This window comes from Fibroporia radiculosa (genome assembly GCF_000313525.1).
Source record: "Fibroporia radiculosa TFFH 294 genomic supercontigs, scaffold1430, whole genome shotgun sequence".
Classification (NCBI taxonomy): Eukaryota; Fungi; Basidiomycota; class Agaricomycetes; order Polyporales; family Fibroporiaceae; genus Fibroporia; species Fibroporia radiculosa.
The window spans coordinates 1-67,881 of record NW_012133301.1 but is presented as its reverse complement, the minus strand read 5'-3'; the positions used below and the strand labels follow the sequence as shown (position 1 = coordinate 67,881).

The 67,881-nt window shown below is 48.9% G+C and overlaps 18 protein-coding genes across 18 annotated transcripts in view; 9 read left to right on the top strand and 9 right to left on the bottom strand.

Moving 5' to 3' along the window:
- The window catches only part of FIBRA_02832 (uncharacterized protein), a gene marked incomplete at both ends in the record, with an annotated part of 1,757 nt that extends 1,667 nt beyond the window's left edge, over window positions 1-90 (top strand). Inside the window, one exon of the mRNA XM_012324683.1 lies at window positions 1-90. This exon is cut by the window's left edge and continues 1,418 nt beyond it. Coding sequence (XP_012180073.1) covers window positions 1-90 — 90 coding nt within the window.
- A 593-nt stretch (window positions 91-683) lies between these two features.
- FIBRA_02831 (uncharacterized protein) lies at window positions 684-1,354 on the top strand (the record flags this gene model as incomplete). The annotated part of the gene is made up of 3 exons (XM_012324682.1): window positions 684-989; window positions 1,045-1,074; window positions 1,142-1,354. 3 exons carry the CDS (start codon window positions 684-686, stop codon window positions 1,352-1,354), a joined length of 549 nt encoding a protein of 182 aa, XP_012180072.1.
- Window positions 1,355-2,021: 667 nt separating this feature from the next.
- On the top strand, window positions 2,022-2,506 carry FIBRA_02830 (uncharacterized protein; the record flags this gene model as incomplete). The annotated part of the gene is made up of 2 exons (XM_012324681.1): window positions 2,022-2,348; window positions 2,396-2,506. 2 exons carry the CDS (start codon window positions 2,022-2,024, stop codon window positions 2,504-2,506), a joined length of 438 nt encoding a protein of 145 aa, XP_012180071.1.
- Window positions 2,507-4,557: 2,051 nt separating this feature from the next.
- Window positions 4,558-5,293, bottom strand: FIBRA_02829 (uncharacterized protein; the record flags this gene model as incomplete). Its single annotated transcript, XM_012324680.1, has 3 exons — window positions 4,558-4,818; window positions 4,890-4,959; window positions 5,022-5,293. The coding sequence occupies 3 exons, from the start codon at window positions 5,291-5,293 to the stop codon at window positions 4,558-4,560; spliced, it is 603 nt and encodes a 200-aa protein (XP_012180070.1).
- A 948-nt stretch (window positions 5,294-6,241) lies between these two features.
- Window positions 6,242-7,706, top strand: FIBRA_02828 (uncharacterized protein; the record flags this gene model as incomplete). The annotated part of the gene is made up of 6 exons (XM_012324679.1): window positions 6,242-6,363; window positions 6,424-6,560; window positions 6,620-6,805; window positions 6,879-7,372; window positions 7,432-7,448; window positions 7,502-7,706. The coding sequence occupies 6 exons, from the start codon at window positions 6,242-6,244 to the stop codon at window positions 7,704-7,706; spliced, it is 1,161 nt and encodes a 386-aa protein (XP_012180069.1).
- A 5,462-nt stretch (window positions 7,707-13,168) lies between these two features.
- Window positions 13,169-14,125, bottom strand: FIBRA_02827 (uncharacterized protein; the record flags this gene model as incomplete). Its single annotated transcript, XM_012324678.1, has 6 exons — window positions 13,169-13,193; window positions 13,250-13,350; window positions 13,448-13,560; window positions 13,610-13,690; window positions 13,799-14,032; window positions 14,095-14,125. The coding sequence occupies 6 exons, from the start codon at window positions 14,123-14,125 to the stop codon at window positions 13,169-13,171; spliced, it is 585 nt and encodes a 194-aa protein (XP_012180068.1).
- Window positions 14,126-21,501: 7,376 nt separating this feature from the next.
- On the bottom strand, window positions 21,502-21,995 carry FIBRA_02826 (uncharacterized protein; the record flags this gene model as incomplete). Its single annotated transcript, XM_012324677.1, has 2 exons — window positions 21,502-21,848; window positions 21,902-21,995. 2 exons carry the CDS (start codon window positions 21,993-21,995, stop codon window positions 21,502-21,504), a joined length of 441 nt encoding a protein of 146 aa, XP_012180067.1.
- Window positions 21,996-25,648: 3,653 nt separating this feature from the next.
- Window positions 25,649-31,078, bottom strand: FIBRA_02825 (uncharacterized protein; the record flags this gene model as incomplete). The annotated part of the gene is made up of 19 exons (XM_012324676.1): window positions 25,649-25,744; window positions 25,802-26,058; window positions 26,121-26,218; window positions 26,276-26,640; window positions 26,691-27,042; window positions 27,094-27,258; window positions 27,311-27,423; window positions 27,482-27,713; window positions 27,774-27,877; window positions 27,939-28,313; window positions 28,375-28,590; window positions 28,648-28,843; window positions 28,893-29,114; window positions 29,173-29,268; window positions 29,322-29,882; window positions 29,937-29,954; window positions 30,011-30,437; window positions 30,491-30,705; window positions 30,762-31,078. The coding sequence occupies 19 exons, from the start codon at window positions 31,076-31,078 to the stop codon at window positions 25,649-25,651; spliced, it is 4,425 nt and encodes a 1,474-aa protein (XP_012180066.1).
- Window positions 31,079-32,799: 1,721 nt separating this feature from the next.
- On the bottom strand, window positions 32,800-34,887 carry FIBRA_02824 (uncharacterized protein; the record flags this gene model as incomplete). Its single annotated transcript, XM_012324675.1, has 4 exons — window positions 32,800-34,153; window positions 34,213-34,295; window positions 34,349-34,484; window positions 34,538-34,887. The coding sequence occupies 4 exons, from the start codon at window positions 34,885-34,887 to the stop codon at window positions 32,800-32,802; spliced, it is 1,923 nt and encodes a 640-aa protein (XP_012180065.1).
- Window positions 34,888-35,492: 605 nt separating this feature from the next.
- Window positions 35,493-36,611, top strand: FIBRA_02823 (uncharacterized protein; the record flags this gene model as incomplete). Its single annotated transcript, XM_012324674.1, has 6 exons — window positions 35,493-35,534; window positions 35,600-35,847; window positions 35,929-36,167; window positions 36,230-36,301; window positions 36,374-36,537; window positions 36,591-36,611. 6 exons carry the CDS (start codon window positions 35,493-35,495, stop codon window positions 36,609-36,611), a joined length of 786 nt encoding a protein of 261 aa, XP_012180064.1.
- Window positions 36,612-37,044: 433 nt separating this feature from the next.
- FIBRA_02822 (uncharacterized protein) lies at window positions 37,045-44,160 on the bottom strand (the record flags this gene model as incomplete). The annotated part of the gene is made up of 25 exons (XM_012324673.1): window positions 37,045-37,852; window positions 37,904-38,219; window positions 38,270-38,390; window positions 38,442-38,483; window positions 38,541-38,647; window positions 38,699-39,389; window positions 39,449-39,606; window positions 39,657-39,756; window positions 39,803-40,333; window positions 40,383-40,649; window positions 40,704-41,023; window positions 41,078-41,138; window positions 41,929-41,939; window positions 41,992-42,025; window positions 42,080-42,162; window positions 42,214-42,394; window positions 42,720-42,781; window positions 42,834-42,899; window positions 42,953-43,005; window positions 43,057-43,172; window positions 43,219-43,689; window positions 43,742-43,767; window positions 43,817-43,837; window positions 43,890-43,904; window positions 43,959-44,160. 25 exons carry the CDS (start codon window positions 44,158-44,160, stop codon window positions 37,045-37,047), a joined length of 4,863 nt encoding a protein of 1,620 aa, XP_012180063.1.
- Window positions 44,161-45,901: 1,741 nt separating this feature from the next.
- On the top strand, window positions 45,902-48,349 carry FIBRA_02821 (uncharacterized protein; the record flags this gene model as incomplete). Its single annotated transcript, XM_012324672.1, has 15 exons — window positions 45,902-46,041; window positions 46,121-46,154; window positions 46,212-46,438; window positions 46,490-46,679; window positions 46,738-46,807; window positions 46,862-46,913; window positions 46,949-47,138; window positions 47,194-47,268; window positions 47,319-47,465; window positions 47,517-47,573; window positions 47,621-47,654; window positions 47,709-47,779; window positions 47,833-47,906; window positions 47,963-48,174; window positions 48,231-48,349. 15 exons carry the CDS (start codon window positions 45,902-45,904, stop codon window positions 48,347-48,349), a joined length of 1,692 nt encoding a protein of 563 aa, XP_012180062.1.
- A 136-nt stretch (window positions 48,350-48,485) lies between these two features.
- On the bottom strand, window positions 48,486-49,125 carry FIBRA_02820 (uncharacterized protein; the record flags this gene model as incomplete). The annotated part of the gene is made up of 5 exons (XM_012324671.1): window positions 48,486-48,596; window positions 48,651-48,678; window positions 48,735-48,801; window positions 48,856-49,004; window positions 49,067-49,125. 5 exons carry the CDS (start codon window positions 49,123-49,125, stop codon window positions 48,486-48,488), a joined length of 414 nt encoding a protein of 137 aa, XP_012180061.1.
- A 2,170-nt stretch (window positions 49,126-51,295) lies between these two features.
- Window positions 51,296-52,938, bottom strand: FIBRA_02819 (uncharacterized protein; the record flags this gene model as incomplete). Its single annotated transcript, XM_012324670.1, has 7 exons — window positions 51,296-51,594; window positions 51,672-51,786; window positions 52,150-52,204; window positions 52,267-52,446; window positions 52,498-52,697; window positions 52,753-52,806; window positions 52,861-52,938. 7 exons carry the CDS (start codon window positions 52,936-52,938, stop codon window positions 51,296-51,298), a joined length of 981 nt encoding a protein of 326 aa, XP_012180060.1.
- A 1,583-nt stretch (window positions 52,939-54,521) lies between these two features.
- On the top strand, window positions 54,522-59,132 carry FIBRA_02818 (uncharacterized protein; the record flags this gene model as incomplete). Its single annotated transcript, XM_012324669.1, has 25 exons — window positions 54,522-54,575; window positions 54,629-55,416; window positions 55,473-55,698; window positions 55,755-55,765; window positions 55,816-55,958; window positions 56,012-56,076; window positions 56,135-56,276; window positions 56,331-56,353; window positions 56,405-56,456; window positions 56,504-56,558; window positions 56,616-56,734; window positions 56,786-56,853; window positions 56,905-57,012; window positions 57,050-57,108; window positions 57,155-57,168; window positions 57,227-57,447; window positions 57,509-57,614; window positions 57,666-58,207; window positions 58,261-58,311; window positions 58,369-58,448; window positions 58,497-58,583; window positions 58,639-58,682; window positions 58,742-58,948; window positions 59,006-59,032; window positions 59,089-59,132. 25 exons carry the CDS (start codon window positions 54,522-54,524, stop codon window positions 59,130-59,132), a joined length of 3,336 nt encoding a protein of 1,111 aa, XP_012180059.1.
- Window positions 59,133-59,741: 609 nt separating this feature from the next.
- On the top strand, window positions 59,742-61,785 carry FIBRA_02817 (uncharacterized protein; the record flags this gene model as incomplete). The annotated part of the gene is made up of 8 exons (XM_012324668.1): window positions 59,742-59,810; window positions 59,865-59,981; window positions 60,031-60,265; window positions 60,313-60,524; window positions 60,576-60,740; window positions 60,796-61,476; window positions 61,532-61,619; window positions 61,667-61,785. The coding sequence occupies 8 exons, from the start codon at window positions 59,742-59,744 to the stop codon at window positions 61,783-61,785; spliced, it is 1,686 nt and encodes a 561-aa protein (XP_012180058.1).
- Window positions 61,786-62,208: 423 nt separating this feature from the next.
- FIBRA_02816 (uncharacterized protein) lies at window positions 62,209-63,600 on the top strand (the record flags this gene model as incomplete). The annotated part of the gene is made up of 6 exons (XM_012324667.1): window positions 62,209-62,299; window positions 62,349-62,592; window positions 62,650-62,686; window positions 62,737-62,815; window positions 62,866-63,170; window positions 63,223-63,600. 6 exons carry the CDS (start codon window positions 62,209-62,211, stop codon window positions 63,598-63,600), a joined length of 1,134 nt encoding a protein of 377 aa, XP_012180057.1.
- A 668-nt stretch (window positions 63,601-64,268) lies between these two features.
- On the bottom strand, window positions 64,269-67,295 carry FIBRA_02815 (uncharacterized protein; the record flags this gene model as incomplete). Its single annotated transcript, XM_012324666.1, has 11 exons — window positions 64,269-64,476; window positions 64,528-64,618; window positions 64,675-64,726; window positions 64,775-64,943; window positions 65,002-65,461; window positions 65,528-65,705; window positions 65,764-65,848; window positions 65,901-66,128; window positions 66,182-66,372; window positions 66,436-66,771; window positions 67,032-67,295. 11 exons carry the CDS (start codon window positions 67,293-67,295, stop codon window positions 64,269-64,271), a joined length of 2,262 nt encoding a protein of 753 aa, XP_012180056.1.
- Between the last annotated feature and the right edge of the window lie 586 nt (window positions 67,296-67,881).

The window sequence follows — 67,881 nt, the reverse complement described above, 5'->3', positions numbered from 1 at the left end:
GCTCGGGGCGTGGACCCTGCCCTGGTGCGGCGCGAGTGGGGTAGAAGAGCGATGGCGTTCCAAGGCATTGTACATTGGGAGGTCCGGTAGGCTTTTGGGCCTGTGCAAGTTGACGCGTTGACACTTTATGCTTTTGGGGAACACACTGACCGTCATACATATATCCCCGATACCCTTTACAAGTTGCGCGATGTGTCCAGTCTTGATGTTGTCTACTACTGGTCGTTGTTACTAAATATTTGCCTGATCCTCACTTGATCTCCACCATATTCGCTTGTGCTGGATACGCGTTGTTTCACTCATGTACCTCGCGTTGCCGTTCATGCTGTTGTATTCGACAAGTCGGAGCGCGTTCCAGACCTAGCGTCTATCGCCGATGCGTCTGCATTTCTCTTGCCTGTAACACTTGCGTTCTGCTTATTAGGTACTGGCACGAAACCATTAGACCATGTACATGCAGCTTCGTACCATTCAATTTCTTTATAAACCTCAGGCTGTTATTGGGAAGGCCATCGAATCAATTGTACTCCAATTCTCCGCTTCTAGTGTGTTGCTTCGCTGCGCAGATCTCAGAACTGCCATGTCTTGCTCCTCTGCTGCGGTGACCAGTGGTGCTCGGAATACCTAAATCAATGCGAATATGTGGGCTTCATGCACTTCATTTGCCCTTCTAACTCACAAGCATGGTCCTTGCTCTTTGCTTCCAACGCAACGACCCTCTGAACTCCACTATCGCCGACCAGGGCGGACTCTTCGCCGGTATCCGCTATGAGGCCACCACAACTCGGTCCTTTATAACGCGAAGAACGACGCTCTCTGCGCGCACACCGCATCGTGTCGTGGCGCAAATTGAATGGAATACCCTCGCGCGCGATCGCGTCACCATAGGCGGGAGAACATTGTATATGAGCGACATTTTGGCGAAAGGCGGGCCGTTTGGTAAAACGCAAGCATGCTTCCCCGGTGGACCCGTTCTGCACGCTAATGCCGTTCGTATGGCGTTTCAGAATCCGCAAGTTTCGACTACCGACTGGGTATTATAAGTGGAAGACTGCGGGCCGTGGCAACCTAGTCGTGAGTTCCTCATTCGGGATGTTGGCTCGCCGACTGCATGGCTCATTTTCTTCTTTCGCGCGAGCAGCTTGTGGATGGGCATGATGGTGCCCTCGTCGCTCGTTCTTATCGCCTCGGAAGGGGATTCTTTGGGTTTCTCGGAGGAAAGATGATCCTCGAAATTGAGAGTCGAGGCATGGCATCTGCTGACTTCATAGTACTTTCGTTCGTAGTAGTGGAGCACCTGCGACGCACCGAGAACAAGAGACGAGCCGCCCTCGTCGCCAGTAGCGCTGCTTGAGTGGGTTCCAGGTGCGAAATGTACCTTCTTGCATATGTATTGAATGCGACTCTCCATCATGGCCGTAGTCTAAATAACCGCAAAGATCAACGTAGCTGAGCTGATTCCAACAGATGCTACATTGCCAACTACATATTCACGGCCGTAGGCATTTGCTTCAAAATGCTGTTTACCGTTACGATATGACAATGCCACTCACCTTGACAGCAACATCCCCCACACGGCCGGATTTCTCGACTGAGTATACAGCTCCTACATATGATTATAGAGTTTTCGTGGGAGGGAGGGGATCGAGATGATGATCTCGATCAATGCGCTGAATTCCGCAGGTTGAGCATCATGGTTCGCTCTTGCTGGTCGAACACATGTCTAAGCGATACGATTTCTAGAGGACTATATCTTATGAATAGCACATCGATCCTTAATCTTACGTAGGATTACAGACACCTCAATCACCGTATACTATCCAAGATGGTGCTCGCCATGGGGTGGTAAGTGCACCCGGTCTAAACCCCAATGCCTGGATATTCGATCTGGACCAAACTGATACTTACGTTGCTTTAAATTGTTTTCTTGTCATCCTCTTTTGCCCACAGCAACTTCTCATCGGCCTTCTGTTGTTGGAACTCCTCCCGCTTGAGCATTGACGGCTGTCCCGAGGATCAGCATGGGCCTCTCTCCGCATGCTTTGAACATTCTCCTGATCGTCTTGGGACTTTTCAATGTTCTGGCTTGGGGTACAATTCTGGTCATCTACCTACAGTCTCGTCTCCGTCAGCCATCTCTGGATTCAGAGGGGTCAGTCTTGGACTTCGAGAAGAGTCATCTCCCGCGGAAGCTGGAGCTGTCATCGACGAGCCCGCGCAGAGGTAACTCGCCCCCGAGTGGATGGAAGCCACTGCTACTTCCTGCGATAGCCCACATACGTTCACCGCGCGCGAAGGCCGCACGCATCGGGAAGTTCATGGCTGACATACAGCCTGCCGTGCTCAAGGTAAGCTCCACAGATTGCATAAGTGGGTGAGCTGACTGCTCGGACAGGGTGACCTGCTGTCGAAGCGCGAGATTGAAATTTCATACGATGAGAAGATCGCATTTTTCCGACAACGAAACAAGCCGTTCCTCGGATTCGATCACGTCGTCGCCCTCTGACCCATTCATACCCCCATCTGAGAAGTTGAGAATCCCGGACCAGCCGGGTGAAGCTCCCCATGCTCCCCCAGGCCTCAGGTCGACCAGACACCCAGCACTCGCCTTGGTCGAACAACCAGCCGTTGTGCAGCATCAAGACACGGTCGTCGAGTTCGTCGCGCTTGAAAACGTGCCCAGCACAGATTCCATCCTTCGGGCCCGTTCCGCATCACAAAATGACATTGAAGCCTTATATGTTTTGGCGTGTTGCGCTCATTCTCATTCCGCATTGACCTCACCGGACAACGAATCTTCCGGCACCAATTCTTCCTAGATGCTGTCCCCCGATGCTCCTCATTAAATGCTAGAAATCCCGGTTGACAAACCGCTATCCCGTCCTAGGTCAGGATGATCCATGCCTGTGTGGTATCTCGGTATCTGGTATCGGATCCCTACTTGTACTGCGTCTCGCAATATTGCTCTTCATACTTGATCTTGCTATTTCTGCCGCATGAATGCTGTCTATCGTAGCTTGTCTTCATCCTATATTTCGCTTTCAAATCTCCTTGAGAGATACTTTCTGTGAAGCTATCAAGGGAGTTGGTCAAGGTAAGCTGACCATTTCGAAGTTCGGAAAGACGCTAGCTCTGCGCGTAGTTCTGCGAGACTTTCACACTGGCGGTGTCCGGCGTGAATGTTGAATTATATGCTCCTCCATAACCTGGCTAAAGATTCAAAGTACACTTCCAGGGTGACAAACTTCGTTGAATAGCGTTTACACAAAAGAGTAAACCTACCAACTCTCAGTATTTCATGCATGTCATCAGAATCAGTAGACCTAAGTAATGAATGTTTAATAAATCGGAGCACAAGTGTGCGGTTTATTGCGATGGACGACTGTGAATGCGCATGGGACTAGTAGTACACGAGGATGTTATCCTGAGTGACTGAGCTCTTACATATGTTGCAGCTGATGCGGCGACGGCCAGAATATCGGAAGTTCTGCTGGAAAGTCCGCTCCAGGTGGCGGCGGCGATGGGAGCTGCCGGCGCCCATCTACCCAATCTCTCAATTAGCCCTCATCTTGATCGTGTTTATGCCCCTCCTCAATCTGGCTGATCCCACTACTGTACCGATTTTATCCCACGACTAGCTTAAATGGGCCACCGCGCACAACGACGACCGTCAGCTTCAGACCTCCCAGACGTTGATACTCCCACCTGAGCTCCCCTGCATTTCCATCTCCACGTCGGAGACAAGCCAAGCCTGCCATGTCCATTACAGAGACCTTGCGGACTCTGGGCATCCGAATCAGCGCGTCCGTATAGGGCTCACTAGAAAACAAGCAAGAAGCGGGGTCTGTATGTTGTGCACAAGCACATCGTACAGAGTGCCTGAAAATTTGCTGAGCGTGAGGCTACCACACTTGGAGGAAACCAACATAGTGGCGGCAACACACGTCCACCACGCTGCCTGCTCGCCTCGCTACCTACGAACAGTGCTATGCCACAAGTGCCGGAACGTCCCAACGACTCTCCTAGGACAGATTTGAGCTGCAAGAACTGCGTCCTCAGTGCATTCCAGCGAATTCCCCTGTTGATTCTACCACAAGATAGTTTTAGCTCAGATTATGGGGAGTCCGGCACAGTGGAGTGGACATTCGGGAAGAGTCGTTCGTTCATGTTGCGGCGTCGGGAGTACTGCTGGTACGGAGAAGCACTCACTGGGGACCTCACAGCTGATGCAATTTTGAAAACAGGACATTGAATCCAGCAGTAACGACCTCATGGAGAGCAAAGATAGCGCTTGATCGACTTGATTCCACGCCACTGTATCGACCCAGAGTTATGAGGGGACACCTCTGACTTACAGATGAGGAATCGTTATCAGATGGCCTTGTCACTCACTGTCTCGTCGAAGTCACATAGACGTACATATAATAATCTGTATACGAATAGTCAGCGATGTTGAGCTAGAGACAGGCTCGATCAACATTCTCCTATACCTTCACATTATCTGAACGTCGGTCGCACTTATAGCCCTTTCACACCCTTATCTGAAGCACCTACTTATTATATACTGGTCATATTGATGACATTCATTGTATTGATCATGTTGAGGCTGTTGATATTGTTGACGGGATTCATACGAACAGACGCGCGGCGCTGCTCTCTTGCGAGATGCTCTACCAACAGAAACGTGAGCAGGATCAAGTTGAGGGAGGCCAGGCCTCTATCCGAGATTTCTAGAGTCAAGTCTCGTTGCTCCTCAAACATCCCTAACTTGGCGTGCAACGAACGCGCAATAAGAGAGCCATCCTCCGGGTCGACAAGCTGCATCCGCCATCGGTAGTGAGGAGACAGTCAGATCGATCACGCACGAAAGAATGACGGACAATGCACACTTTGAGATCCACAGCACCAGATTGCTTCCATTTGTATAGTCGCCCTCCGGGAAGCTGAAATTTACGCACACTGTGGAGTGCACAACGAACCTGAATGTCTCAGTGAACGAGTTCTCAAGAACGCGAACGCACGTTCGACTAAGAAAGCCGCCTCCAAGCAACAGTGCATCCATCTCCATGCATCGGCCCTCCATCGTGATTTTGCCCGACTTGAATGACCGCTCCCATTCCACCTCCGCTACGATGCTGCGCGATGGGGCCAGCGCCCACAAAGTCGTCTTACTCTGGCCGCCCGTCACCTTGATGGTGAATGTCTCGTAGCGAGGAGTCGGGACGTGCGTGCTCTCGTCGACGATAGTCGAGTCTAGTGGGTTATTCTCCGAGAATGTAAGGACGAGAGGCATAGCACGGCGTACAAGGACGGGTGACGGGCGGGAGCGACGTCGATTGTGAGTGCAGAGCGAGCAGGGCAAACAACTCAGAACGAGGACATTCTCATGTCTGCTCGTCAAGATGATTGGTACTTGATTTGATGGCCATTGGATAGCATTTCCATAAATAAATGAACGTGAGTTGGATAGAGCACCTAGTGCTTATCGTGGTCTTGCATGCGGTTCGCGTCTTACGCTTCACACGTACCATCACCGCCCCGCGTTCCGTTCATCGACCGCTTACAGTCGAAGAGCACAGGGAATGACTCGACTATATCGATGGCTCCGGGTTTTCATACCAATTGTTTGTGCTCGAGTTGAATTGTGTATCTTGAAGGAAATGGTGAGCGAACCAGGACTATCACTGGGTAATGTATACAACTGCGCTGATGACTGTAGTGATCACTTCAGTACCACACTGATGTTAAATGGGTTTAGGGCACACAGTGCGTCAGTTCGATTTTCAAAGGTGAGGACATAGTAGAGGATGCGCAACTTAACAAGTGTTTGCGCGAGTGAGTCTGTGCTGTCAAACTCAGTTCAAAGTAAGCCCGCGGTCCTCACTCTCCGAAATTCACTCACGATGTCACGCTCAGCTGCATATTGGGCTGCTTCGTTTCACACGGAAATCTAGCTTGGAGTTGTACTGTGCGCACATTGAGCACCGTCCGAGATTCAGAGAACCTCCTTCGATCTTAGCCGTGCTGACCCCACAACCGGACTGTTTAACCACCGTATCAAACCAAATGTCTTCGGAAATGCAGCGAGCAAGGTATGCACTAGCATGTATATGCTGTGACGGCACATTCACAAAATTTGGATTGTCAGTGAATTGTGGGGGTTCAATTGTACGCTTTGATTATATGTTATTACACATTTCATTGTGCTAATGCCTTGCTTCGAGTCATCGAGATTTCCGGAATGGCTCCTCTGACACGCGGCCACTATTCTGTCAAGATAACCGTGAAGGAAATGGACGTTGAGTACGCGATGGACGTCGAGTCGTACGACGATGGCGTGTATAGATGTGGAGAAATGCTCCTGTGGGTTGCATGCATGTCATCTCCGCAGCCCCGCTTCTCACAAGCACGAGCTGTATGTAGTCGTGAACCTGACCTCACCGGCGAGACACGCATCGATATCTCAGTGTGGTCTGTGATAGAATACTTAAACTACTCACATGAACATCGTATAGCAATGGGATCAATTTTATGCGACAATTTGCTAAACGCGATCACTCGTAGGTCGAATCTCTCTCGAGAATTGTGGAGAAGTGCTGACAATGTCTATCTCCATCAGCTTTCGAAGTTCCACTGAAGGAAGTACAGCACTCCAAAATGTCCGGAAGTTTGACCAAACCATTGTCCATGCTGGTTTGCCCACATCCCCCACAATCATCGCCCACAGCTTTGCAGATCTCGTTACCTGTTCCACTTTGGTCAAGTCCGATGCGTGAGATGGCCTCGCACACGCCGGCTGAGCTGCGTGCGCGTTTGTTTCTCCACGATGCCCTTATATGCTGCTCATTGTTCCCTGTGTCATGCGGGCTTTGAAACAGATTTTATTCAACATCAGGGTGCGACACACCGCATACGTGAAGAATTTGCGCAGAGCACGAATGTAAATGAATATTCCGACTTGAACCAATTGAGAAGGAGACTCGTGCAGACTGAAGATCATGCTGAAGCATGGCCGCTCACGATTGCACGCGTAGAGTCTGATAGTGAAAGCGATACGTCAGAATTCCATCGGAGCAACTACTTTATTGATGACGAGGAAGACGGCGAGGACGACAACGACGGCCCCCCGAAGGGGGTGTTTGCAATTAGTCCACCTGAATCACCTGCCTGTCTAACTATCAACGCTATTTATACTTCCCCTACCATAGCGATCGAGCGCACGCGTGGTCAGGCCGAGAGTGCTCGGGCACTGTTGGGAAAATGGGTCGAGTCATTCAGTCCGCTGCGGGAATTGCGCGAAGCCACACAACTAGATGACTATCAGGCGGTCCTATCGCGGCTTCTGCAGGAGTGGTCTGTCACAGGAGGTTCGGTACGTTAGTGTTCCTGTTGCCCGAGCGGTCTACGTCCCATTGAACCTGTCTCCAATAGCTCGTGGCTCTGTTAGCGTACGTGAATTAGTATACGCAGTGTGTCTTTCAGCTAACCTGCTTTCTTCCAGGATCAATGCGGCTGTATTCGGGTATGCTAGCATCGGCGTGCTCTTTGCTGTGGATGGTGTCGCGCGCCATCTCGTCGCGTTCGGAGCGATCGTCGCAGGTTTGGGACTCATGTCCGACGCCGTGCTCTACTTTCAATACAGCAGTGCGACTCCAGAACAATTCAAGGCGAGTTACCTTGGTTTGCTGTCGACCTTGCGATGCTGAGTGTCAAGCGCGTGCTTCCCTTCGCTTTCTGTCCCCAGACCCGCGCGAAGGATATATACGATTCGTATTTCTTTTTTTGCCTCACCTGCCGTATTCCTGCGATGTGTACCCTTGTGTCGACTGCATCGATGGTGCTCTTCGTGCTATGCATCGTGTGGCAAGTCGTTCCGACGATCGCGCTTGTCCCTACACTGATCGTTGCCGCGTTGTTCGCGCTGCAATACATCGTGTATGGGCTGCAGCGGTTCGGAGAGACAGCTACTTTGCTGGCCAGCGTGATACGGATATCATGTATGACGGCGTTGCGAAACATTAGAGGGGACAGGCCGGGCCATGCCAACGCTCAGGCCGCCGAGCCCAATGAAGACTTGGGAACGATTTATGCAAGTTTTTAGGTTCGTGCCGATGCATTTAATGTTATTTTGGATGATGTATATATGACGCCGCTCAAGAAAGAGAAATTTGCATCTTGAATTCAATATTCCCGACATCTGTTCCCATGCTTTTAGGGACTTGGTGGACTCGCTCCGTTGGTGCTGTTTAGGGTCGAGGAGAAAGGATAAGTTGCTGTTGTCTTCATCCGTCGATGCATGAGCCTTAAATTAGCTGCGTTACGATGCGTGTCGTCGCAGCGCTGACAAATGAGATTTGGACTAGGGCAAGAGCCCACTTGCACATGCATGGGCCAGAAAGCACAGGAGCAGCCAGCATGATATAAATGACCCCGCCATTAATTGAATCTGTCTGGAACTCAGTCTGAATTTTTCGATGACTGTTTATGAGCTTCCACTTTGGGGCGATCGGTGCTAGGTCGGCGCTTATGAGCACCTTGCCTCTCGAGTCTCGATCGACTTGTTGCCCGGGACTGGTCCGGCCTCTCGAATCGTGCCAGATTTTAGTGGCTGTTAGCAGCGAAACGTTCAAACGTTCATATCTACTCTCCTACGTGCTCAAATATACACTTGTCCCGCGATCGAAGCAGTGCTAAGCACCCTCATTAGCATTCCGAGGTTCGATATATATTGAAATCTTGTCAGTTGAGGACCTGAGTGTTTGACACAACTACGGGCTATGGCTTGCGAGGTTGAGAGCGGAAGAGAAAGCATCAGCCTTTTGGAGAATATCTTTGAGGTATCAACAGCTTTCAAAATATGTGGTTCTTCTGGGAACGACTCATGAGTCTAGTGTATGTTGTCAGTTCCGTTCAGCCCGTGTGTGATCCATCTTACTGGATGCCCATCAGAATCATGATATGTTCACGCGGGAGCAAATAAGATTCTTATGTACTCCGGCGGAACTATATGTGGAGGCACGTCAAGGGTCAATATATCAAGCCACCATCAAAGCATGAACGTAAAGTCTCGAAAGGCACGTACACATTCTTAACGACGATGGAAAGATAGACTGCTTTTCGCTTTGTATGGAGTTCGCTATGGTAACGCTGCGCACAGCCCCGATGTCGACGCTGACAGGCACAGTGTTGGCTAGCGCATGTCTCATAATTCGTGCATAACTTGACAGATATGTATGATCATCTTGATCTTTCAGGTTTATCATAGCCACAACAACAGCGCGAACCTAACGACAACATTCCTCCGGTAAAATACCGATCTAGGCCTCCTATGGAGTATCTACATGCGCACCGTGAGGCGCAATGTTCGCCTCTGTTGTAGTTATCCCACTGACTATGTTCAGTATGGAAGTACAGTTCCTGGATGAGATGGATCACCTCCTTTCTCGTGGTGGGTAGTTGATATCAGCAAGATATCTCTTGTTACGTTGGTTCTGCAACTTCCAAAGGTACAAGCCCGTCGGAAGGCACTTACCATGATGGATTCAGTCATCTGCATATGTATAGGTTTTGGCATCCCACGCCTACGACCTCTCTATCCAACTTGTATACCTCGTCATAATGTGGTTTCCCGCTCTCCAAATTCTTTTAAGTCTTTTGGCAATCAGTTTCGTCGGAGCCAAGTCACATAGTCGGAAAGGTATGTCTGCAAGTCGATGTCTATCCGCCGTGTTCTCGGATTGAATACCAATGCGTTAAAGCCGTACATAAGCGCTCAGTGTCACCTAACCTCAACTCATTCTGCAATGATGGAGATGTCTTTGAGAATACTTCAGCCCATATACCGGACTCAAAGTTGACCATAATTGGTCAGAAATGCAGCTTCACTAATCCGTACCAACCTTCGCCACCACATCCAAATGGTCCAGTATACATCAGCACGGTTCCTCCGCAGCCCCCAAGCTCCCCCAAGCGAAAGAGGCAAAGCGATACGTGTAAGTCTTTTTAGCTATTCTCACTTCTGGCGGACCCCTGTGGAGCAAACGATAATTGCTAACAACTGCTACTCCCGTCGTAATCGATACTTTCCATGTGTAGGTGATTTGTCGTGCGCCGACCTAGGCCCCACACCGGTACTATCTGATTGTGAGGCGATCACGGAGTCCCTGAGCGGACAGTGTACGTCGTGCCCTCACCGGCTTGAGATCGTGTTACTTAGCTGTGATCAATAGCAGGAAATTTTACTGTACCGTCTGGGTCTCGGGTGGAATTTTCCTACCAGACATGCGGTATAAGCTTCATCAATGCCATGACTGAGGACGCACTCGTTAACTATGCTACAGTTGTACGTTGGCTTCTTTTTTTCTATTTGATGTTTATTACCTGATGCGCTCCCTGCCATCCTTACATGACTCTTGATGTATCCGTTCTGGTGGACCATTGCCTGGCGAAAGAGCTCGGTGGGCTATAATGTGACCAACCAATGCGTAGGAGGGCAAGCGGGACTGCAGGGAGGCGACTGCCAGGAAATACCCAACCTGGCTTATTCAATCTCGTAAGTGCCATTCATGATCGTCAACGAGAGGTAAGGCGCACTGAACCTTGGATGTGCAGGGCGTACGGAGTCTCGAGTTCTTGAGCGCGTCCACGAACACTGTACTCAAGAATGAATTCCTTATGCACCCACTGTTTTCTCGGAAAGTTAGCTTATACGAGGTCATTGTAATACACTTGAGACATTGTTATGGTCTCCTTGTGCACTAGCTCGTTGAGCTCGAGAATTATCATCGGTCTAATCGGAACTCCTCGGATGATCCCAGGGAGTGCGGCGTGGCATATCCTCTCTATGCCTGACACTGGCACTGGCCAGAGGTACAACGCTGTAGGCTCGACGAACTGTGTAGTTCAAAGTGTGATTCACTAAAGGCCTCCTCGGTCACAACTCCGAGATATGCGTGGTGTTGTGTTGTGTTTTGACCTGTAAAAATTCTGCGTCGCCCCAGGTCGCCCCTCGCGGGGATGCATTGGGGATGCATGCTCTTTGGCTGGAGCACCTTAATTAGCTCGAGGATCAGGCTGCAAGCGAGCCCAAGTGCTCATCCACTGACAATTTACGTATCACATCTTGATGTCTGGCAGCATGGTTGTTCACTGTCCAACAGTCGAGATGGTGTCCCATACCCAGGATCCCTCGAGGTGTCGCCGCCCGGATGTAAGTTTGACGTCTGTGTCAACTCGATGCCGGTGTAGCACTGCCAACTCCGCTTTAGCACCAGTTGACCTTCTAACGCATGCATAGCCTTCTATTAAGAATTTATATTGCGATCGAACCTGGAATTACCTAATAAGGCTACGCAGTGTGAGATTTTTGAATGCATTATATTTATGAGCATATTAGTTGTACCATATTGGCAAATATGTAGTGACAGAGGTGCACTGCTCCCGTCACTGAGTGGAACTGGCAAAAAAGTATTTCGAATGTGCGCACTTTGCATCGTATTGCATTTGTTGGTGCACAAATTCAACATCCAAGGACTTCGTTCGCTATCTCGTGTCCCGTATCCATATCACGGATTCCTGTCAGAGCTATCATGATTCGCATCATACAGGTATCGAGTCATATACTAGTAATGTACTGTTCCTAATATTATCTCGTCGGAATGATGAGCATCCGACAGGCTGCGTGAGTAAGTATTCTCGGTGTTTAATCTTCATCACTGAGCACCTTACTTGTTTCCAGGCCTCGAGATATGGCGTTCTCCCTCGTGTCGGCCAGCAATTTGAGTCAACAACAGAGCCGTTGTCGTGATCTGATCCTGCCACATCAGAATTTATAAGTACGTGGATGTTATGATGCACGGGATCATATGCGTATATAAGTTCGTGCTCGCACCGTGATACCTCAGCTTCCAGACGCTGTCGCATCTCCTCAGGCTTTTTACACGTTGAGTATGTGGTTCGTCCTCCTTCGACTTTTCGCAAGCCTCCTTCTTGCGTCCAGACTCACTGGCGCCCAGTCTCACAACTGGAGAAGTACGTGTGCACATATATCTCCCACATGATCCAACAAGTATTTACCATTTTCAAGATGTAACATCACATTGGAGGCCTGAATTCAAGTGTCCCCACGGAGAAATTCTCGAAAAACCTTCATGGACATCCTCGATATCATCGGACTTGACTATCACCAATCAGAACTGTACTTCTTCCATGACGCTGGTCAATGTGACGATTCCGGACCAATTTGACGACTATGTTCCGATCTTTGGGGTTAATTATATTTTGGGTAAGAATCACAACCACCGGCGGAAGAGACAAAGTAGTACCTGTGGGTGATGCTTGATTTGTTTTTGCTCATAACAACTTCTTACGAGACCATCGGTCACATCCTACCATGAATGAATCGCTGCACTAATGAAACAATGGAACCTGCTCTTCAACATAGGCAATCTGTCATGCGCCGACTTGGGTCCCCCTGCCACAATGTCTGATTGCGAAGTAGTTGTTAATGCGCTCAACTCACAAAGTGCCGTAGTCCTTGTATCACTATGCGGTTGTTTGAATTGACCATGAAAAACAGCTAACTTCACCGTGCAATCTGGGACTCGAGTGCAATTCTCTTACCAATCATGTGCGATGAGTTTTATCAATTCCATGTCCGAAGCCGCACTGGTAGACTTCCTCACATTCGTACGGCATTTCCCACCCCTGCGTTTGCTGTCCGCTGCTGACTGCGTGTATATCTATTCATCATTCGTGATATACTCGTCCTGGTGGATTACTACTCGACGTCAGACCTCAGTTGCCTCTGCCGTGGCTAGCCAATGCGTTGATGGAGAATCGGGCCAGCTAGGAGGTGACTGTCAAGATCTACCCACTCTAGCCTACTCGATTGCGTAAGTGTCATTCACGACCGTCAATAAATGTGTCGTACTGATTATCGAATACACAGTACATATGGAATCTCAGGAAATACTTCTGATTCATCTTAGCTGAATGCTGTGGGCACAACGCAACATATATACCCAATTTATACTCATGTACAAACATGAAAAATCAGCATACAAAAAAGAACAGAGACATAATCATACGACCGCAAAATCCCTTTAACCCTTCCCATTTATACAATGAAAATTGACCATGGCCGTCTGATACGCCTAAAAGACAGCTTCTACATGTCTGTGACTCCGTATGCACTGTACATGCAGTCATTAGTCCTGCTCGTAATTACCAGCGCAGTTGTGAAACTTACCCAAATACCCAGTCCAGGCCGGGGATCTCCTGGCACTCCCCTCCCTCAGACCCCATGTCACCGCTCAAGCAGTCTGAGGCGACATCACCAGAGATGGTGCCCTGCAATACCAGTATCAAAAGTTGAGGACGGAATTCCGAATTTGACATCAAGGATAACAACTAGAATTTAAGAGCAGTCATGGAAATGATCACGTACTATGGTGGGATAGTAAACCGACAGCTCCTCGTCGATAGCATTAATGAAATTGAGCGCGCAGGTCTGGAAGCTGAACGTAGTCCTAGTGGCTGGGTATGCAGTGAAGTATCCATCTGTGAAAAATAGTCAGCTGATTCGTAGCCGGAAAGAAAGGAACCGCACCGATGCCGTTCAGTTCGTTCTCAATTATGGAACAGTCAGACATATCGGCGGCCGTGCCAATATCCATGCACTGTATGTCGCCTTACGAGAGAAGACAGAGCGTTATAAAGCCCGTGGAAAGAAAACATGAGGGAACGGCAAAGTTGACAGTCAACGTAGTATTATTATTATCACAATCGAGAGCCTCACATGTTCCACTAATGGCCGTCTGCCTCTTGGAGCTGGGAGACCTGACGTCGACATTGTCGATGACGACTGTCCCGTTGTCCAGCCTAAAAGCATCGGAAGAGGGCGACGACGTGGTGAGGCCAGGGCAAGTCTCCGTGACCACCTTCAGCGACACAGAACCTGCCATGAGCGTCGACGTGCTGATGACTTCCCCGCTGTTGCACGTCGCTTGACTGTCTGCGCGGCGGCCAGGAGCTTGAAGAACGAGTGGTGAGCATCTACGCCGCAAAGGACAGACGGTCGGATGGTGTACTCACCACCACTAACTCCTACGCTAGCAAGTGCCATGGCGAGGATGATGGTGCGCTGAAAGAGGCGAGACAGAGTGAAAACCATTGGAGTTGAGTTGAGACTGAAGTTGAGAGTAGAACAGATGAGAAATGAGACAAGCTGAGAGTACTCGAAGCCCTTTTATACGCAAACTGGTTTCACTTTTGTTGCCGTCATTATTAATGTGTAAAAACAAGGTGAAGACGTGCCTCGATATCGCGTCGCAAGAGGACCCGGTGACAACATGGACAGTGGCCAGGTAGACCGAGCCAGTCTAGGTGTCAGGCTTGGACGTCAAAATAATGTGTACAGGAGAGAGGAAGCCAGCTATAATACGCCCGATATTGCGCCTTTCTCGTCGGACTCTCGGACTTGCTTGATATATGTGCCTTTCGTTAGCCTTGGACAATCCGTAGAAAGACCAGCATACCTCGAAGACAGCACGATTCTCAAAACAATTGATTGACTTTTCAATACCGATTTTCTCAGTGAATTGCTGTGATACATGGTTAAGTATCAGGCTCATATGAGATTTTGAGAGAACCTCTACCACGAATTTTGTTTTCCCATACAAACCTCTCACTGACAATGCATGCTGGACAGCAGGTACGATCAGTAAGGAAAAGCGTTGAGCCTACGTTACGGGCCAGCCATATAGACTCCAATATCCTTCAAGAGGCACTAAGAATCATTGAGTCCCTTGTAACGTGCCAAGTCAGCAGTCGACAATGTTGATTGGTATGCATGAGTTTTCGAGAAAGCTGGCAAGTACAGCACCAAAGTAGCAAGTCCTTCAACGTCGGACGAATTTGAAGCCAGTACTGCACGCGATAGTCACGGATGCTCCATAACACACCCTACGGATCAGACTTGCCAGAAATGGTCTCGAGTTCTGGAAAAGTCCAAGTTGTCCAATAAGCTCTCTGCATTGATACCGAGAAAAAGAAATTTCAGCACAGATCTCGATGGGCTGCTTGTTTTCGCTGGCCATATGTGATAGTCGTGGGGAATGGGCACAGAACGTTCAGCATTCATTCCATAGAGTCCATATTTTGCACTCTTATACACGTACCTGACGAATCGTTATATGAGGCGGGCAGTGGCTCAGGCCCAGGATTAACATTCTTCAAGTCCAATGTGATGTATTTTGAAATGGTAGAGGACATGTGGTCTGAGCTCAGCAAAGATTTGAACACATCGGAACACGTTAAAGGCATGTTGCCATGCAGCTGTAGCGAGGTGTGTTTTGCCCCGAATAGCAGATAGTCCAGTACGACGCGTTCAAAGTCCTGAGATCCGATGATCATCAGAGTAACAAGCCAACGCAGAAGGATGATAGTCGATAATAGATTATAATACTTGCAGAGCTCAAGGAGGAAACCTGGGTGCTTAGTTCGACGACGGCAAAATCCGCGTGCGTCGCAGTGTATTAAACATTGTTAAGAAAACCTGCGCAAAGGTACTCGTGCTGCCGGTCTCAAGAACCGCGAGAGGAACAAGAGTGCATGCACAAGTGATGGTAGCGATGCATATGAGTTCAGAGCCCATTGACAAAAAAGAGCAAGCACGCTTCGCTGCCACTCCAACGAATTCAAGTATGCCGGCCAGCGTACGTTCAGCTGTAAGTAGTTCCCCAGTACGATCATTGAGCGTCGCCACACCTGGCAAATGATTCAGTAGTGTCTTCCATGATCCTACTATCGACGCTACGCTGTCTCTCCGATTCCCAACAAGCATTCCCTAAGATAACTTCGTTGACATATGTCGAGTATTGCAATCCCTAGAAAGCCAAGTATTTTTTGTCACGTTACAGCTTTGAAGTTTCTCGGACACGGTCTTTATGACTCCGAGCAGGTAGGGATTAAGGTGACAAAGGACTTAAAGACTCGATGGGATCGCCGGTATCGAGGTCACGGTGGCACGGAGTCAAGCGCCCATTCAGGCCAACTGGGCATGCGCTAGCCCGAAATATGTGGCATACTAGGGAAGTTCAAAGTTGACGCAGCTGGGCTCGCAGAAAGTTCTGCGGCGCAGATGCGGATTTAGGTGCTGAAGAAAATGTGAGCCCAGATGAAAAAAACGAGAAAAGATGCCTATGTCTCCTGCTTATCTAATGTCACACTCAGATATACAATTGTGATTATCTATGAGTGTGTTTTGGAGGACCCAAACTTCTTCTGCATGATATGATGCCTGACCAACTGCTGCATGATAAGTACATCCATGCATATGCACTGTTTGCTGCCCTCCAAGAGGTATTCACACTGCTTGGGAGTCTTGAGGCAATATATCAACAGCTGAACATCAACATCAAGGTACTTTGGGCTTTCAGGACAACTCAATACTTGCATGGATGTGAACACATTTTATGCCTCAGAAATCTACATCTGGCATGGGAGTACCAGAAAGATCACAGGGATCATGGATGATTTATACAGATGCTGCAGGTATCTCCATATGTCTTCAATGTCATCCCCACTCTTATTAAAACTCATCCTGTTTTTCATAACAATTCAAATAATCCCCAAGCACCTGTTCAAAACCCAACTGGCAGTCATGCTCTATTGAATGGGTTCTGGATGGGGCATCTGTTGAAGATATTGCATGCCAAGCAGAAATTGGAGAGGGAACCATTCTACTATATACAGATCACTGTTTCAAAGCGATTGAGAGTCTGCACGAATTTTTCGTCCGACCACAGTATGATTCTCAAAGGGTAGTTGATGACATGCATGCGTGATCGCGCCGAAGGTCACACTTGGGTCGCAGGAAAGTCAGTGTGACCGCATTTTCAAGAAACTCGCATTTTTTCTAGTGCCCAAAAGCACATCTGCGCCGCAGAACTTTCTGCGAGCCCAGCTGCGTCAACTTTGAACTTCCCTACTGAGATAGAGTTTTAAGGCTCAGAATTATATGAAGGGGGCTTGGCCTCACGTCATTTATGTGTAGTACTGTACATACGAATCATAATACACTGGAAAGCCGCGCACAAGAAAGGGGATGCTATCGATTAGTTCATAACAGCCTGGGCCCGGGGCTGAGTCCAAGTTGAAACATTTAGACCAGAACCACACACCGCTGAACCTGCTCGACATATGCCAACATATGCCAGCGAGCGCAATTTTAAATTGGCATTATTGGATGCATTTTCAGACGCAAAGTTACGCTTCGTTCAAGAACGCGGGAGCCCGTTAATTCTGAACGTTTGAACGCTCGATTATGAAACTGACTGTGAGATTTTTAGGATTTAGTCATGAGCATCTGAGCCCTTAGGTACCGTTAAGCACAAAACTATGGACAGCTTCAGATAGAATCTGAACGTCGAGCGAAACAAGAATATGACGTGTTCCGAGAAACACAATAATTATTGGCAAACCTCAGGTCCATGAAAAAAAAACACACATACACAAACTTCCCCAATGTATTCGCAATAAGATTGTTTATATGATCGTCAGAAAGAAGTTGTCTGAATAAACCTTCTCTTCAGTGTGATCTTCGTCGCTGTGCATTCAGACTCCGTACACTCTACGTAGTCAATGGTGAGTCGGACAACGTCTTGGAAACTACGTTCATGGCTACGCACGCGATCGCGAAGGTCAGGTCTTCCTGACACTGTCCACCCTGAGCTCCTGGATATGCTACGCATTGGCTAGTCACCACGGCAGCAGCCCGAGCCTAAAATTATTCCGAGTTTGTTATAAAACCGCCGTGGAATAGGAGAATTCAAGTGGTTTGAATGCCACGGATCGAGGTAGTTTGATGTAAAGATAGAACAGATAGGCCAGTATGAGAATTAAATATCAATGGAACATGAATGGCTTGAATGACTCACAAAAATAGAATCGCCAACCACGGAATAAAAGTTTGCGTAACTGATGAAGGTCAAAGCGCATGTGTTAAAAGAGTACTGAACACGGCCTTGTGGTGGTACAGTAAGGCTTTCCGCTATGTGAGCCATCGAAAGATGACGCATATTTGAGTATTCTTGTCAATGGCGAGCACATTATCAATTCTCAGAGAAAACACGCACTACTTGAGTTCAAGGTATTGGTGATTGTCTGACAGTCGCTGTAATCTGTAGCTGGTCCCAGAGTAAAACATGAAAGATCGCCTGTGTGTCGATAACGCGCCGCATAGCATGCGAACGTACAAAGGGACAGAATCCGCGATACCCAATTCGCCGATGCATTGATATCAGTCCAAAAAACGCCAGTACAAGAATACATCATAACGCACACGATTGGACATCATTTTTTGAGTTTTCGTACACATTCAAATCAGAAAAAAAGATGCTGGGGATTTCCTCCTCAAATGGCATTACGCCAAGACAACCCTCAGTGGTCACGTTGAAGACTATTCCTGTATCGGCCGTGTATTCGGAGGTTTGAACGTCCCCTCCATCGCACGCAGGCAAAAGACTTTCAATACTAGTACTATCCCTGCCTGGAAGACATGGAAGAATGAAGACGCAAAATTCAGACACGCGAATGATAAACCCCACGGCCACGTACGATTCATGAATCGTTTATGAGGTTTAGAATTAACAACCCCGAACAACAAGAGAGCGCAGAAACATAGACGGTAAATGAGTGTGGGGCCCATCTCGAGACTTGGACGGGGATAGAGAAAGGGACGGGGGGCAGATGCAAGTGCACACCCGTTGCGAGCCCATTTGTACCACATGCATGGTTGATCGAACTGCGAAACCTTGCATAGTCGGACTTGAACTGTAACAAGAGCAACCGCCAGCGATGATGATCAAGTTGAAGGGAGTGATCACAGTACACGGAGAGAAAAGAATATAAGATAGCGGCGTACCCGCAGATGTGAAACAGAATATTGAAATTCGAGGACTGTATCCACGATCATTGTATCAAACAGTCAGTGCCTCGAGGGCCTCAAAGCGTCGTTGATAGCTCGTCGTATGTCTCTGTAGTCGTAACTTATTATACCTTGATCTATCAACAAGAGCTCCGCAGATTCGCCACACCCTCGACCTTCCATTGTTCCGTGGGTGGAATCATGTTCTATTAAATGAACCTTAGACGAATTCCACAGTGAATCCCGAATGAGGCAAAATGCGAACATATTCATACAATAGATGCATCATAGGTTCATCATAATATACGCCCGCTTCTGGTGACGGCACTGAAGTTGGGTGACTCACATTGACGATGCGAACAAAGCGCGAATGATATCGGCAGAACAAACGACAAGAGTCTCACATTCTATAAGCGCCGCAGGACTCAATAGGGGCAAATTCTTGTTTCATAGAGCAATTGCATGAGAATATGTCCCACACGTCGTCTCTTGAGGGGCTGTGTAAAGAGAGATGGATAGAAAGCCACGAAAAGGACTCACGGTTTGGCGCATCTATTGTTGATGGTTATCAAGCTTGTACATTCTCGAAGAACGATGTTCGTCCTTTCGGTAGCACTGAATAGAGGCATGAGCTCCCAAAGCATATGGAGAGATCCATAGAGTATGCAGGTATCCTCGAGAGGTAGTCGCGTGATTTTGAAGCCAGATGGAGCTTCAACTACTGGTATAACGCCAACATTGCATCGACCGTAACCATGCCAATTCAGGACATTCGATACGTCAAGAACTGTATATAATAGGTCAGCCAGCGCGATGCTCGCCCAACCACTTACCGAGTGGCGCCAGAACATTTTGTCCGAATGATGTATAACACGTCAGCATGGAAAGCGTGCGAGCCATCCATCGAACTGAGAAGATACAAAGTAGGGATCATGTTCAACATTCGCAGAGAACTGGCCATACTCCTGACCAATCGCCTCACCGGGCTCGGAAACAATCTGCTCTCCATTGATTAAAGCACTTCTATGCAGATGCTATCTTTCCTCCCACTTTGCGGTCTCTGTTCAAGGCCACGACTGCGTACACATGAGAACGAGGTGCACACACACCTTGAGAGCGCTGTGATCATTTCTCGGGGGTTTGATCTTGCTGGTATCAGTACGGTCGAGCTAGCCTGTTATGACCAACGCAAATATGATACTGTGGGTGTACGGATCGCCGCGTCAACCTCATAAACGCAAACGAAGTTGGTATATCGGCGTGGTAAGATTCAGTGGTCTCGTACCCAAACGTGTCGAGGAGAGCAAGATCGGGATTCGGGGATAAAGGTATGAAAATTGCCTGCATCATGGCATGAACCTGAAGTTGTACGCAGCGCGTGCGACTCGAGTAGCCTGCTGACCGTGATGAGACTCGAACGCAAAGGAATTCGTCCAAGACTCCAAGCGCTACGCGCATACTAGGCGCCACGAACTATTGATAGCAACTATACGGCCAAGCTAAGTAACTAAACTCAATATAATATCTCAATCTCCTATTCACTAAAACTAAAGTCTACAATTTCAAAGCAAGACCTGCCGATACTTTGTAGTCCATACTCTTTGCTGAGGAAAAGATGCCGTGAGCGATGTTCCAGTGTATTCATATACGTGCTGCCACGACTCGATACTAGCTAAACCAATGAAAAAATGAAAATAATGACTCCTACACTTGCTATACACAACGGACGATACGCGCCAAGTCGTTGTCCTCAAAGCTTGATCAGACAACAATGTATACTGACATTGTAGTAACAATTTATATATAATAGAGTTCAAATAGAGTCCATGAGCAAGGGAGCGCTGTCCCGAGAATATCAAACAGATATCGAATATTTGGTCCTACAAGAGCAAAATGTCACAAATAGGAGTAGTACTCGCCCGAATGAGACGTCAAAGATCATGCTGAACGCGCTCTGGGCAAATCCACTCCCTTCACGCGTTAGACCAACATGTGGTAACACATCACGTAGATGGAGAGTATGCCCTATACATAGAATGTTCAGTCTAGTGGAATCATCTCACAAGCCACGCACATGGAAAACTTACGCGATCGTGAAGCTTAGATCAGGAAGTTGCTGACAACCTCCACCATTGATTCCTGATACGCCTGTGGTACATTGACCAGCCACTTGTGCGGCGACCGAGGCCTGATATGACAGCAAATTTATCAAGACATCATTCGGCAAGGGACATTAAAACGACAGCAAGAAAAATGTCAGGAACATAAGCGTAATGTCAAAGTAATGAAGAAGCGTACAAAAGTAGAGTATTCAACCTGCGCGGCTTCGCTCATGGTGTTGATGAAGGCCAGAGCGCAGGTTCCATAAGAATACTGAACTCGGCTCCCCGTTGGCACTGTGAAGCTCCCAGCTGTGTTGGCCATCGAGAAGATTTGCAGGTGGTTCGGTCACACGGTACAATTATATCAACAGCAAGCACATTGTCAAGAATCAAAGAACACACGTACTGTCTGTGTTGAAGTAATCCACCATCGTTTGGCAGTCGCCATCATTCGGCTGAGATCCTAAATTTTCACACGCTAAACTGCCTGTATGTCCGTAATATGGCATGGTTCATGATCAATCCATTAGACGAATGAACAACAGATCCAAAATGTAAGGAATATTTATAATGAGAAAAGCCGGCCGCGAAAGAATAAGCATACGACGTACACGAATCGCTCTGCCTTTTCGTAGCAGATATCGGATAATAATCTCCGTTAATGTTTTGAGAACCTGCGACAGTATCTAGGCCAGCGCCGGGACAGTTCTGAGTGACCACGGTGAACAGTACCCCGACCTCGGCCGTATAATACGTGGTTTCAGGATCCCCACGATCACATGCAGCGACAAGGCTTCCTAGTCCGATAATTGGACTAGCTAAGCGGAAATCAGCACATATCAGGATTCAACAAACAATAGAAGCCATTTACGACTATCATCCCGCCTCCTAAGACCATGGTGTTTGGAATGAACAAGGACGAAGAAGAGGGCACTGAAGTAGAGGTAAACGAATGAAAGGCCCATCTTGAGTTCGAGGTAAAACTTTGAAAAGAATGACAACTGCACTGGATGCGAGATGAGACGTCGCAGTACCCATACAAACCCATTTATATGCGCTGGGTCCTCTCAATCACCATAAGCCTGGGTAATCAGAAGACAAGGGAAGCCAGCCTCGACAAGAGCATCTATCAACAATCATTGATCGAGCTCATCCGATATTCGAGAATTGGGCACCAAGCCTGTACTCGTCAATGGTCCCCGTCGTTGACGAAGTGTTGAAGTAGAACGCATGCTCCCAAAACCTCATGAGACGAAGAAGCTTCTATGTCCCAAGGAAGGGCAATTGCGTAATTGTACGACCGAAGAAGCTTTTCGGGAGTAAAAGTGTCCAGAATCACTTTTGCTTACTAGTGAAGCCATGGCAGCCGTATCACTCAGTAGATCTGTCACTGATGACCACGATGCAGATCTAGGGCTGGTTCATTGTACCTGTCATCTGTCAGAACATCAAAGCCTCTGACCAGCGTGAGATACCTTGATGGATGTGTATAATATCGGTCGCGTATGCGCAGTGGACCAAACGTGCGTGAGCCATGCTTTCGCACAGAATGCAAACCAACTGCAAGTTGCCTATGAGTTCATCCAATGATGGATCATTGAAGTATTTCCTATGAGCAAGATTTGGAATTGATTGGCCGCGATGTTGAACAGCCACTTGAAACCAAGAGCATCGGCATCCGTGACCAGGACAATATTTCTCTAGCTAATGATCACGGCGAGATAGACAACGTGCGAACCGAGATGAACCTTATAAGAAATGAATCAATAATTGTTCCATTCTCTACAGAGAAGTAGCTGTAAGGATAAGGGCTGTGTTGAAACAAAGTTGAGGCGGAGACCACCTGAATAGCACGTTCTAGATGCAACTTGGGCTAGTAGTTCGACAGTCTTTCTGAATAATTTGACACGGATGCATCCAAGTTCACTCACCAATCATCCACGTAGCGACGTTCCAGAGCTTCGATCCGTGAAAATGAAATATTGATGACCCTTCCGCGACGCAATCATGATGCTGATGCATACGACAGATACAGCAGATCTTTGCTCAGCGAAACGTGTGTCCTGAAAAGGCCAGAATATAACTTCAGAGGACTCATAGATGGCTTTCTCGATTAGCAAGCAGAGCAGAACATCCAGAGCGGGTAGAGAAGATAACAGAATAATTGCATTCCGCTGGCGCGACTCAGTCAAGTCTGGAACATAGAAATGGCCCGGAAGAGGGAGCAGGAATCCAACGCGTTGAACTTCTAGGACGCGGCTTTAATCGCGAAGCCGCGACGAGTCTCATACCGCTCACGAATATTACTGTACGCGGCGAATGCTACCGGCCAGCGCTTTGTCGCCCCTCGACCTCCTTAGCGCCTCTGAGTCAGCGCACTCTTAAACGTAATGAACGCATGCGACCACCTGAACGTCTTGCGACCCACTCCACATACCAAAGGAAGCTCGATCGTTTGCTCGTGTACGTTTGCGCTGCTTTTGCGAAGGGCGCAGGCCGGTAGCTGGAGAATCAACACCGACAGCACCCTAACCTCCCGAGCCTGAGCGCGTTTAGAACGAGCTTGCATCTCGTTTTCTATAGTCAGATTTTGGACCATAGACCTCATGGGATGAGGGAAAGCGTCTAATCGTGCCTGTATCGGTGAAATGATCAAGCCATCGTCGACGTCTTTCGGCAGATGAACAAATCCGTTTTTGGCAGGGGACCCCACGAATCAGCGAGGTCAACGGATAGTAAAGATGACTTCAAACTTGATAGCTTGCTTGAAATGTTCCTGACAGATCATCAACATGGGATACAGCCTTTGCAGCTATCTAAGTCTATTTGCACCATCAATATCAATTTCCTCCAACTTCAAGTACTAGGAGTGCCAAGAACTTCATGTAATTCGGCTCAGGCGGCCCTCGTCCAGTTGCAGCTCATACATGTCCATAAACTATCAGACGCAAGCGTTCCCCAGACATGATGTGATCTCCAACAAGGTTCCAGGTGCACTCACGCTCGACATCTCGATGAACAAAGTGAGGCTGAAACCTGATCTCCAGTATATCGAGCCGCATTTTTGACATATCTGAGTTGGCACGGTTACAGTCAATGCAGCGTTGATGATCTATTGAAGATGAGTATAGTGCAAGGTTTCTCGACTGTCTGCTTTCGAAATGCGCTACCCCCCGCTCATCTCCGAACGCTTCGAGAGCACACGTCTCATTCCCAGAGGATGAGAGGGCAGACATCGTTCTCTGAGAATGTACGGGTTTAATATCCAAAAATAGATGCGCGGAATCTTGAATCCTTTTGCTCCCACGTCTCCCTCTACGCAGACCATTAGGAGACGCGTAAGATCATGTATGTTCGCGCACAGCTGTTTCTACAAACAAGCGACCCACCTCCACCGAGCCTGACTGCATCCTCGTAAGTTTTCGCCAATACCGAGTCCATCGAGCTCATCTATTAGTTGTTCAGTTGCCCTAATGGTATTTGTCCAAATTTTCAGCCCATGTTGTGATGAAGCTACATTGCATCTATTATACGAGTATATTCACATTTCGCTTCATCGCTTCATTCGGCATTCCCTGGAGAATTTGTTTTCTAGATTCCAGCATGTAGAACAGGACCTCACTCATTGAACTTGATTGGTCGAGAGCGTGACAAAGCCGCGTAACCCTCCATTAGTAGAGCAAGGTGTGTGTGGGTTACAATTACGCTAATAATGCAATTATCCATCATCTCCTTGAACCACTGGATAATGTCACATATGACGGCCGCGGTCCACGGACGCAGTCCCCAAATATCACAGTTCTGTTGAACATTTGCATCGGAGGTACGAACCATCTGGTCCGTGCCGTTAGTTCAGGTCCTTCCTTCGCCCCGTGTGCTATTCGAGAGCATCCCCTTCAGTCCGTGTTCTCATTATTGACAGATTCTCTTGTCATGGTCCCTGTCCGAATAAGCAAATCTTCCGATTCAATCGACTGTGTACTTGATACTAGTACTAGTAGGCTCAAATGGGAAATACAATGAACACCTACTTCCCATCCCTTCGGGTCGGTATCCTGTCTGAATCTTGCCCCCGAACTCGAGATGATCCTCACTCGTTTGCCTGTGTTTCCACATTCTCAAGTTGTTAGATCTACTAGTCAAACTTATAGATGACTCTGAATGGCTCTAGTTCTAGTACCTCCGAGTTCCATCATTCGCATGTGCTGAATTTTGTGTCGTTGGTCCTCTCAGGTGTTTTGGCTGCGTGCGACGGAGGGACTACTCAATCTTCCGAATACTATGCGGCCGCTGGAGATATCATCCTCAACCTGACCACTTCATCTATGGTCTTCGACAAGCTTCTGGAGATTTGTGCGATAGAAAAAAACTCGAACGAACGATTTGCCCCATGCAGCCGACAAAAATGGAGAGCTATATTGCGCATTACTAGCAGATGTGTGCAGGTTACGTAAAATCATCTAAATAAGTAGGGTATGGATCGTCGCTGATGAATATTGTCACATTGAGTGGAGTAACTGCTGTGAGTCCGTGAATGTGCTTGATCGTAAGATTGAAGATCTACTCTAGATAGAGGCCATAAGATACATCTACCGAGACTCGTCGTTCCCATGCATGTTTACGACCTGCTCCGAGCGAGGCGTTTCTTCAATGAGCCGAGAAGACTGCCCGTGCGCACCCGGAAGAGATACGTGAAGAGGTACACACAGACAAACTGCAAACAAATCCGACTTAGTGAGCGTACCAGATGTAATGGGTGAAGGCAACCTACGTTGAACACGATGTACGCGCAGAAAATCCCGAAATCCCGCCAATGGTGAGAATAGTAGATATTGAACGACTCGCTGAGGAACGCGTCCGTCGAGCTGTAGCTGCAGTACATGCAGCCACTCGAGGCGTCAGGGTTTGTTAGATAACCTCCCGTCGAGTTGATGTAGGGGTTCAGATACTGCGCGCAAGTTGTCCCAGAAGGAGGGTCTAAAGTGACGAGCTCTTCCGCGGCGCAGTTGATCACGGTACGGCCAACAGCTGCAGGTTTTTACGTTAGCACTATGTCAACTCAGATACAACATCAAACGAGGGCGACAAACCTTGTCCGAGAAGTGCCTCAATGAGGTAGGTGAATGGGGACAGACGGTACATCCACTGCCACCAGCCGAGCTCCCTGAACGGTTGCAGAACACCATTGCTAGCGCACAAATCAAATGTCAAAGGTGAGATGCGGAAGAAAGAATTGGCTACTCACAATGAGAGTACGAAAGAGAAGAGGAAGCTGAACAGTAACGCTGCAATCTCGGCATTTGGGCAAATGGCTGCTACCGCCTGGCCGATTGTTGTGTAGTAGATTGGGAACACGACTCCAAGCATGAGGTACGTGAATCCTGCGCGATCGTTGGGGAAGCTGACCGTCCAGAACCAGCAGAGGAAGTACAGGGATGACCCAAGGATGTTCCATGGAATCTCGGCAAGGATCTGCGCCGTTATCAAGGCTGTCCAGCTGTACATACTACTATGTCTTTCGCGGATTTCATAAATCGTACGCATATCCAAGAACGGCACTTGTAGCTGGTTCGAGAGCGGAACACTGATGATCGTGGACATGAACACAGCCTGCACTGGCATTAATACCGCATGTCAAATTGGTCAGACAGGGCACTTACGAAGAGCTTGTTCTGTGTTCCCTGGATGCTGTCTTTTGCCTTGAAGAACGTGAAGCCAATGAGCAGTCCTGCAGCGATATTCACCCCGAGTTTCGACATGAGGTAGGACGGGTCGCGCCAATACGACGACAGAGTCCTCCGCAACAATGTCGTGACCTGGTATCCCCAAGACGTCGAGAATTCGTTGAGCATGGCTGCAGTGACTGGCGGACGTTGTCGGCCTTCAGAGTGGATCTCTTCAAGTTCGCAAGCGAGCTGCCGAGACTCGTTCGATGCTTTCCATTTCTCATACCAGTCGATGTCGCTAGAAGCCGTGGCACCCGCTCCGATCACGTCTAAAATGTACTCCGCACTGAAAATCACCGTCAGTTGTCTATAACGATTCAAGGAAAATAGTACGAACGGGTTCTCTGCGTCACCGCAGGGGCGGCCTCCGCTACGTTCGAAGTAGTTGATGAGCTGGGTCGATCTGTGTCCAAGGTCTCCGAAGTACACCGTCTGCCCACCCTTACGCAGAAGAAGCAGCCGATCAAAGACTTCGAACAATTCCGCCGACGGTTGATGGATACTGCGAGTCGAGGATAAGAAGCAATTTGGTAGACAGAGTGATCTATACATACGTGCACACAATCGATTGACCGCTGTCTGCGAGATTGCGCAAGAAGCACACAATAGCCCAAGCACTTTGGGAGTCGAGACCGGATGTGGGCTCGTCGAGGAAGATGAGGGAGGGCTGGATATAAGGACTGGATCAGCAAGGTTTCTTGTCTTGGCACCAGAATCAAACCTACCTTTGCGACGAGTTCGACACCAATCGTCGTTCGCTTGCGATGCTCGACGCCCAACGAACCAACTACAGCATCCGCGTACGCTTCCAAACCACACATCTTCAGGCACTTGTCGACGTAAGCTTCCTTCTCCTCGAGTGGCACGGATGCGGGCTGGCGCAGTTTGGCAGAGAACAACAGAGCCTCGCGCACCGTCGCAGTGGGCAAGTGCGTGTCCATTTGCTGAACATAGCCACTGCAACATAACGAACCGTATGAGAAGACACGTCCGACAGTTGTATCATTTTATGCTTACGTCTGTGCTCGGAAGTCGATGGGAAGGGCCTGGCCATTCATGAGCCTGTCACCGGTGACAACGCCGCCAGTAGTGCGCTCAGAGAGCACGTTCAGCAGAGTGGTCTGAACGAGGTGATGATGTGAGTTTAGAACAATCAAGCCAATTTATGTAGACGTGACACACCTTGCCCGCACCAGATTCACCCATGAGAGCCGTCAGTTTACCAGGCGCGACATAGCCGGAGACGTCGTCCAGCAGCCTGCGGTGACCATCACTGACCGGAACGACGTAGGTAAGACCCTGGAAGGAGAACGTGTTCTTCGTGGCAGATGCTTCTACCATTGCATTCTTCACTTCCATCGCAGCGCCAGCGACGGTCTCGTGGGTGCTCTCAATCTTCTCTTCATCCAAAGTAGACGACCTGGCAGCAGTGACAGCCTTGGACCCGCGCTTGAACAAGGTCACCGAAGAGCCCACAGACGACTTGCTGTTCAGCTCGGTGACAATGAGAAGAATGATAATAAAGCCGATGCCAAACGCCACGTTGATTCCAAAATTCTGAGATGCATCCCGACAAACGTGAGTGAAGCCACTTTCTGCCACAAGCTGTGCAACTCACCCGCCATAGGTGGCTGTAGTAGTACTGGAAAGACATTCCCAAGTACCGCGCGCCATTGACTTGCGCCTGACCGGGGAGCGAGCCGACAGTGGTACAGACTTGGTTCGCGAGCGTGATGTTTGTGTAGCCTGGGCCCTGCGGGACGAGCGTCGCACACTCCCCGTTGATCGTGTGGAACTCGTTGACCATCAGCGCCTCGAAACCATACTTGAGCGGCTGTACGTAACGTAGTCAGTCTCCAGAAAAATACCGCGAGCACAAGAATAGACGAACGTTAATGTACGTGATCCACTTCAGTGCGCCAATCATGCTCGGTGGCGGGATGTTGTAACCGGTGTAGAGGGTCAAGATCAGGACAGACACACCGGCGATGGCCTGAGCAGGTGCTGGACTCTTGAATACTGCGGCCAGGGCACGGAAGTACGCCTTCATAGAGATCGTGATCGTGACGACGAACAAAAGGAATGTGCTGTCGCAGAGTCAGTAGGGAACCATCTATACGATGTGAGCAGACGCACAAAAACTGCGCAGCAGACTGCTGCAACCCAACCAAGAAATAAAGCACGATAGAAAAGAAAATGAGTGTGATGGCCGTCATGGGCATGTCGATAAGTGTCAAGGCGAGTGCTTCCATGTACGGATGATACATCGCCGCTCGGGAATGCCGGAGGACAATCGGCCGCTGCGCAAAGAGCGCAGGGATCTCTGCCATAGTCGACAAAGCTGCAAACAGAAGCCCGCTATCATATTTCAAATAATTAGTATCTTCAGTATACCTCATTGGCAAAGATGGCGTACAAGAAGAGGACACCACCACGCGAGAAAAATGTCGCAGTTGTATCACTAAGCCGCAAAAATATGGTACCGACAATCACAGCCTGGAGGATGAAAGTGCTGCAGACGACGGTGCGTTAGAATAATTCTACACCAGGGAAATGGATACTCACGCGGTCTGAATGACCTGCGCCGCCTTCGCACCCTTGATGATCTGGAGTCTACGAAGCATAAGGGCACGGGCCTGCATCGGAAGCGAGATGATGAACGAGCTGCCTGGCGGTGTTGTCTTTGCGTGTTCCGCTCGCGAGCTCTCACGATATTCCAGCGCCTTCTCTGGTTTGCCTACCGACGTCTCCTTGTACGTTTCCATGTCCTCCCGATTCAGCGCGCCGAGATCGCTCGACTTGAAGTACTCGGCGAACTCGACCGCCGTTCGTGGCGCGCGTGCCTCGAAGCCTGGGCGGGCGGTCCGTCCGTTCGGATCTGTGACCGCGACGAGGAAGTCGGCCGTCGTTTGGCGATTCGCTGGCTCGTACCCCATGTCAATGAAATATTGCCGCGCACGCTTGGCGGAACCAAAATACGCCATCTTGCCCTCGTAGATTACGCAGACCTTGTCGAAGAGCTCGTAAAGAGACTCCCCAGCTTGGTAGATCGAGACGATAGTCGAGGTGCGGCCAATGTCCGTCGCCAACCGAAGAGCCCGGACGAATTCGAGAGCGGTAGACGCACTGTGAGTCGAGAATTAACGATCGGAGCGCTGATGATAAAAAAAAAATACCTACTCAAGTCCACGAGTAGAGCTTTGGGGCAGCAATAATTCAGCATATAAATTCATTTAAGCACGATAGGAACGCACTTGTCCCAAGAGGTCAACAGACTCCTTGTGGCCATCACTTCACTGATGGATACACGCTTCTTCTCCCCACCGCTAACGCCTCGGATTCCGGCGTCACCAACTAGCGTGTTCTGCGCATGCCGCAGGCCAAAGATCGTGGCCAACACCGAGGTCAACGACTCGATATGTTCCTCGCGGCTGGAATGAATGCGTGTTCGCGGCGTTCGCATTCTCGCAGCAAAACCAAGCGTCTCCTTGACGGTGAGGGTGGGGAAGTGCACATCGTCTTCTGGGCAGTACTGCACGTCGCCCCGGTAATGCTTGTGAATCTCCTCCGGTGTGAAGGAGTCATAGTGCACGTCACCGTGCACCGCGTGGAAGTCGCTCCGTTGGTTCGCGAGCGTTCGCAAAAGGGTGCTGCAGCCGGCACCGGGACTTCCAAGCACGACTGCATCAGAAATGTTAGTCGTAAATCAGCATACCGTCTGTAAACAAGCGTACGAAGCATCTCTCCCGGTCTGACGCATCCTTCGAATCCACTCAAGAGGTCGCGAGTGGGGGGATGGCGTAACTGTTTAGCAGTTTCGATAAAGTTCAAGGGATTGAGAGTGGAACCCAAAGTCGGCTGGTAGGTGGTCGCTGCGCCAAGACCGACCACTCGCAAGTCTTCGAATACCACACCGAGCTCCCGGAGCTTAATTTCCGACTCCTCCGCTCTACATATTGCGAATTTTAATCGATTTCCGCGCGCAACAAAGAGAGAGAGACGCACTTCCGGACAGCTAGCCGCAGCGTCTTCTCGAAATCAAAAGGACCGTCGCCAGGCGATAATGTTGCGTCCGAACTCGCATCTGAGATCCGGGATGCCTTGGATGGGTTGACGTCGTCCCTCCTCTGTCCCGACATTTGGGTTATTGTTTTGCGAAGCTCATGTACCCCGGCAGGATCGAAGAAGTCCACCTCGACATGAGGGCCCCGAGAATGCTCTGTCTCAACTATGTCGCGAGACTCGGACTGCTTGAGAGAATGGTCGATCTGGGTCGAGGCATTGTCTTCCTTGGAAGGCTCGTCGTGTGAAGAGCGATCCATGAGCAGGAAAACTACTAGGAGTAGGGAGGGGAGTAGAGTAGACACGAATATGACATTGGGTGGAAGGGAGGATTGTTATATACGCGCGCCGGCTGAAGACAAGCAGATTGCGTGGACCACGGCAGCGCAATGTGACAATTCTCCGCAGGCTTTGATTCGCACCACAAGGGAACGGCGCGTCGATCGAGCACTGAGGCCCGCGCGACAAATCCTCGTTAGTGGCCCGGAGCTCGTCTTCCGGTCACGTAAGCCTGCTGATGAGCGCGCCCCGGTTGGCACAGCGCCTACACACCAGGGCCCCAGCAGGCGCCAGCTGCTCAAATGCAGCGTCAGTACTAATAGCAAGGTACGTTTCACTCGTGCGCATATCTCCGGTGCTTGGGTAAGAAAGACCAATGACGGTCAGCCTTGCTATTATCCTTAGTGAAGCTATGCTAGTGGGCCACACTGTCATGACAGATGCGGCCCGATAACACGAATACAAGTTAGTAACCGCAGTGCATGGTCCGCAGTCCAGAATCTTTCATGGCACCGTTGGCGAGCCGCGGGTACCTTGGGCGGTAAGCTCGCTCATTGATCTAGTAAGCACTTTTGAGGGCAATAGGCGGCCACTTTCCAAGTTTCCTGGGGCATCGATTCAGCATCCTGATCATCGGCCTATATCGGCTGATTCCATTGGCCACTTGGTAACGCTAAGCCATCGCTAGGGTTAAGCCACATGGTCTGTCTCAGGCAAGCATCTCCTTCAATACTCTCGTATTGATGAAGCTCAGTGAAAATTGGTAGACCACCAACTCATCGACACGGGTGTCCACAGTCCGCGCGCTCAACAATCAGACACGCTTGACACGAAGGCGCTGCTGTGATATCCCGAAGGTATCTGCAAGTGTACACGGTAAATTGGTAGACACTACTTACCGACATGATCCGTGTATTGATTTGATACTAATCACGATTCACAGCGCCCGATGTTGACGAATGTCCCGAGCGGGAGATCATTTTCCATCGGCCCGTGATAACGCAAGACGTTGGCGCACATCTCAAGCCATATGCGCACAACTAGACGGTCAAACCTACATCATGGTCCAAGGACTGGGGGGATGTCGACGAACTGGCTCACCTCCATTGATCACTACACCCTCCCAACTCAACTGAAGTCGCCTCGAACTCATTGATGTGGACACACTCAAATGTCGCCGAGTGCACACCTATCTCCACTTGGATCGCGCCTGATCTCACATGTTGACCGCAGTGGTGCCACTCGTGAGTTTGATTCACCATCGCTACGGATATCTTTGGCAATGGTGGCATGAGGTCTGTCGCGTCCGGGATTAACGCTTAGAGAACGCGATTTTTTACCGAGCATGTTTCCTTGGCAGTGGGTTGAGGTGTACACAGCGTAACCGTGCCACAAGGACCGCCGTGCTCAGGAATCGAAGCCTTTAGGGGCATCGTACGTCTTCCTGGAGGTTACGGTGCCTAGTCTTTCAGCATGTGATATTTACCGTACGAAACTCGACCAACCAGCCATCACTTTACCACCTCTACTCATACTGGAGCTCGACTGAACCTGTACGGTCTGTGCACCGTCAGAAAAATAGCGCGTAGCATCACGGAACAGAGATCCTAACTGGCGTATACTGGCAATCGTCAGGTCATTACTTATCCTACACACACTCCCACCTCGCGGTGGTGGCTGCAAATATAGAAGCCCGTGCGACTCATACATCCCCCTCAACCTCAGCATCGAGCGCAGGTATTGCCTCAATGCTGGACTTTTCTTCTTCCTCTTCTTCATCCACTTTCGCTTCACCCTCAACCACCTCCGTAGGTTCCTCCAAGGCGGGCGTGGGTTCCGTGACATATTCTTCCGTGTCCACCTCGTCATCATGGGTGACTACATCATGTTCCTGAGCTTCTTCTGGCACCGGTGCTGGCTCTGCCTCCACATGCGGCGCCTCCGCGAATATGACGGGCTCCACATTCACACACAGCTCCTCGATGTTCTCGGCGGTGTGGTTCGGTACCGCATCTTGGACAACGTCTTCCTGGACAGACTCTTGACGGTCTTCCTCAACGGTCATGGTTTCTTCCGCCGCGACCTCCACTATCTCTGAAACGTCATGCTCAATTTCAGTTGAAGCAGACGCAGGTTCCTCGACCTCCAGTGCATTTGATACACGTTCCATGGCAGCATCCGGATCTGCGGGGCTCTCGAGTGTGATGTCAACTTCCGTGGGGGCTGTCGCCGATGCACCAGCCGTGTCTGCCTCGGCATGCGCGGGCTTGGACAGAATCTCGGATGAAACAGCCGTGTCCGGGGCCAACTCAGCCACATCTGTTAAAGCTACTTCTGGCTCAAGCTCCTCAGATTGAGGGACTGCGAGCTCTATCATTTCAACTGGCGCATCGGATTCTTGAGTTGGCTCCACGCTGCTCTCCGTTAAGTTCTCTGGCTCCGGCACAGGTTTGTCCTTTTCTTCTGCAGTCTCTTCAGCCTTCTTCGCAATGTCTTCAGGCCTGATTGTGGGAACCCTCTCCCGTTCACTAGCAGGCTCCCTTTCTTGCGAAAGCTCGTCGCCTTCGCCCATGGCAGTCGCACGTCCCAGCTCCTCTACGACGCTTGCTACCTCGCTGTGTACCATCGTGTCTGTCCTGTTTCTCCCTATCTTCCGTGGACTGGGATCCCGTCGCTCACTTGCGCTTCCCGTGAGCGTTTGAAGGTCCGCGTCCAGATGAATGAGTCCGCCCCGCGCGGCCGAGGGATCATCTTCACGCACATTCTCCCGTTCGCGCCGTGGGTCAATCGACGCACCGAGCAGGCGGGGATATTCATCTATCTCCCGGTCGTGGTCATCCTGGCCGTATCCCACAATGCCTGGGGGAATCACAAGGAATTCGGCGGGTACGAGATCAAAGCGTGAAGTCAGGGCAAGGAAGCGCGCGTATAGAGCGCTCTCTGCCTCGGCCTGTGCAAATGCGGCGCGGTGGTGGAAGTATGCGTGTGCGAAAATCCTGCCTAGACGACGCGCGAGGGAAGAGAAATGGCGATTAGACGAAACGGGTATAGACAATCTGCCAATATATTCGATAGTTGTACGCTTAGGCCCGGAGTCATCGAGAGAGAAGCTTACCGAGAAGGAAAGGCACGAGGGGAGTTCAACAGCGCAGTTGCGCTATCCAAGGTGTGGAGGATGTAATCTATGGCACAGCATTGCTACGTGGAACGTCAGACACGTCGTTATATGCATACAGATTGACGACACGAACTTCCATTGCGCCCTCAGTACCATGTGCCACGCAAAGGTAAAGCCACTCGCCAGCCTTCATCTCTGGACATGTCTGGCGCGTACACTCCTGCTGCAACATAGTAATCAAAGGATGTGACAGGTCCTGCGCTAGCCGTCTGAGCATCCCAGATACATCAGCGCCGGGCTCAGTGCATCACAAAGGACACACCTCAGCTGTTCATATATCCAGCACGATTCATCAACTACCACTTCGCTCTTGCCTTCTGCTCCCCCGTCCTTTTGCGCATCCGCACCGTTTTCTCTGCCGCCTTCTTCACCCTCGCTTCCTTCGCGTTCTTTGCCCTTTCCTGGAAGCGACACGATGGCGTCGACGTCATGAACATCTTTTCGGATGAGCAAAGAGATGTACTCTTGGAGCTGAAATGCGCTGTCCAGCGCGGATAGAGGGGGCAACTCCTTGACTGGATAGAAAGAGGATATCCGTGAGCCTTTTAAAGGCCGTTGAATTGGATTGGAAAGGGGTGGGGCAGGGGCGAATTGAACGGCGGCCATCGCCATACTGACGAGTTTAGTTGAACAAGTTTTAGAGACCAGACTCACGAGAGCAGCGTCGAGCCTTGGTGATGCGCGTTGAGTTATCGCGTGAGGAAATCACAGAAATTCCTAATTTGCATAACCTTACTTCAATAATAAACCATATGAGGCTACTAGTTCAATACCCTGAAGCTTTTTGACTCAACTCCAAGAAATGCAGCCTAGTGTAACCTTTAACCAACTGTATTATCTGAATAGGTGAATATTCGCTGAAGCCCTTTGGCCGCCAACCAGTCGACTTATGAATTATTCGTCTGTACTGCCAGTGCTCCGAGTCGGTCTCCGAGAAATCGGCTTTTGTGCTCACGTCAGCATGATCAGCCGCCGGACTCTTGCTTTATATGGTAAGACGCCCTATCGTTTCGTCGGTCCAGCCACTGGCTTGTTTCCGTCTCGGGATTACCCCTGTAGTTTGAGCTTGCTGGACTCTCAGTTCAGGCTGAATAATGCTCAGAACTCAACGCCTCGCTGCCTGTGCTTTGGTACCTATATAAACGATGACTATAGACGAGCTTCATCCCACATCGCCGCTGCAACCTCACGTACAGTAATCAGCACTCAACCTCACGATGCCATCCTATGTCGTTGTAGGGGCCTCTCGAGGTCTCGGTGTGAGTCTTCTATTATAGGGACATTTAAACTAGGTATTTGACAACTCATCAAAAACTATTTTCAGCTCGAGTTCGTAAAGCAGCTCTTGGCCAAAGGAAACGTAGTCATTGCCCTTGCGCGCAAACCCGCTTCCTCCGAAGGACTGGTTGCCATCCAGGACAAGAACCTTCATGTCGTCCAGGCCGACATTGTCGATTCGGAGTCGCTTAAGAAGGCTGCTTCCGAAACCGCTCAGATAACGGGTGGCTCTCTTGACGTCCTTATTAACAATGCTGCGTATGTGAGTTACAGTTTCCATACCATCGCAGACCCGTAAGTCTCTTCGTACTTTCGGCGATTATGGTGCACCCTTAATGCCTGGGCATATCTAACGCTTGTGCATATTCACTGCAGCCCAAGCGAAAGCGCCTTGTTAGATGACCTGAATAAAGGCTGGAACACTAACGTGCTCGGCCCGATCCTGACTACCAACGCCTTCCTTCCCCTCTTGCGCAAAGGATCACTTAAGAAGATTCTCACTCTGTCTTCTGGCCTCGGAGATCCCGCATTAGTTCTCGAATCTGGTTTCGCTGGACAAGTTGGATATTGTGTTTCCAAAGCAGCGGTCGAGATGGTCAACGTCCAATATGCCAGTGCGTATCATGCTCAACCTCGCACACATCGCTTTGCCTTATGTTTATTTTGATTGCTCCAGATGCCCTCAAACACGAAGGTTTTACTTTCCTCGCCATTAGCCCCGGCGTCGTCAAGACCGCCCAGACTGCGCGTCAGTGACACCTTCTCATTCTAATGGCTAATAGACTGATTATATGTTACACTGATCCGTCCCTCAAAACAGCTCCGGCCGAGTTCCTGCCTTATATACAGAAGCAAGGCGAGCAGTTCGCGAGTGTGTATCCGCACTGGAAGGGCCCGATAGAACCGCCCGAGTCCGTCGGGTCAATGTTGGGTGTATTCGACAACACGACAGTAGCGGACAGTGGTAAATTCGTTAGTCATCTGGTACGTCGAATTACGTGGTTTTTCCTCCATATAGTCTGACGTGATGCGTGTAGGGCAACAGAAATTGGCTGTAAAGCAGACCCATCGAGGGTCCCATACGAGAAAGAATAGCTGTGTGATCTGTATCTGGTCGTCAATATATAACGAATCAGCCATGGACAAATGACAGTGCTCATGAGTCAATTTTTTGAATCATTATTTATCCGCCCTGTGCTCAGCGAGGAAGACAATCGTTGACGGAAGATGCATTGTTTGGTGCGCACATCTCGCGAAGCATTTCGCTTTTGTGGAATCATACGTCTGATGTATACCGGGATCGCCGCTATGGTGTTCAAACGACGGGCGTAACAACTACAATACATTGATTCGGTTCGACAGACATTGCAAAGTATCATCCGAAGTTCTATATCATGCGGAAATAAAAGAACACATGTCGAGAAATCCGTATGCAAATGCTGTTTCGTACAAATACAATATCCGGATCCTCCAAAATAAGTCAATATAATATCACTGTGCCTCGCGAAGGAATGCCTTATTAATCGACATCCTTGCATAAAAATCTTCGGTCAGCGTCTTGCTTGGCCCTAGTGCGTTAGCCTTGATCTCGCATAGTGTGCGCATGCTGACGTCCCATGGAAAGCGCGACCATTTGTACGGCGAGCTGCGATGGTCGAAAATGTAAGCATACGATGCGCGTACGCGCCGCAGCGACACTTCATCGAAATAGAGCAGCTCAGACGAAGGGGAAGGCCCGCCATGAAATTGTTGTGACAGTTCGCGGAGTCTGTCCTGGCGTTTCTCGATGGGAAGACCGGTGAATCCGACTTTACTCTTCCCTCCACTGACCCCGCTCCCGCCCGACCCGCTGCGACCCTCGTCCACATGTCGCGACCTTCTCCAGTTAGAATACACCTTCTCTACATGTTTTTGGATTTCTTGAAGCTCCTGCAGCATGCCATTGTCACCACGTAGCTTCAGTAGCTTCTGCGCACGAATCTCCATCTCCTCGAAGGGTGCCACCAGATCTGCGTCTAGCAAGACAACGGTGGGGTTCAGGACCTCGTCGACGTGAGCGAGATGTCCGCGGCATTCAACTTGAGCCTGTTCAAAGATCTCGTCCATGATGAACACCCCGAGACGCTCAGTCTCTCGCCGAAGGTTGGGTTCGTTCGTCTCTGCTCTTATATGACGCTCGCGTTCCTCCTCGGTTTCCTTCCAGACGGGTGGACGGTGGGCATAAGTACGCTTATGCTTTTCATATGCGCCAGGTAGCACTCTGACACCGGTCTTGGATCCGTCAAGAATGGCGCAGAACCTGCATGTCGTATCAGTGCATTGTAAACAAAGACTCAGAATTGGGACATACATGTACGCCAAGAATATTGTTGTCGGATGACAATATCCTGATGCATATATCGAGTTTTCCCACCAGGTTGAGTATATCCCGACCATCGCACTATCCTGGAGACTCCCAAGAAGGTATGCTTGCAATTCACATATGATTTTTTCTTTCGGTCCATTCAGAGGAGTATGTGCTAGGTATTGTGCAACCGTTTCTGTGTTCTTCGACAAACAGAACTGGACGCCAGGTGGTTCTTGAAGAAACTTGGGGTCAGCATTGACGAACGCGGAGACAAGTTCGCGCTTCCAAAAGACTTCCATCATGTCGCCATCGTAGTCACCTAATTGATTTGTTCAATTATCTTTAATAAAACCCAGTGTCTTAACTTACCGCCGCCAGTACAACTTGCGAGGTGTCTATTTAATAACTTATTACCATAGATGTGGTCCTTTGTGGAGACAACGATGACATCCACATAATTCCGGAGCTTTTCGTGGTATACCGCCTGAACCTGGTAAGAGTATGAGCTACGTGATGGTACTCAAAGAAGGACTAGTCTCACTTTTTGAACATCAGTGGGTACTTTGCACGGATGTCTTGTGACCTTCAGAGGTTAGATATTCAGGATCAGTCATATCTGACAACATTGATGCCCTCATACCAGCACGTCCCCTAGAATAATGTCTGTCCGCTTGCCATCTTGGTCCACAAGGTTTCTTTGGCTACTCTTGACATGAATCTCACCTGGCCTTAGAACATTGCAGGGATCTGTGATCATGTGAGAACCCCATTTCTATTATAGTGAGAAGGTTCACGTACCAGGAACAATGACCGCAGACAATGACTGCGATACCTCAATTTGATACTTCCTGACCATCGTAGTAATGACGCGCTTCACAACTTCTTTGAGCTTTGCGGCGAGCACAGGGCAGGTCTTTGGATTGAACCCAGCATCTAAGAGTACCATAACGGTCTCTTCAAGTGAGGATGGGCAACCACTAATGGGGTCATCCCACCATGCAGTCGAATGGTCTTCAATCGCTTCATCGAGATGGTTCAGCCCGTCTTCGTCATTAGTCTCTTCCCCGACAAAATCTTCGAAAACAAAACCTTTTGCACGAGCAGCTCCTGCAGCTTCTCGTGCTAGTCGCGCCATGAAAACATTTCCTGCACGCGCAACATTCATCCATAACTTGAATAGGCCCAAGCTACCCTCCCAATTAGTCAAGCTGTGTACTTTCGCTTTCAAGGTCGCCTTCATGAGGTTGATAAACACATCCGTGGGCACCCCGTTCTCGGCCAGATTAATAATAGTCTCGGTCGAGAGCCGGACTGGGCTAGTCAATCGGGAAGGACGTAGTACATCGATCGTACATAACGCGGGGTCCAGGTTCGCGGGCAACTGATTTGTCGTAGAGTGTTTAATTTTGACCTGAGATGGTCGCAGCCATACGCGCGGAGATGAGGCCAAGCTCGGCCGCTGTGGATGCGGGTGCGCGAGGAGGATGCCCTGAAAAACCGTACAAGGCATTGAGGCAATATAACATATCTGAAGCACATATAGTTGACCTTACTGCCACACACGCGCATTTGAATCGCGGTCGGGACAGAGGATAAGCCTAGCCGATCAGCGATGAGTTGTAGAATATCCGTGCTTATTAGACCACAGCCGTCGGTCATGATCTGTTCATTTGGCGCTTTTCCATTGCCGTCCCATGCGGCACAAACTATAACTGTCTTTCAGAAGTAGTTATATAGATACTGTAGACTTACTTACTGATATCGTCCTCAAAAGCAATCTCAGATGGTCGTACTCGTGCTCCAGGCACAGAATTCGAGAGTCCGAGAGCGAAGCGCGCGGCCCATTTGACCATTGTCTATACACAGTTAGCAGCCTTCGGGCATGCAGAGTATTCTCCTTACTTGGTGTCGATTGAGCTCCATGTTATTGTGAAACTTCAGAAACTCGAGAAAGGAAAGTGTTTGATCGTGTGGTGGTCTTGAAGTTGGCTTTGCCTCAACAATTCTTGTCCCGTCCCAGCACTCGTTAGTTTGGACGAGGAATACGTTGTGCTCCTTGGAATAAAACGCCCTGAATACCCGACTGCTCACTACAAACGGCCGGCGAAAATACTCCAACAAGTTACCACCGCCCCAGCCTTTCTTGTCCGATTGGTTGAGTATGTCTTTGGGTATGCGGATACGAATGAATTGATATGACCCAAATCGGCGAGAAAATTCACATGACGGTCCAAGGACCGGGCGATCTAGGCGTACTTGATAACTCGAATTTCCTGCAGTGTCAGCTACGAAGACCAATTTTCCTGTAAAATGGACCCGTCCCCCATACCATGGATCATCAAGGAGAAACAGCTCAGATTCATTACAACCGAGGCCACCGTGTACTGCTTGAGAGAGGATTTTAGCTTCCTTGTCTAGCTCATCCCATGGGTGCTGCATGACATTAAGATGGCGATTTCATCTCATAATCCAAATCACGCACTTTAACACTATTCTCCTTTGCAAACACCGATGCGAACGGGCTATCACGGAGCTCTTTTGCACTTGCCGACTTTAGACCACATTCAGTGGCAACCATTCTTGCCACTTCGGGTGCTGACTTGGCATTCGTCCTCAGGTCGCGCAGCTCGACCAGATTGTGAATCGGGAATTTGTCGTAGCCTACCCCCGCACTTACGAATCTAGAGATCTCCCACTGCGCACCCCACACGAGCGGGTCCACATATCCACGGAGCGCATGTGAGTAGGCCTACATATACGATTGAGTAGTCAGCTTACAAGGACATAAAGGTAAGCAGCTCACGATTATCACAGGCTGAAACTCTGATGTAGCTGCTGGAGTGGGGGCAGAGCTCCCCACCAGGGCGGCAGGAACATAATGTGATCGATGAGGAGATGCTTCTGTGGATAACACCACTGTATCCGACAGCCCAGTTGATCGATTTGTCCGCTGAGAGTTTGTATTCGATGTTCTGCGCAGCTTCGTCGGCCCAACGGCGTCTGTAATCAATGTCGCCTCCCTTGTCAACGATTTCCGTTTTCCCAACATCTGTACGGGTATATTCCCAGATGATGGCGTTCCGATCTGCGTGATGGATTGTGCATTGCTTTGTACGGTATTGTCTGACCGTATATCGTGTCAGCTCTGCCTGGCTATGTGCACATATGGCTGCTTACCTACTGAGACTGTTCGCATAACATCGTCCAAATCTTCCAATTTGTCCGAGTATCGGGTGGACTAAGGCAATACCCCCATCATGACAGTCAGTATGAAATCGCAAACGACATTCATTGATTTCAGAGACGGACGAAAGCGATTCCTCGACTCCATGAGCACTACGGACGGGCTCAGGAATACACCACATCTCTTACATGACTTGATTGACCATGCCCACCAACAAGAAATGCAGAATTCATCTCAAATTTTAACAACAGTGGGGAAAGAACTTTTTTCATTCCACTTCATATATAAACATGATCCAGTCAAATTTCCCATGCGCAGCAAAAAATGCAGAATGTAAACAAATCTCAAGACACACCTGTGAAGCCAATGACAATGATGATCCGGCCGACCCTGATCCAATACTCTCCAAAGCTCGTACAATAGGCATATCGCCAATAAACAAGATCCAGAGACTGGGTGCAATTTGTTGAAAGCAATGAAATAAATGTGGTCTATACCTAGTCAGGAGCTCAGGTGCATGATGTTGGTGGAGACGAAGGAGTTCAGCTATCCAAGATAAAAACAAGATATGTGGAGAGATAAAAGGCTAGATGGTCAGAGGGGAACTTAAGAAGCGTACTGGCCGCGCACAACGTGGAAGGGCGAGGTCGTCCAAGAATTCACGATCTGAGCCTTGGTGGCACCGGCCCACAATTGACCGGAATTCGGGTTAAGGTTTGCTTCCAGAGGAAGCAACAATACTACATACATTCAGACAAATCCAAGAAATGTAAAATATACAACAAATGTCCCACTACGTACACTACGATATCAAGCTACTCTGTTGTAGATTTCTCAAGATGACAGTATCTTGCACTAGGCCGCAGATGTCAGAACCACTGGACGGCTATAACGTACTTATACTTACCATCCGCGAGTATTAAGCGGGTAGATTTGGTGTCCTGGCGTAAATTCGCGTCATTCACCAAGCCTGAGAAGGAAGGCAGTCGACTTACAATAACATTGGTGAAATGACAATAGAACGGGCGGGGCTCAGGCGATCGATCCTGGTGTATCTGCGCAAACTTCCGCCGTAGGTCTGGACGACGTGAGGCAGGGCATAAAGAATAAATCAAGTCATTTAACGTACATGTTGATGTAGTCTCGTAGTCATTTGGTCTATTCCCATATGAGACGATATACTTGGCGAGCCGTATCCCCGCTTCCAACTTCGTCTTGAAGATATCGATCTTATTCAATAACAACACAAGGCTGGTCTTCGAGAGTAAGGGATTGGAAACGATAGACTTCCAGAGTAAGACAGAATCTTCCTGTTGATACGAAAATACAGTCAGTGAAAACTCTCTGACAATGTGAGCAAAACGCAACTAATCGGTTCACCGTCGAGTCCTCCTCGAGCATCTGGTCAAAGCAGCTGATTGGTGCCAAGAACAGTATGGCGCTGCAGGGATCAGTTACAACTTGAACAATCCAATAGCTATTTACTCACTTCATATCATCAAAATATGGAGCCCACGCCGCTACAAGAGAGGAGTCGCATATATTAGTATTCTATTTTGTTGATGATGAAAGACCTGACCTCGCTATGATACATGACCATCAGCTCAGGTGAAAGTCTAGAGGAGGAATACTCACTAGAGATCTGTGACCGCCGACGTCGAAGATCTTCCATTCACGTGTTGATCCACCCAATGAGCCTTCATGACAAAATATCAGCGACTTACGTAGGACCTCAAAAGTTACACCTACCGTCTTTGATAGTAAATCGATATTCTGTGATTCCAAGTGTCTTCAATCGAGCACGAAGGATATCATCTATCAAATACAAAGTCTATAAAATGCCACGAGATTGTAAACGCAGAACGTACCATCGGCTGGCACATAATGTGGCGCTGTGATGCGTTCTAGTGAGTCCAGAAAACTGCATTGAAATGGTGAGTCGAGATAGGCGATCCGAAAAATATTCACTTACAATCCTGACCGATCCTCAAGTCGCAGATTATGCATTTTCAGAAGCTTCCGAATAGTATCATCGTTCCACAACCGGATCATGTCCTCCCCGCATGCATATATAATTCGTCCGGGGTCCTGACAACACTCAGTAGCGCATCTACACGTACAAAAACACACTCACATCGGGATCATCCCAGTCGATCCCATCTCTACTGCTGTCAAAGCTCTCGCGCGACTCTGGCAAAAATCGGGAGAACATGTTTTTCCACGCAAATTGCGAATTCACCGCAACCTCCTTCGATCGGGCACGCTCGACATATCCACTCGTGACGCTCGCCAGGTGCGTGGCTTCGAATTCTGCAGAGCCTGGCGGGGTGAGTTTGCGCACCAGGGTCTGTTCTACCTGGAGGAGCGGCGATAGGCGCATCTTTAGCTTCAAGTGTTCGGCCGTCAAGAGGGGCTGGTCGGGGTCGCTTGGCCGGCTGGGGTTATCACGACTGCTTGAGGGACGCAACATAGAAGATGGAGGACCATACCCAGCCGCTGTTTGAGTGGCTTGTGCTTCCGCCATGACGTCGAGGATCATGCGAATGGAGCGTACAATATTGAGGTGAATGACTGCCCGCCACGAGGCTCGTTCGGCTCGGAACGCCTATTGGACTTGATTGTTGGTAAGCGAACACAACGGTCTCATTGAAGCTTACTTTGGGCGAATTCATTAACTGAAAATCTACCGACGGTACTCAGTATGGATGCATAGTCGGCGCATCTCTACTCACTTTTCAATGTAGTGGATTTGCCTGGGCAAAATACGTCAGATTGGCATTTCGTGTCGAAGAGTTATCACTGTACCTGATTCACTTTGACCTGGTGAGCGTTTGACATTAGCAAGGAGCCCACTGCGAAGAAGTATGCGCGTACCGAGTAGCAGTATCTTCACTGATCTTGGCCCTTTCTTCTCCGCTCTTTCCTGACGCTGCAGCTCCTCATCGATCATGTCCGAAATCCTTTTCGCCTCTGACTCGGCCGACAGCCTGGCCTGCCTCTCGAGTGGAGACTCATTCGCAGGGACAGCTAACGCGATGTCCAAGGGGTCGATAGCTGGATGTAGAACACTCGGCATGCTGTCCTTATCGGAGTATGCCATCCGAGCACCGCTCCGACTTTCTCAGTGAGAAGGCACGATCCCTTGGTTGCTGCCAGCGAAACCGTCGAGGAGACCGACAACGAGAAGTGCCTATCATGTCTCTCTCGAGCGCCAGGCATATTTAACGGGATCAATTTGGCGGTCGCGGGGCACATCCCGCGAATTTGAAGCGCCGACAATTATCGGATACTCTAGGGGTCCGATCTCAATACTGAATCTCTCGCTGAAATTTGCTCGTCGGCCCATTCGCCATGCTTAGCAGCTAAGGGCAGCTCAGATATGAACTATTTTGTTTCGGGACACTACCAGGTATGCGACGTGAAATGCCACCACCAGCGATATTTGGGAGACATTCGGAACCAGAGCGATAAAGTATCCCTCCTGCATAACCCCTGCGTCGCTAAAGATGCCGCGTGTACGGTCGTCTTCCATCATAGACCCATGCCGCATGGCTTCAGGTCGCAAGTTGGTCGGGAGGCTCTCTACAGGCCGACACGTCCAGCTCTCAGAGGATCAGAATGGTACTGTCGTTGAACAATATGTTCTTGGACAGCACGGGGACTGACTTTCCATAGAAATACCCAGAATATCTTATACCTGGCATGGTGGTTTGTTCGCGAAATGGTTTAGTCAGGGTACGTGGGTAATTCAACTAGGTAAGTGTGTTCCACTACAGACCTCTGATCTTCCAGACTTCCACGCCATGCTCGGTTCGGCTCTCTCACGGATGGCGGCCATCTTTCTTAATTAACTATAGCGTGTTAAGTTCTACGTCCCTTATTTAGCCTGCTACTGTGGCGCCATGTAGCCATGTCCTCGAGTTTAAGGTATGTAGTCTCGTTAAGCCATGCGAATGAGCGATTTGCATATGGATAATCAAATCTGATCACTTTCGGACACAACCATTCAACACTCAGAACGAACCCAGTGGCATTACGGTACGATTATTCGCTTGTGTTAAATCCGGGACACCATGGAAAATTCCTGAGCGTCTTTCTTATGACAGCTACCACAAACAATATTGACTATCATGATACAAGCCCAAGCAGGGGAGACCGCAGAGTTCCTGAGCCATACTTACGCATCATTAATTGAGAATGTCCGGATGCTTGCGTAGATTTCAACTAGAAGCCTGCTGTCAAACCCGTTGCAGAATCATAATGCGTCTGAGAACTTCCTCGATTACGAATCTACCCATGGGAACCGGGCGTTGAGGTTGGCTGGTTGCTGGTACTTGACCCGGTATCACTCTCGGTGGTCAGCTTCTAAGATGCTGGCGACCTACCTGGATACGAGTTGACAACTGCGAGCCACTGAATAAGGGAACGGTAGAAATGCGTCCGCCGCTCAGTGTTTTTGACGATACAATTTTCCCTGCGAACTTGTGATTGTTTGCCAGTAAAAGTATGACGACAGTAAATGTTAACGACGAATCTGAATTGAGCTTACTATGTTTACACAGGAACTCGATGCTCATAACTATGGTCGGAAGTTACCAGTATCTATCCAATCACACTCGAGATCATCGAGACCGATGGCACTCAAGTACTAGTGCGTAAATGTTACTGCATACATACTAGTTCCTCCTTTGCGCATGCGACTCGAATCTGGCTACTCTTTCTGAGATGGGCGCCAATGCGGCTACATTCCTCGTGACCGTGTTGCTTTGACGCACATGTGACTTTATACAACGGACCGCTTGTCCGAGCGTGCTCAGATGCACATTGCTAGCGAGTTGCGACCGGAATATATGAAAGCCCAAAGGCCAACGCCCTCTATTTCCGCTGCTCCCCGGCGCAGAAGTTTCTGCCATGCATTTGTTGCTTCGGACTGGAAGGCTGGCTATCCAAGACCTAGGTGCTATCCGGAGGGCTAGTACTCGCCATCTGGCCTCTCATACTAGACAACTTTCACGACGAACCTCGTACTTTGCCAGACTATTTGCAGGAGGCGCTGTCTTTGGTGCATACGTGTGCATTTTTCATTCACACAACAGAATATCTGGCTCACTGTTCGTCCTCTTGCAGATCGGCTATGCTGCTCTCCATCCTGTGTATCTCGATACGCCAGGGAAAGCGCCTGTCCCGAGTGTGCAAGTAGAGAAGCATATCACGTACCAGGAGGTTCAGAGACACAGCACCTCGGAGAGCTGCTGGGTCATTATCAATGGTCAAGTGTATGATGCTACATCGGTTCTGAAATGGCATCCTGGAGGCGCAGGGGTTATTGTCAGGAACTCGGGAAAAGATGCGACGTAGGTTGGATCAGCTGTGCGTATTCATGGCTGATATAATCTGCGACACAGCAAGGCTTTCGTACCAATTCACCCTCCCGATACACTGCAGCAGCTACCTATAGCGGCTCATCTGGGGCCCGTTGACCCAGCAACTATGCCCACGGATGCTCACCAGCCAACTGAAGAAGAGTTGAGGGTAGCAGAAGCCCGAAAGCTGATACCTCATCCATCTCTGGTCCTGAACCTGAACGAGATCGAAGTAAGACTTTGTGCTATCTTAAATGTCTTTTGAGGTGAAAACTGAGTCTTTGCTCAAGGAACTTGCTCAGAACGTTTTGACAAAAACTGCATGGGCATACTATCGCTCGACTGCTGATGACGAAAATAGTCAGTTCTTATGTGTTCTTGCGTGTCCGGCAACTAGACTGAGCGCTGGTCTAGCATATTTCGAGAACACTGCCTCATTTAAACGGTTCTGGTTCCGACCGCGTGTGTAAGTCTTCATATATTCTGACCTTGTGTTTACAGAACGCTCCTTAATTTTGGTTGCGTTGTCAGCTTGAATAAGATCTCGCGTATATCCACGACAAGATCAATGTTTGGCCTCCCCTCATCGCTGCCGATATACATTTCTCCTGCAGCTCTGATGCGCCTTGGGCATCCAGATGGTGAGATGAACGCTACACGAGCTGCCGGACGAGAAGGTATCTTGCAGGGTGTCAGTTGTCTCAGCATTCTGTGCGGTACCTGTATTCTAGCTTATCCCTAAATAGATCTCCAACAACGCCAGTTGTTCGACAGATGAATGTGTATCAGTCAAGCTCCCCCGCCAGGATTTAATCTTTCAGGTATGCATTTTGACGGGTGTACGGCCGACATATTTCTGATCTTTCATTAGTTGTATATGAATAAGGATCGATCCGCGTCAGACGTTCTAATCAAGAAGGTGGAGAGTCAGGGATTCAAGGCAATCATGCTAACAGTGGATGCTGCTGTCCCTGGGAAGCGTGAACTTGATCAGCGGGCCAAAGGAGATGACCTGAAGGTGCTGACAGTGTACCCTGATAATAATGATTTTGTTAACGCAGAAGCATAGGATATGCCAGCAGCATTCGGCAAATCGGACACAGGCGGAGGATTGGGGGTTTCGCATGTATGTTCAGACTTCTCCCGTGTTTTGCGATGCTCAAAAATTCGCAGGCAATCTCTGGATATCAAGACCCTGACGTCTGCTGTAAATAACATCCACAAGTGGAGGCGGGGTCATGCTGATTGGTTGATACCCTAGGGGAGGACATCCCATGGCTACAGAGCATCACCAAATTGCCGATCATTATCAAAGGAATTCAATGTGTCGAGGTAGGACTCTCCATTGTACACTCATGTGTCACTCGATACCGATCTTTTTGAAGGATGCAGAGAAGGCTTTCAGATATGGCGTTAGTGCCATTATCCTGTCAAACCACGGCGGACGAGAAATGGACTTGTATGCTTCGTTTCACATTTTCGAAGCTGAGTACTAGCTGAGCAATTAACACGTAGCTCTCCGGCGCCGATGACACTTCTCTACGAACTCCATCAAACTTGCCCGGACCTGCTCGTAGATCACGAGGTGTACATCGACGGAGGCGTGCGGCGCGGGACTGATGTGTTGAAGGCCCTTTGTTTGGGTGCACGCGGGGTCGGTATCGGCAGGCCCTTTCTGTATGCTAATGGCATATGGGGTGAAGAGGGCTGCCTCAGAGTAATCCAAAGTATGTTGTTCTTGTCTATTTGTAAAGCTCTCTGTGCATTCAATGCTTGTCACCAGTACTGCGGGAAGAGATAGAGACAGGAATGCGGCTGCTCGGTGTGACTAGTCTCGAGCAGCTGACCCCGAAGATGATTCGCTACGTTGACCGTGATCCGCCTCCTCGTTCCCGCCTGTAGAATTATTATACCTGCGGAATGTGCGACATCTGTAGCAATATATAGGCTTCGTGTTTTTACATGGATTGCTTGCTTAGATGCAATCTAAGAATAACTATTACGACTTATTTGGTATTGCTGGGTCAGGATCTGGGTTTTATTGGGGAGCGAAATGCATTCTGTCGAAGTCTAATTCCGAGAGGGATGGGGATGAGAGGTCGCCTGCATTTGCCCCCACCTGACGGAGATTGAGTAGAACGTGCGAGCCCTGCATTGAATTATTCAATATGCGTCTGACGAATTGTGTTTTAGGGCCACCCACGGCAAATGAGGAGAGTGAGATGTTCCAACTAAGACGGGACTGCAATTAGCGAAATGCCCAAAATTGTACGACTTTCCAACTCACAAGTAAAAGCTCCCGGACAACCCGCTCGGGAAGACAGTATAACTCAAAGCCGTGACAATGGCACTCGCTTTGAATTACTGCCATGAGATAAGCTCCTTTTGCTCGTACATCGCGCACTCACCCAGCATTAAGAGGAAAGCCCATACTGCATCTCGGGTGAAGACATATAAAATTGGTTGGGTGGATAGTCCTGGGAGATCTTGAATGTTTTGCAGAAATTTGTAGATGACTAGAGTGGATAACAAGGCTTCAAAGCCAGCGGGCACGACCCTACAACGACTCCAATCAGCCCACTTATAGCACACGGATCCTTGGCGGAATGACTGACGTACCAAGCGACGATGATGGATTTAGGTGCGAAAGTGACCAAACAAAGTTCGTCAAAATGCATTTGGGATCCATGCATCATCATTGCTATGAATGAGATTCCAAGGCTTGCCAAGTATAGGACGAGGATAACCGCTAAAACTCGCTTGTCTCGCTCGTAGAGGATGAACACTAGCCTTTAGTGAGCATCGTCCAGGAACTGGCTTTTACGACAATTGGCTCACCTCTTATTATAGAAATAACAGCGACTGCACTAACTATACATTGCTGAAGGACTGCCTCGATGATGGCTGCTGTGGCACACGTCTCATAAGAGAACATCACGTCGGAGTGGTAGCGTGGCTTGGAAAATATGGTGAACACGGCGCTGAAGAGTGAGCCTATGAATTAAAGATGGTACTTCGTTATGAAGGAGACTGACACTTCGATGATCAGCGGGCAGTATCGAACGAAGCAGTACAGCCACTTGCACCAGTTGTTGGGCCATCTGTGAATCTTCCATGAATCTTTAGGGCGCAAATCACCCAAATGAATTACCGCCATATATATTGGACCTTGACTCTCGTTAGTCTCCGAGATGGCGCACGATATTAGGTCTTACCTCGTCTGCAACATGTACAATGAGATCCCATGCCAAAAACACAAGAGCAGATACTGAACACCATATTGATTTAGATATCAATTGATGAGCGTCTCTGCCAACCAGCCCGCAAATTGGCATACTCACTTGAGGATAAGCCGGTAACTTGAATCATTTGGAGATTATCCATTTAGAACCGGGGGGAAGGTGCAACTTAGCTTGACCTTGGTTGACTGAGTCGTGCATATTTGTAGTACGCGGCTGTCGGTCGGCGACTGGGCGTGCGATCCTGCATGCTCAGCGTTCGGAGCCCGACTTCCAGCCAAGCCCGTCTGCAAGTAGCAGCGTTAATTCATGCCTCGGAATACTGCGGAGACAATTTACGCACTGCCAGTGTACCGCGTTACACAGTACTAGTGAGCCCGATCGCGAATCCTGCCAACCAGAATTTGTCTTAGATCAGAATGTAGCTGCAGTTGCCGGAAGCGCTCCGAGTTGATGGGCGCGGCATCCCGCAACAATCGCAGCGGTGCTAACGGTGGCAATACCTTGTTTGTGTAGGTTCATGGAAACTAATACGTATGCAGACATATGAAAATTGATACGTACAGCGCATGCTGCGAGATTCCAATACGGCCGATGAAGGATTCTTTGTTCAGAGTACCGAACTTCCCTCCGCAATAGCGCATATATTATTATCAAATGCCTTGGATGCATCTCCACGAATTTTGCAGGTTTTGAATCTTTCTATATGTAGCGTCAGATTATTGAAGTGTAATCGAGAAGTCAGGGACAGTTTTCCATATATGGTCTTGTGCTGACTGAACTCGAGTTCTTAGTACCACAAACTCACCTTGTAGACTGCTGGGGGAAGAAGCATGGGGCTCGATACACGTTGGTTGTTTGTTGTGGATAAGTTAGAAGGTACTAAGACGTCGACAGAAGCTCGACAGAAGCCGATCGCCACAAGCCGTTACTGTTACCACAAAATGAGGCATCATATTTTTCCCAGCGTAGTACGAGTGTTATATCCTTCACAAGTGAGAGGTTCCTGATATTGACCACTCACAAAATCCGAGAAAGTACGGAGGCAATTGAAATGGTCACCTTATATCCGTACCCCAGCATAGGACGTAGGTGGTTGAATCGGCGCATCGGTTTAGCAACCAACACTTCTGTCATCGCACTCGAAAATAAGCCAAGATAATTTTCCCAAGAAAAGCCTGACTCGTCGAGCAACATAGTCCAACGTAATGCACAAGGCCCCAAACGACCATAACACGACCAAGTGTTCTAATATCGAATTGTAAGCGCACCTAGAGTAGACAAGCATGAGAGATATGCTTACCACAGATAAATAGTGCCCACACCACTAACACATCGATCAAAAGGAAAATCTTACTCAAGGACACAAAAACAAAGTCACGTAAACTACAAGCCCCAAACATATTGTCCAGGTATTGTTCTCGAAAGACAGCTGATGAAAAACAGTGGCACGTATAAAGAGTAGCAGAGCCACCGAAGTGTTCTCAGCAAGTAGAGCCGGTAAGAATGATGCCAGATGGCACCAAATCGAGAAAACGTTTGGAAACAGATCATTGCGAATGAATATGGGATAAGAAATTCTCTAATTCGTGGAGGGTGACCTCGCTCACTATTTGAGCATCGGCGTATGCGAATCAACTGACGACGAAGTCGATTGACTGAGCCTAGACTCTTGGCGGGTGAGATGAGCCATGGGTAAAGCTGCTTCGTTAGACGACATAAGAGTATGGGAGGGAATGTGAGGCAGTGGCTTCTCCGTTTGAACTGAATTCCCTGAAATGAATGGAGTGATACCATATGCTTCAGGCTGTGAAAGATCTATGTCTTTGCGAGGAACAAAAATTGGCAGTGTTTCCGTGTCCGGTATGAGGTGGCGAGTGCACAGAACAAGAAGGACATTAACAAGACCTGCGAAGAGATTGAATTTGCATCGATACAATCTGTTCTTTCAAGGAAAATGACAAATGACGATGAGGGGCACGCACCTTGGAGATTGAAGATGAAGTCCGAGGCAACGGTAGCCCAAAATGGAACCTCACGTCCGCCAAAAGATATGAAACGCGCAAGGGTAACGGGTAGAAGGCATATGGTGTACGCAATCTACAAAAGATAGGGGTATAGAAATAAAAAATTAAGCGTAAAGTTATTGAGCGACATACGGGATGCCTAGATTGTAGCTTAGCCACCGAGGGTATAGAACGTTAAATAGCTACATACCAGACCATTCGAGCAGCAATACTCATCATGGCGTTGTCGGTGTAGTCGCGACATACACTCAAAAGCCATCGTTCGTTTCAAGGAACGAATCTAAGACGCCATTTTCCATCGATGACGGCCAAGTTTCCGCGAACACGGAGTATAATGGCTGTATACGTAAGGATGGAACAAGAAGCCGAAAGGAATTCCTAGGGCAACAAATCAGATGACATCTGTGTTCCGATGTCACGAAGGGCAGCCACGTACAAAAAAGTACTCCAGGAAAGTTTGCTCCTCGGGATAGTTATGTGTGATCCAGCACCTGTCAACAGCATCACATGAGAACATGTTTACACAGTGAAGAAGCAGAAACGTTGAACTTACCAGTAACCGGACGGCCCGAAGTAATCACCCTTTGCCGAGGTCTGAATCGCGAGGGGACCAACAATAACGACGATGACCACAAGCGACCAACCAAGAGCAACCACGATAACACAAATTGCAGTACTCATACTCCGGCGCAAGAACAGGAGCATAAATATGTGCAGAGACAGCGCGAATGACCTGTAGTGGATGAGTTCACAGGATTGTCACTGACGTGATGGAATGGCTCACCAAACTGCAGTTGCCACATTGCCGCCATTCTTCAGGCCACCTTGGACACTGCAGAACCGACCCGCTTCTACCGCGCCATCCATGAGCCACCGAAGGTCCATCATCGAAGCGATTGCTTGTAATACATTGGCCACCAGTAGAGAGACGAAAAGGGGGATGACATGGGTATTGCGATAGCACGGCGGTTTGAAGGCCATTACCTATGGAATCCTAACTCAGTAGAATTCATGTTGTATGACGGAAAATATTACTCACTATGAACAAAGCCATCACAGCCACTCCTGAGAGCGCACCCGCAGCCACCAGACTCTATCGGCACCACCGTGAATATAGCTCGTGAAGAGTGATTGCAGCTTGCCTCACTTCAATGCCTGCCATCTCCGCCCTCCCATAAATGACCGTTGAGGAAGAGACATCGCGAACTGAGACTAGAGACACCATGGTGAACGAATCCAAAGCACGCCCCGCGCGGTAAAACAAGCCGATGAAGGAAAGGAATGAAATCTCAATGGCCAAAGCAGAAGGTCGTGAAGAGGGAAGAGAAATGGAAAACGGAACGCTGGAAGCTCATTTCAAGTATTTGTGCAACAGTACCCTGCAACAGGAAGACAAATGATACATCAATCACTGACGGTATCTTACCATAAGTGCAAGCGAGATAACGAGCGAAAATACTGTTAAAGCGACAAATAAGTAATCGTCATGGACACATTCATATATCGTAACACCATGGCCGTGTACTTGTTAGATGGAGTTGTCACAAATACAAGGTTAAAAGCCTCCGCCGAAACAACGTGCCTGACATGTGTGAGATCTCCTGGCGCGGCACTGCACGCCCGGGGGATGAATTTGATGTTTGGTGACCTGGTGAAGCCTTGAAGGTGAACTTGATAAAACGACTACGGACTTTCAAGCGTACAGTCCTTTCGTGCTCGGGGGCCCAGCGCTCGAGCAGGGGCCAGTCGCACAAACCGTACCCTGCTACCTGTGGTAGCGCCCCGTAAACGCCGGTAAGAAGTCACCAGTCATTGCCTTTCAATCTCTCGCGACAATCTCACAGTTGTCAACGCGATTCGGACGCAGCCTGGACCGTTATCGCAGCGAGCGCAAGCCCATTGTCAGTTGATGAGATTCCACTGCTCTCTACTGGCGGATTAAGTCTGCTCAGTGCTTTTAGCAGCTTAGGCGTCTATTCAGATGATGCGAAGGCACATTCTGGGCACTTGTCGTCAATAGCGGCGCAATGGATGGTAGATACTGAGTAGGGGTTGAGGCATCGAAAGGTGGACATCATTTGCGGATTGTGAGCTCTAAGTGCGATTGATTGTTGCTGGAGTTCACACTTGTTTCTCATCATCTACTCAGCGGGCTTTTTTGACAGGGAGGAGTCGATGTAAAAACCTATTTGATGGTCTGCGGTAAGATGTGCACCACGTATATCCTCACTGCTGTGGTAAGCATCAGATGAGAACTACTTTCACCAGCAGGTATACCAATCAGAGATACATCACCGAGTAGTGTTGCTAATGCTCCTCTAGTTGAACCATGATAGTGACTATTCCCCAAAGTGCATCTGAAGTTCGGGAACTCCTCCACTCAAGCTGTGCTTTACTGGCTGCTCAACGTGGCAATGCGGTCCAGATTTCAGCATGACTAGGCAAAACCTTACATGGTAGCATGTTGTGCAGTAAAAGCTCTAGGAAGAACAGAAGGCATTACAATTCGAGGGTGTTTCTCAGGCGTGGGTTGGGCGTGCCGGCTCAGAAGACTCAAGAGGCAGTGCTTCGCGGCGGGTCGGATATTAACGTGGCCACCTGTGGCCACCCGCTATGACCGTTTCGAGGAGTTGATGCGTCGCGATCCAAACATAGACAAATAACGCGGTCTTTCGGTTATACGCGTGCTCGGACAAGAATTCGAGTCACTCCTTCAAACGTTTGTATAGTCTGCCACTCACGTTCATTGATCAGATTATTTTCTTCTGAATACTCGTTTTTCTTGCTGCCCTAATAGAACTTGAAGTAATGGGTTCGCGCCAATCTCACGCGTGCACCAAGGACGCGTCAGGTACCGACTCTGTAAGCGTCCCGAGTCGTTACCCCCTATCAATGAGAAGTGCTGATGCGCCCAGGCATTCGGCGACAGCGTCTCGACACCTTCCAAATCAAAACTATTGCATATGCTCGACTTGCGCGTGTCACAGTCGTCGTCGGCATCCGGAAGTACGGCAACCACGCCCATTTCGACTCCGCGCCACCGCCACCGTAGCGTTTCTGCTGCTCCAAGCTCCCGTAAATCAACTATGAAAGCGGAATATCCAAACACCACAGGCTCACGCAAGCGTAATTATACTGTTCAGGATGATACTGACATGGATATCCTGTCGTCCAAAAAATTGAAGACGGAGACTACGAAGAAACCACTTTCTGTGGCCAATCGGAACACGGAGTCATTAGGTTTGACCACATCTGATGCGGCCACTTCCACTTCCACCGCCACAGATACGCGCGCGAGGCTCGCAGAGGTCCACACCCAAATGGACCGTTTAGAAAATACCCTCGCCAAGGCAAAGCAAAAACGTTCCAAGACAGACGCAGACTTCGTGCAAATCGTCCAGTATCAGCGACAGCTCAGAGAACTACGAGACCTGAAGCAGGGATACAATTCTATGACACCGTCTACGGCACTGCAGACTACGATATCTGGATCCAGGGACCACGTCTCTCCTGGTATGCTTGCGGACGCTTTTCAGGCTGAGAGCTCGAGTTCTCCAGTACACGTAGGGGCAGATGGGAGCTCGGATTATGCGCTTGATATTTCTGGCTCGTTCGTACGAGGCGATGATCGCTTCGATGAAGACGGAAATTTCTACGGACGCGGACGGGACAGCTTTGCAGGTCCAGTAGCTCGTGCTGATGAGTAAGAATTCTCAGTCTTGTTAATGGCGCATATATAGACTAAATTGTGTTGCGCAGTATCGATAAGTTTTTGATTGCTGCTGGAAATGCCGAACAATTCGATGGGAACGCTAGAGTTGACAAGGCGCTCGATGCTCTTGGTCTCGATGGATTGTACCGACCTCTTGACGGGATGGAAGTGGCATTGATGCCTCATCAAGCTATAGGTGTCGCTTGGATGCTTGACAAAGAGAAGAGTGTACATAAGGGTGGTTGTTTGAGCGACGAAATGGGTCTTGGAAAGGTATGTGTCTCGTCGATCGGATAAATAGTCTGCTAATCGGTGTTGCTGCGGTACAGACCGTTCAGATGTACGTTATAGTGTTGTATCCATAGGTTGTTTTTAATTAATGTCCACTAGGATTGCTGTCATGGTTCGCAACCAATCCGACGACCCGCTGTGCAAGACAAACTTGATTGTCGCGCCAGTGGCTCTTCTGGACCAATGGCAGCTAGAAATTGAGACGAAGACGAACTGTGACGTCAAGTGTTTGATATATCATGGTTCGTTGTCCCATCGAGCTTCTTTCGCATACGTTAGCCTCAATCTTCCACAGGTCCCGGGAAACCAAAGAAGAAGAAGGAGCTGATGAAGTACGATGTAGTGCTGACTACCTTTCAAGTAAGGGAGATGCATATGTGGCTGTCCGCTTATATAACTAAAATCTACATGTGATCAGACACTTGCTTTAGAATGGCCTGACGAGGAAGCGGAAGAGAGGAAGGCAAAGCAGAAAGCAAAGAGGAAACGCAAGCTCGATGACTTTATTGAAAGTAACTCCGAGGATGACAGGAAAACGTCGAAGAAAAAGACTCAGCAGCGTTCGTAGTCATTGTTTCATGGCGTGTACCATTCATTTATCTATCAGCTACCAGTGGGGCTATTGTTCGACATAGACGTCAGTAGTTTATATGCTCCCTCTATCATTGTATCTTGACAAGACTTGCAGTGGTACAGAGTCATACTCGATGAAGCACAAAACATCCGGAATAGGCGCACAAGTATGTCCCAATTTTGGTTAGCTGAGCACTGACTCACCAAATACTAGGGGTCTCTCGAGCCGTCACAAAGTTACACTCGACTTATAGATGGTGCCTGACTGGGTAAGAATGGCTAGTCTTACTAGTCGATTCTCATGCTGACAGTGGTTTTCTCGCCAGGACTCCTATCATTAATTCCCTGTCCGATGCGTACGGATTGTTCCGCTACTTGCAAACTCGCCCTTGGTATGATTGGACCGAGTTCAATGGTCATATATCTAAATTAGAGAAGAAGAATCGTGAGGATACCTGCCTTAAAATCACAGTAATTACTAAAACATTTCGATCAGCTGTCCTAGCCACGACACGTCTGCAGGCGATTTTCTCATCGATGTTACTGCGCAGGAAGAAAGACTCGGTGAGGCAAAAGGCCTCTTTCCATATATTCGCTCACGCATCTTTTGATCAGATGCTAGACGGAAAGCGACTGATTGAACTTCCAGTTAAGGAGACGATCCTCGCGAAACTAGAGTTCTCCCTTGAAGAGAGAGACATTTACAAGATGGCGAGTGCATTGGTATCGTCTGCTCATTTTGCACTTACATAGTCTCCAGGTCGAGCAAAAGTCTCAAGCTATATTCAACAGGTACCTGAGGGCTGGCACCGTGCTCAAGTAAGTAGGATATGCTGTAAGCGCTCGTCAACTGATATGTTGTTAGAAATTACCATCAGGGTGAGTATGTTGCAATGTACGACGTTTGGCTAACGCTCATTTGTGTTTCTGTCTCCAGTCCTGGTGCTATTGCTGAGACTACGTCAAGTTTGCTCCCATCCGTCTTTGATTCAAGAAGGAGGGTCGGCATTCATCTCTGCTACTGACCTCAACGATCGCAAGCACGACAAACGTTATGAGCTCAGTCGTGCTGTTCAACTAGTTTCGCCAGAGTTTGTGCAGAAAATGCAGGATAAGATGGCGCAGATTATGGCACAGCGTATGGAAGCCGAGAAGCATGTATGTAAATCTATCGTAGAAGTCGTAAGTATATGTAATCTACTTACCTTCGTTTGGTCAGTCCGCCGATGCAACTGTGGAGGACGAAGAATGCCCCATCTGTTACGATGCTTTTACGGACGCAGTCGTCACAGCCTGTTGCCATGTGTTCTGTAGAGATTGTATTTGTACGTATATCATATCTCAAGTCTCTACAGGCCACTCACACTGTCTACTAGATCAAGTTTTCGACAACGAGGCTGCGGAGAGCGCTGACGAACAAGTGAAGTACAAATCTGACGAGCGATCCTGTCCATCGTGTCGTGGTACCATCTCGAAACAGAAATTATTCTCGCGCAGTGCCTTTGACCCGAATGATGACGACACTGGCGATGTGGAAAAAGGTAGTGAGGCTCGCGAGGCAACCAATGTTTTAGATACGCTGGATGATGTTACAGAAGAGGCTCGCCCTAAGCTTGGAAGGATCCTACGGAAGAGAAAGCTGCGGCAGAGGCATTTCATGGACTCGGATGACGAAGGTGACGAAGGTGACGATGGCGACATGAGCGACTTTATCGTCCAAAGCGACGAGGACGAAGAAGAGAAGGATACTCGGCGCGCTCTTAAACAACGCCTGAGCAAGCGTCGTGCTATCGTCATCTCAGACGACGACGACGATGATATCGATCCCGACGTGATCTGTGGTGCAAAGCCGGATGTTGATGCTCCCCCTGAGCAGATTAAATTGATGCCGAAATTCCTGCCATCCACCAAGATGAAAGTGAGCTGACAGATCCTTAATGATTTTGTTGCGTCCTTATTTGCCATTTACAGCATATGATGGAGAACCTGCGTTTATGGGCGGAGACACATTCCGACGAAAAGGTAAAAACTGCAGACGCGCCATGTTGTGACGAGAAAACACTGATAAGAGTTCTCTAGACTCTGGTGATCTCCCAATGGACACAGTGCCTGCAACTCGTCTCCGACTACTTGACTGAGAATGGATTCTTGCATGTCAAGTAAGTCGCATGCTTAGTTGTCTAGATTTAGCCTCATCCCTGGACCAGGTATCAGGGCGACATGAATCGTAAGAAACGTGACCAGGCTGTTCGCGTATTCATGTCCAGGGACAAGGCAACCATAATGCTCATGAGGTATTTAGTCCAATTTGCTTTATTTCCGATTCTGTCTTATCACGGAAACCGATAGCTTGAAGTGCGGTGGCGTAGGACTCAACCTTACGCGTGCTAATCGTTCGTCATTCTTTGCCTTCGTGCTTGTCTGTGCTCATACCCTCCATACATGTTTCCAGGCGTGATCTCGCTCGATCTTGGGTGGAGTGAGGCTGTTGAAAGCCAAGCCTTCGATCGTGTGCACCGTCTTGGCCAAACCCGCCAAGTCTTCGTGCATCGGTTGGTTATAGCGGACACCGTCGAAGACCGTGTGTTAGCACTACAAGAGCGAAAGAAGAACTTAGCTGACGGCAGTCTCGGCGAGGGTACCGGGAAGAAGATTGGACGTAAGTGGATATTTTCTACTGGTTCCGATACCGCCTTCTCACTACATCACTTTTCAGGCTTGAGTGTCCGCGAACTGGCCAATTGTACGTTTCTGTCTCTCGTTCTGGGTGTTTATGTACTTGATGATACCCTCTGCTAGTATTCGGTCTTGACCACAGAGGCCGCGTACTCTCCGAAAACTAACTTGTTCGCTCCGTTGATCCAACCAATGCCGGTGCCTTTCAATGATTCTAGTAAACACTTACCATAACTTTCTTTACCATACTTTCCTTATCGATGAATGTTTTATCCGCTCCTGCTTCAACCATTACCTTACAGCCTGCTTCGATTTGTTCCCTACTGTATGACGTTACTTTGTGCTGTTCCTCGATTCGAACTCACAGATCGTACTTCTATCGTATACCCAGTACTTCTACCGTACGATAATGGACATTCATTTTATTGCTAAAGTTATTCTAGAGCACGTACCCTTCCGTTGTTATTGTTATAGATTGAATAAGTCTTTTTAAAAGGCTATTACGGCGGGGCTCTCCTATACATACTGGTTTACCCTTACAGTAAGTTCACCATGGTCGGATCCACGTCGGAAATATATATGTATGTCAGATTCTTGAGGAAACTGATATGCGCAGTCTGCCCCCAGTGGCCCGATCCGCCCTGGTCCGCCCTATCATAAAAGTAATGGTCACGAGGTCATAATTGCCAAGGGTCGACTGGGACTCGCCTTTTATTTACTCTATCCACATCTCCGACTTCGTTGAGCTTTCATTTTTACTCCGGGTCAGTGTACGCATGACGACTCAACACATTAGGAACAATCTCCGGGAAGAGCTACGTCTGTCTGATGAGCATATGGACGTAGTAGGTATCAATGGTGGCGCCGCACCCGAATATGCTCATAACAGCAGCCTTCAGGATATCAGTATTGCGCTCATCGCGCTCATAACATCTGCCGTGCGTGACAGCGAATCAACATGCACCCTAGAGCAGATAGTCCGTGCGGTGGAGAATGCTGATGCCGCCACATATCTCGTGTGTATTAGGTTTGCAAGTATCGCAGCAACTCGTTAACCCAATACAGGAACCATTGACACTACTTCCTCTCCTTATACCCTGCCCTAGATTAGGTTCCGAGGAGATTATTTCTCTGATGAACCGAGCGTGTAGCGCGAAGGAAGTGATAATGGCAGCAATGGAAGTTCTTGAAAACATAAACCGCGTCCTGGATATAGATGACGATGCCGATGCCGATGCCGAAGGTGGTACCCTCTCATTTCCTCAGCAGATCTGTCGGCTCATCCAAATATTCAACCAATGTGAGTCAGCCTTCCACCGGCAACAGCGTAGTTTTGATGAACTGTAGCGATTCCTCGCTTACCGAAGCGAAAGAAATCCCCGAGTGAAGTTGTTCGACCCCTGTTCTCTGAGCTACAGTCCATTATGTCTCGGGCACCCACTGGCAACGCGGTGGAAAATCGAGCCATTCTCACTGCAGCATCCGCCCTCGTAACATCTGCATATGGGTGGGCAAAGTCTGACCCCGCGTTCGATGGAGATGAAAAATCAACGATAACTGTATGTCTCTGATTACATGCCGCGAATAAGTGCGCGAATAACGTCTGTCAGATTATCTTGACCACGTTTCTGGGCGCTGCTCTAGAAGCATGCGCTATACATATCGAGGCGAACCTCGCGCAAGCTGCGTTCAAAGAGAATTTTTCAAGGCTTGTGATATCTTCTCCCGGACAAGACCATTCCTCGAGGAATGAAGATGTTGTTCACGATGTTTGGGTCAGTTTTTTCCTATAGATTCCGTAAAATTTTAGTTATTTGAGTACACTTGCAGAAAGCTGGCCATTTGCTGGATCTGACAATCGACACTTGTGAACGGAATCCATCATTGGGCTCTTTCATCCTTCTTGCGCACGCGCCTTCGTACAAATTCTCCGTCCCTATTCTCACCGTTTTCTTTCCCATTATTATCATGTGCATCCGATCGAACAAGATCCTCGACGAGGTCATCTCTGTGTTGATACGGACCATTGTTCCTCTAAAATCACATTCACCGCGCTCAGAACTCTCGCTGGATCTACTTGTCCCTCTTGCGCATCTACTCCCTTTGGTGGCTGGTGTGCACCCGGATCCGTCGACACGTCACCAACTCTATCGCCTCCTTTCCTCTGTCCTTACTCTAGCTCCATCTATGTTTCGGCTGCAGCTTCTTCAAGAGCTTCTCACTGATGCCGACTCTTCGCCCCAAATGCGTATCGCTCTGGTTGGGTTACTCAGGGAGGCGGTGCTTGAGGCACTTGCAGCACCTCCAGACAGCGCCCAGTCTAAACAGAATGTGTTTGCATCGCCCATTTTCCTACACACATTCGCCCAGATCATACTACGGCCGGATCCTCCTGATTTATTCACCAAGGCGATCTCAGCAGATGATTTCTTGGATTCTCCAGAACCATTGAGACTGGTTGAATGTCTGGCTTTGTACTATGTTCTTCTGATGAAAGATGTGCGTAATAGGGTAAGCTCGGATTACGGATACTCGTAATATGACGCGTTGTCTGACCACGCGGTAGACGGGTATTAGAGACCAGGACAACTTACGGAATGTGAGAGTCTCGCTTCTAGATCCGCTTCGGTCTCGAATAACGATTTGGAGTAATGGTACGGAACGTCATTTATTGTGGTGCTGTAGCTGATTCCTATGTCAGATATGTCTAAGGAGGCAAATTCGGCGCATGGCGATGAATCTGCTACGCAATTTGGCATATTAGACATGTGGTTGGACCGCATCTTTGATGTAGTAGACGACCTTGCCCATGCACAATAGAGCATGAATTTACGTTTTGAATGCTCAATGAGCATAGAACAATGAATTCTCGCCTTCCTCACAATCCTCAATGCTCCGGTATCCTCGCGCCTGCGTGTGTGCGATTCGGTCCCCCCTAATTATGAGTGGACCTCGGCGCCTAGGTGTCCTCGCATTTCACATACCAGATACCCGCGTGGTTACGCATATCTCCGATCCTTCACAGCTTTCTTTGTGACAAGGGCGAATACCACAGTTATCAGTTTCAGCGCATTCTATCTCATACGTGAAATTGTACACTACCTGACGCATTATGATGGCCTCAGATCGACAGGATTCCGGAAGACATGAGGCTTTCTATGCCAGGCCAGCATAGGTACAGTAGGGTACCACCGGGAGTGAACATATATGTATCCCATCGCATCTCTACCACTGAGAACAATCATGTCTTGCGCTGTCCCGTTCATCTCCAGCTCGACACTTGATATTCACAGGTCCAACGTCCTTGGCTTAACGATGTCGGCGGCGGTCTATGGTACGTGCTCACTCGATATACACAGCACATAGCTGAACGATCTTTCTAGGGGTTCATATCTGCTTGTTTATTGAAACTACAAGGTGTTATTTCCGCCCGCCTCGTACAAAGCATCTGAACTGGAAAATGTTCGCATACATTTGCTCCCTCCTGACACTGGCGACGATCACGATGGCTTTGTACTTGACGTGGGATATGATTGTGTTCTTCGGGAACCACGAACATGTCGGCGATCCAATAGCATACCTCGAGGAGCACGACCATAGTTCCATGAGTCTCGCGTTAACAGCGTTGTGAGCCCAACGCCTTTTTGCTTTCCGGTCGTATCCCTGAGTCTGTATTTGTCGCAGATACCTATTATTGAGCTGGACATCCGATGGCTTGCTGGTACGCTCGCCGTGCAGCGCTCATATAAGGGATGCCTGAATGAGATACAGTTGTATAGGTTCTGCATCATTTTCCAAGACATCCGGATACTCCGATGGGGGGCCGTCGGAAGCTTCCTTGCAATGGTCGGTACGTACGATTCAATCTTCAACGAATATCTCATCGATTCTCTATGCTAGTCCTCGGATGCTGTTTCACGACGTCTTTCGCATCCTTGATCACAAACATATGGACGCATACACCGACTGGAGCCGTCTTCGCATGCCTTTCGTTATCTCTTGCACTCAATATTATCTTGACAGCAATGATTGTCGGCCGGATTCTTCGCATCGTCTATCGCTCCTCACTTCTGGTAGACGTTGTCGGCGTTCTAGTGGAATCAGCATCGTTATACGCAATAATTTCTTTAGTGACAATCATAATGCTTGCGGTCAATAATGGCCCAGCACAAGCTACAACCCTACCATTTCTGGGCCAGATACAGGTCAGCGCCACGATATCGAATTTCTACATAATTAAGCCATTAATCCGCACAGGCAATTCCTCCGATCTTGATCACGACAAGAGCAGTAAATCGCAAAGACCTTCCCCACGAGTCCTTGAACGACGTGATCACTAGCGTGGTCTTTTCAGAGAAATCAGAGAAAGCTGAAATCTCAACCCGGCCTCGATCCGCATCCAAGCTGGATTTTTACAAGAAGGCAGTTCTGGAAGACAATTCCATGAAAAGCGGCTCTGCTACGACATACCATACCTTCAGCGATCGAGAATACAATGGCTGGCCACCATCTCCTTTTTCACCCTTCGTGGTATCTCCAATACGATCCCCGGATCTGGCTTACACCAAGAGCCGACTGTCACCGGACATACTGTCACGATCTAGTATTGGACCCGACTTGGTCTCTCCATGCTAATGCCATGTATCCCCCACTGTGACAAGATGTAGTATAGTAATTGATACCATCTCAGGCCAGCAGGTTGGACCTTTGTCATTTTGTTAATGTACGTGTACGTTTACCGAACCAGAAATTGTATAATTCGCATTTATAGGTGTTATTCTTACTCCATAAAACATAGAGTGCAGATCGAGCTGCATTGAGGCTTTGCGCAGTTGAGCATACTAACCCTGGTATCTTCAGGACATCGTACTATCCCAATGTTGGCATTCAAATCAAAAATCCTACATGTGGCGTAGCGTAGCAGAAGGTCATACCGAAGCAAGTCTGGACTGTGGGGCGGACAGTCCGCCCCGACTCGGACGTTACCGATTCACCTGTCATGGCCATAGCTAGCTTGTGAATGGTGCTTGCCAGTCGCTGTGTACATCGAAGGGGTGCAGTACGGTCCAAAACATAATCCTTATGCCCTGGCAGCCACCGCTTCACTGGCATGTGTTTACACCAAGACTCCTGACTGTTGAGACAAATGACTTTTTCGACAAGTTTGTAATCCCAGAAGGCTGAGATTGTCGTCGTCGAGCCAGCTCAAGTCTTGCGCATGCACGTGGTCGTTGGTCCCACCGATGATATGGCTAGGAGACCTGGCGACTAACTGCAACATGTTCATTCCAAATCCCAGCGTCCTACTGAATCTGTGCCGACAGCATATGGTTTAACTCCTGCACCCTTCTCTCCCACTGCTCAACTTCCGCTAACTTATTCTCTAATGTGATGATTTCCCGGTCGATCCCCATGCGCTCCTCTGCGGAGCCGATACGGGAAAGTGTCCATTTCCCCGTGCCGTCTCCAGCCAGAGTGAGGAGCTGGGTATGGTATCGCATTAGTGACGGTCTAAAATCAGTCAGCTACCATTACATTTGATACAATACGAGGGGTGCATACCGCAGGGAAATCGTAATAAGCGTGATTCCCAGCGACTTAGCATGTTCGTACATTCGGCCTTCGACGTCGCTAGAGACGGCACTTGTACATTCTACAACACATCATGATCGATATATTATCATGCATAACACGCAGACTTGAACGTACCATCTAATATCGCAAACTTTGGCCGGTGGTAGAACGCTCGCGCCAAGCCCATCTACAGCGGATGAGATAAACAATAATATGCGCCGGCAAAGACACATACCCGCTGTTTCTCTCCCCCACTCAGAACGTCTCTCCACTCCTTTCGTGTGCTCCATCCTCCTTCTCGTGCGGGCAAATATGCCAAGTTAGCAGCCGCAAGTATATCCATCAAATCCTTCTCTGTCTTCCCAGATTCTATGAACTCAGGGAACGCGTGGGGATAGATGACCCTACATCCGTCATACGTCAACCTCACTGCTAGGATCATGAGAATGGGTGATCACTCACTGATCGAGCAGCGTTCCCGTAACCATATATGCTCGCTGGGGAACGATAAATACGCCCGCTCGCCCTGCAGGCCTCCGCACAGTTCCTCCACCTTGTGACGCCCATAATCCTGCAAGCACACGTGCAACAGCCGTCTTTCCAACGCCATTACTGCCTGTGATCATTAGGTGCTCCCCTTCCCGGAGCACCAGCGACAAATCTTTTACAAGTATCCATGATGGCGTAGTGAGCGCGAGGGCATCGGTCCCAGGAATGCCGACATCGACATGCTTCAGCTCAATCCGGTCCACATAGTGATCGTCGATATTCGTCGGAAGCGGCGGGAGGTTGTGCAACGTAGAAAGCAGAGTGTAGAGTCGTGTCGTGAGTCCCGCGAGCTCGAGTAAGTCTTTATATGCGTACATGACACGACCACCAGCATCAGCAAGAGAGAGGAGCAGCCGGCGCGAGGAGATATATGCTGCAAGAATTAGAGTGTTCCTTATGAGCCAACCAAGTACTTTCAACAAAGATAAATGAAGCTTACTCTCAGTGCGATTTGCGACCTCATCGTTGACTCTCGATCGGTGCTGAGGCGGGCCAATTTGCACCCCAACGTCTCTTCGCCGAGTGAGCAGGACGGGGACTGCAATCAAACAGTACCCTGCAGCGCTCCAGAGGTATTTGATCACGAAGTCTTCCGTCCATTCATATGCAATGCGAATCTGAGACAGACAAGAAACATTCGTCATGGCGCCATACATAATAAGTACAACCATTTACTTTGTATATTGAATTGATATGACTAATGAGGCGCAAGTATGCACGACGGAGAATGCTACGTTCTCTCAGCCCGCCGCCATAGAACCTGTACATAAATAGTGAGTATGTCCAGGAACGGGGACGTCGCTTGTACGTACGCGATTTCTTCGCTCTCTCGATCTATTCTGCCCATTCCAGCGCGATATTCTCCCTCTAGCTGCGCCTCCACTGCGGCCAGACGACCGAAGGCGGGCGTCGCTGCGCGTAGAATCTTCGCCGTGAGATAATAGTTGACACCAAGTAAGATAGTCCCGCGGAATCCAAGAGTACGCGAGAGCTGCGAGGTGAAGAGAAGCAGATCTAAGGAAGGCTTGAGCAAATTTCCGCTATGAATGGCCTTCGTGAGTAGACCGTCGGTGAGAAAGCTCATCTGGCATACTAGATACTCGACAACGAGTCGCAGAATGCAGCAATATCAGAAGTGATATACTGATCTACATCTTCCAGCCCTCCCTCAAGCGCGACACGGTGATACCGCAGGTCTGGTGCAGGGGATAAGTACAAATCATCTGTGTACCGTGTCAAGCGTGTGCGAAGTCTTAGCGAAAGTTTCGCTTGAAAATGTCGCAACTAGTCGTTAGAGTCAATGCGCTGAGTGACACACACACGACTGAGCGTGTAACTCGAACATACCATAGTATTAGTATACGTGCTTGGTATAGCAAGCGCGAACCAAAGTCCTAGGCCTTTCATGAAACCTTTCCCATCCGCGCTCACAAGATCGCGTACAATGCGTCCGTCCAACCGTGCGACAGCGACGCTGAGTACAGTGCGGAAAATGAGAAAGAAACTGTGAGTGAGCAAGATTGCAGTTTCTTTAGAGCGCCAGGTCGGAATCGCGATGCGAAGAATGGCTTGCAGCTGACGGAGGAAAGTTCGATCGAGATTGGGTCTGTGGGTTGCAGGAGCGGGAGGAAAATATTTGACATTGGCGGAAACCAGTGAAGATGGAGTAGGGCGGATAGGAATCTACAGGTAAACACTCGTAAGCATCGTCAAAGTTTAGTTTAGCACAAGCCAGAAACGAGCATATATGGTGCACATGTGAGACGGGATTCACGTTTGGACAAACGAAAGGATAAAACGATTGCTTTTGATCTTTCCTGACTCGACAATAGTAAATCTACCAATGTAATCTTCAACATAGCAACTAGTAAATTCAATCTAAAACGTGACAAACACGCAATCTCCTCATGATCACTGTGGAAGAACGCTAGATGAATACACACCATTGAGATTCCGTCCTCGCGTGGTATGAGTAAGGTCTGAGTGCCATCGGGCTCCTTAATGTACAACTGTTGCAGTGCGCGAACGAGTTCTTCCTGGCTGACTCGCGGCCTAGAGGCAACGGCCTTCAACCTAGCGAGTGCCTCTTTGGGAGATGTGATTATGCGAGAGCGCAAGAGTACGAAACTGACAAGAAGGAGCAATACACCTCTTCGCGTCCTCCAAGAGGCGTTGGGGCAGAATTGTCTTGGCAGCAGTATCGGCATCTTTGCTATGTTACGATCCAGAAATTGTGCTATAAAAGCTGAGACAATGACGAAGTCTAGCAAGACTGGGACAATCCTTGCGATGACACCAAGCGAGCAGAAATCCAAGCCGAATCGTACAATCCTCGTCCGCGAGGGAACGTCGTTGCAGATATCACCCAGGAACTAAGTGTACTAGAACTCGAGCTCTCGCATCAACACGAAGGAGCTGAACAAATCGTGGTGATAGTCGGAGGTAACGAGAGTCGTCCATTGCATCTTCAACTTGCGACTTGGAGAACAGTGCGCCTATGTCAAAATCACGAGCTATGGGCCTTTTTTGTTTCTGTTTGGCTGAGGTGGCTGAGAATAGCATTCGGCGAGATTAGACTTCTAGCGTTACTTACCACATAGCATCAGCGAAAAGCGAGCGAGAATACCTACGTTTAGATAGGATTCTTATCCCTGCCACACTGATTTTACTTATCATACTTACGAAGAATTCAGAAGTTATATCTGGAACCTGTCCTATTTTACAATACAACACAATATTGTATAAACACCGTGTCCTCTGGTGTGACGTGAGCGATATGGCGGCCAGTGACGT